Source organism: Melampsora larici-populina (assembly GCF_000204055.1).
Source record: "Melampsora larici-populina 98AG31 unplaced genomic scaffold MELLAscaffold_63, whole genome shotgun sequence".
Classification (NCBI taxonomy): domain Eukaryota; kingdom Fungi; phylum Basidiomycota; class Pucciniomycetes; order Pucciniales; family Melampsoraceae; genus Melampsora; species Melampsora laricis-populina.
Window position 1 is genome coordinate 353,800 of NW_006768827.1, and position 69,840 is coordinate 423,639.

The following is a 69,840-nucleotide window of genomic DNA, read 5'->3' on the forward strand; positions in this document are numbered from 1 at the left end:
AACAAACCCAACATCACGTGTAAGTAAGTGAAAGACACGGTCCCAACTTGTCACATTAGATGATACATGAATCATCTGGCGAGGCCTTTTTGCAAATACTTCAAGTTCACCCACCTTCCTTCGATCAATACTAATCGATATCGCAATCTATTCTCCCCAAACTTCTGAATTCTTTTGACTTTCGATTACAAACAAACTCCTCATCTTGCAAGCGTTGGTTGGAGGTCATCTTCTTCTCAGTAAATTCGATTCAATCCCAAAGGTTTGATCCTACATCCTATATATTTGAATCAGACTCGTTCGATCCACTGACTATCATGTATGGATCATATTTCGTCTAACTTGCGTTTTAGATCTTAGAAGCCTTGTTTTCATTGATTTTCTCGATTTGCTCAATCACAGCCGACTCATTCTACTGGATCGATCGATCGGTAACTACGATGTCTGACTTGTGTTTTATTAAAAAGCTTCCTTTTAATTGATTATAGATTTTTCTTACAATACATCACACTTGATCACAACCGACTCAATTGACTCGATTGATCGATACCAAGTCGAACCACACCATCTTTTACAATTCAACCATTGAATTCAATCGCTTGCCAGTTGCTTTGCTTGACCCTGTTTGTTTGACTCCGTTCTACGATTCGGGGTCTCGCGTTCTGCTGGGAAGTTTTTGCATTTTTGGTTTGATTAGTTTTGTTAGTTGTTACTTCATCAATCGTAAGTTTTTCTTACAACTCTTTTTGTCGATTTGCTCTGCTTAATGATCAACCTTGCTTACAATTGTTTTGTGAACTCTACTTCTTTAGGACCTTGTGGTCGTTTGTTTGACTCCGTAGTACAATTCAGGGTCCCCAATACATCACACTTGATCACAACCAACTCAATCGACTTGATTGATCGATACCAAGTCGAACCACACCATCTTTTACAATTCAACCATTGAATTCAATCGCTTGCCAGTTGCTTTGCTTGACCCTGTTTGTTTGACTCCGTTCTACGATTCGGGGTCTCGCGTTCTGCTGGGAAGTTTTTGCATTTTTGGTTTGATTAGTTTTGTTAGTTGTTACTTCATCAATCGTAAGTTTTTCTTACAACTCTTTTTGTCGATTTGCTCTGCTTAATGATCAACCTTGCTTACAATTGTTTTGTGAACTCTACTTCTTTAGGACCTTGTGGTCGTTTGTTTGACTCCGTAGTACGATTCAGGGTCCCGAGTTCTGGTTTCATTCGTTGTGTTAGTTGTTGCTTTATCAATCGTAAGTTTTTCTTACAAATTTTTTTGTAGATTTGCTCTGTTTAATGATGAACCTTGCTTACGATTGTTTTGGGATCTCTACTTCTTTAGGATCTTGTGGTTGTTTTTTTTTACTCCGTTCAACAATTCAGGGTCCCGCGTTCTGGTTTAATTGATTGGGTTAGTTGTTACTTTATCAGTGGTAAGTTTTTCTTGAAACTCTTTTTGTTGATTTGCTCGTTTTAATATCAACCTTGCTTAAAAAGGTTTTCTCATCTCTACTTCTTTAGGATCTTGTGCTCGTCCCTCGTGTAGCTTTTTTTACTTTTGGACTCAGTATATTGGAATCACTTTCTAGGTAGGTATCTTTCTCGATGTTCTTGTTCAATCAATTCTCTAACAATAATCTCACTTGTAATGCACAGAATGGGTCGTGGAAGAGCTGAAAAGGCAAAAAAAGCAGCCGGTATTAAAGTACCAAATCGGAAATCTAAAACTTCAAAATGCTATATTGAAGGGAAGGCTAGATATAGAAAAACTGTACATATTGGACGTCCTCTCCCTCGTAAACACGCCAATAGAACCGCTCTCAAAGCTAAACTTGCTAGAGAGCTAGGGCTTCCTTCCGACACTGTTTTTATTTTCAGGTATAGCTTGAATGATTGACCAGACCTTGGACCGTATGAACCAATCCACATCAAAGAAGGAACTGTGGTTGTTGTGGATAAGAAGACCCTAGATGTAGTATTAATTGTCCGATGTAATCCATTTGCTGAGATGGAGGATGAGCTGAAAGAGAAGTTTGCTCACTCGATATCAACCACTTACCTTCACGCTCGTGCCCGCAACAATTGTAAATTTCACAATTCGATCCAAGGTATCAAGGATGATAAAAGTTACACTGGTTTTATGGGGTGCTGTGGTTGGAGAGGAGGTTGTGAAAAATGCAAATCAGCAGGTGTGTTTGATTCTCTCTCCATGATCTGCTCGAGTCAGACATATCCTTATTCTTCCTTGATATCTTCAGGTGTTTACAGTATCAGTTCTTTCGGTTCTGCAACTGATGAGCGAATTGAAAGTGATCAACAGCGTATGGAACAATTTCAACGGATTCGTGACTTCTGGGCCGAGCGCTTTGGTTCACTCTCCATGTTTGTCTTTCAAACAAATCTGGACTTGGCTTCAGAAGCGGATGTCCCCGGATTTCACGATGCCCGATGGCAGTATACTCAAAACGGCAAGGTCTTTGCATCCAACCTAGTAGTTACCTGCGATGGATTCTATAACGAAGCTCATTTGGATCATGATCGTACAAGGTATAGTTTTGGTATGTTTTGCCTTGCAAATCGGAAGACAGGCCGACCTCATGAAAAGGCAAAAGAAAAGAATCTAGGTAATTCAAAGGGTTCAACATTTCGTGTTGAGGAGTTTGGAATATGTGTCCCATTTTACCTATGTGAGGGAGTGGTAGAAATGATATGGGACACGACTGTAAGTTTTATTCACCCAGCTGAGTGAGGAGATACAGTTTTTTGTGACAAATCTAACCTTTTGATAATCATAGATTCTCCATTATACGACGGAGTCACAGTCGTTCAAGCCAGATGGAAGTGTGACAAAACACAAATTATGTCAGGTGACCAGGTATGGTTCATCCTGTCAGATTTCGGAGTCTTTGGTTCAACGTATCCAGTTCCTTTCTGAGAAGAAGAAAACCATGGGAGAGAAAGAGTGGTTAAAGTATTGCCAGACGCGTGTAAAATCATATGAGGATGAGGTAGAAAAAAAGAAAAAAAAAACTCAGATAAGAAAAAAAAGACATGAACAATTTGTGATTTAGATTGATTGGATAAAAAATGAAAAGATGAACTCAGATGAGATTGATTTAGATTGATTCCAAGAAAGAAAGTGAACAGATTTAAGAACATTTCTTTTTTTAATCATCACCCTGTGCGTTAAAAATGGACTCCATGAGTGAAATTTGGTGAAAACCCTCTTCCCCACAGGTGGGAACAGTAAGAAGTAGATTCACACTGCTGAAAATGCCTTTTGCCCATGTGGGACAATAAGTTTTTGCCCGGATAGAAAAATCACCAGCGAATGTGAGTGAAATTCCTCAAGACTCCATGGGTTAAACTTGCTGAAAAACCTTTCCCCACAGGTGGAAATAGTGAGATGTAAAATCACACGGCTGGAAATGACTTTCACCCATGTGGGAAAATACGTTTTCCCCCAGGTGGGAAAATTTGTTTTCCCCCAGGTGGAAAAATCAGTTCAAACTCTGGTGAATCTGTGGGAAAGACTTTCACCCAGGTTGGAAAATCTGTCTCATTAGGTGGAGTTGCGGGAAGTACTGTTTCACCTATGTGGGAAATAACTTTTTTCTGCACACAGGCGGGAATAGTTTGCACACTCAGGCAACATTGTGGGAAATCCTTTCCCCCAGGTGGGAAAGAACATTCATACTGGAGTGAAATTGTGGGAATGACTTACACCCAACTGCAAAATTTACATATATTTAGGGGGAAATGAACACATGCAAGTTTGTGAAATTGCAAAACATGTTTTAGGTTTTGAAGAGATATGTTTTTGTTGCATGAAATCAGATCTTTGATTGTTAGTCAATTTTGTAAGAGTCTCAAGATCTCAAGGGGGCGCAGGTTATATGTTTTGAATGTGTGGTGGTTTTACACAATCTGAGCGCATTATCAGGCTGGTCTAGTGGTCAGATGAAAGTCTGTGGATGTGTGTTGATTGGCAGATCAGTCTGTGTATGACTTGGTAGGGCAGTATCCGGGCCACAGACAAGTCTGCGGGAATGAATTGGTCAATTTTCCACGGATGGCCAGACAAGTCTGTAGATGGCTTGTCAGAGCCGTGGCCGCAGACTAGTCTGCAGAGATGACTTGTTCAGCTGTGCACGGATTGCAAGACTAGTCTGTATAGGGCTTGGCAGAGCAGTACCTGGGCCGCAGACTAGTCTGTAGACGGCTTGTCAGAGCTGTACCAGGGCCGCAGACTAGTCTGCAGTGATGACTTGTTCAGCTGTGCACGGATTGCCAGACTAGTCTGTATAGGGCTTGGCAGAGCAGTACCTGGGCTGCAGACTAGTCTGTAGATGGCTTGTCAGAGCTGTACCAGGGCCGCAGACTAGTCTGCAGTGATGACTTGTTCAGCTGTGCACGGATTGCCAGACTAGTCTGTATAGGGCTTGGCAGAGCAGTACCTGGGCCGCAGACTAGTCTGTAGATGGCTTGTCAGAGCTGTACGAGGGCCGCAGACTAGTCTGCAGTGATGACTTGTTCAGCTGTGCACGGATTGCCAGACTAGTCTGTATAGGGCTTGGCAGAGCCGTACCTGGGCCGCAGACTAGTCTGCAGAGATGACTTGTTCAGCTGTGCACGGATTGCCAGACTAGTCTGGGGATGGCGCTTGGCAGAGCCGTACCTGGGCCACAGACTAGTCTGCAGAGATAACTTGTGCGGCTGTGCACGGATTGCCAGACTAGTCTGTATAGGGCTTGGCAGAGCAGTACCGGGCCGCAGACTAGTCTGCAGAGATGACTTGGCCAGTTTTGCACAGATGTCCAGACTAGTCTGTATATTGCTTGTCAGAGCAGTACCTCGGCCGCAGACTAGTCTGCAGAGATGACTTGTTCAGTTGGGCGCGGATTGCCAGACTAGTCTGTGTATGACATGACAGAGTAGTATCTGGGCCACAGACTAGTCTGTGGGAATGACTTGGTCAATTTCCCATGGATGGCCAGAGTAGTCTGTGTATGGCTTGTCAGAGTAGAGTACCTGGACCACAGACTAGTCTGCGGGAATGACTCATTCAGTTGTGCACGGATTGCCAGACTACTCTGTGTATGACTTGGCAATGCACCATCTGGGCCACAGAATGGTCTGTGGAGGTGACTTGTTCATTTCTACGCTGGTGGACAGACTGGTCTGGAGGTATGCTCTGGGGGTAGTATCAGTGCTACAGACTGGTCTGCAGGGATGACTTTGCCACTTATACGCGAGTGGCCAGACAAGTCTGTATTCTGTGTGCACATTACTTATACACTGCGCAATACACTGTGTGCAAACTTTTGGCAAATGACTCAAGTACATCATTCTTGACCATCTTGTTTGTTGATTTGTGGTGGACGGCGCCGCAGGCGCCCAATGACTTTGTGTGAAAACACTTTGGTCTTGTGATATTTTTCTTCTACAGACTTGTCTGATAGATCTGGCTGATCTGTACACCAAAAAAGTAATATTATCCGAAGATAACGTGTCTCAGCATCTTCGGATAGTATCCGATAGATCTGTACCTCACAGGTGTCTTTTTTATATGGGGACGGGTCAGGATTGTTGAGGATGGAGGATTAGTTGGCTGGTACGGATAGCAAAATATATACAACAAATTGTAGTAGGGGGACTGCGGCGGGACAATCATTAACAATAAACAATTATAACAACAAATAAAATTACACATTTTTTCCCAAGTTACACACAAGTAAAATAAATTATATTATCATCAAAGTCAATTTTGCGAAGTTACGGATATGTTTCTCTTTTGTCTTTTTTCTTTTTTTAAGGGGACAGAATTGGGTTGTTGAGGATGGTGGATAGCTCGCGGTATTGGATTATTAGTGTTACGGTGAAGCAAATTTATCAAATTAAATCAATTTAAATTACAACAAATTAAGTCTGTAGTAGGGGGTTTGGGGAGAGGCTGCGCATTATCAACAAAACAATCAAAGCGGCAACAAAATTACAATAAAATTGGATATAAAATGGTTACTACTACAGCAAATCTTTTCTTTTCTTTCTTTTCTTTTACGGGGACGTGAATTGGGGTGTTGGATTGGCTGTAGGATGGATAGCATTACAACAACATTTATGATTACTATTACGGAAAATTTTGCGTTTTACGAGTTAAAGACTTAGCATTTCATTTACGGCGAGTGCGCATCTGGCGAAACAACGCAACTTACAAGTTACAATTATAACATTACATTTTAAAGATACAAAGATACATATATTTCTTGCGAATTAGTACTAGTTAGATACGGGACGGAACCCGGTGCGCGTGAATTTATTGTCAAGGCCTAGATTAGAGGTTACTTGAAGTTTGTTTTAGAATATTGTTTGAATTACGGGAATAAGAAAATATTATCAAAATATCTCAAAGGTTACGGTTATGATTTTACGAGGAGGTTGGCGAAGTTTTACGGATAAGTGCAACGGGAAGATGTTATATTTTAGTAAGAGATGAATGAAAAGTAGAAGTTGACGTAGTGGTTTTTGATTTAAGTTGGGGGAGGCAAATCACAATTGCAGAAATTTTTCATCGAAGTTGGGGGAGGTCGTCATCAATTATTTCTTTCAAGGCATACATAGTTTTCACAAATTTGCAGACATTTTATTTCGAAAATTAGCGGTAGCGCTGAGGACAGCGTAGAAGTTGGGGGAGGATGTGAAAAGCAAATCCTTCAACAGTGTATGATATCACATTATCATAACTACAGTTTTCAAAATTAATGATCTTTACATTCATAATCTCAAGGCTCAAGTTTCATCCTCAAGTTGATTGGGCTCATCCCATTTCTGATCATAGTTTTCTGGCTTTGAATTAGGTGCCTTGATTACTTTATAACATCTCATTATTACATTAGATAAACTACATACAAACAAAATCAGACAAATGAAAGAGGAATTCTTAAAAACATAAGTCAGTGGCTAGCTGCAAAGAAATGAAAATGAAAGCAAAAATCGAAATGTATACAGATTATCATTGACTGATATTGACTGAGATTGAAACAATCAACTGAAGAACTGGTTCGATTTTGGGGCACAAGTTGAAATGGAGGATTAGGTAGTGTCATCAGAAATCAAGATCAAGTAAAAGTAAAATAACTTAATAAAAGGAATGAACATAAGCTGTCAGAATCAAAATCAAAAGATTGGAGATCAAGGTTGAAAGATGGTGTGATCTTAATTGGTTGAGGGCGAGATCGAAATGAAGTTGTGAATGATTGGAGCTGGGAAAGAATCTGATCGAGTGATTCAACTAAAGCTACATTAAGAAAACATAAAGAATTAAAGAATCAGTGATGAGATAGGAAAAAAATCGAAAATCGAAATACATAAATAGAGATTGAATTGGAAGGAGGTAGTGTTGAAGTTAGTAAAGATAAGATAGAACAATGAGAGTGGAAAACAGATTAAAATGAACAAAGACTTACTTGATAGTCAAAAGCATGTGATTGAGGTGAGAAAGGAATCGGTCGGAATCGGTCGGAGCGAAAGGAACAAAGCGGGGAAAGATTGAGGAAAGAGCCTTGAGGCTGAGTTGTGGTTTTGGTTAGGGAAAGATATATAAAGGGGGATCTGTCTGTTCGCATCTAGGAGTGTGTTCGTGTTGGAGTCCAAGTGAGAATCCTTGTGTGTGTCCTAATTTGTGATATCAAGTGTTTAGTTAGTGTAGTATTTGTGTCCGAGTGTATGTTGTTTGAGATCGAGTGTCCTAGAAGAGTTAAAAGAAGAAAAGTTTGTTTTATTAGTTAATTGGTCATCAAAGAAAGAGACAGCTTAAAGTATCAGAACTTACCTTTAGAAAGGATTGATCGTAAAGCGTTAGGGCACGTTTGGTAGCGCTTTTTGTAGGGAGTTTATTGGAATAAACTCCCTTGAAATTTGGAAAAAACGCTGTTCAAAAAAAGTCGTTTGGCAGCGATTACGGTACCCAAAAGAAACTCCTTCCCCGTCCTCAAAGGAGTTTAAAAGGTACGTTTTGAAAACCGCAAAAAGGGAGTTTTTCCACTCGTAAAACTCCTTTTCGAACTTGGTCAAATTTCATTTCGACACTCTTCAACCCACCTCGACGTCAACAAAATCATACTCTGGCTCCTCGACGTCAACCACCTCTCAACGGTTTTCATCACTCTTCTCCCACTTCCAACATCCACCTTCTTCCTTTTTGTTTGTTGTTTGATCTCGACTTTTGACCCTCCTTGTTCATATCATGCCTTGAGCCAAGAAAGATCCGAACGCTCCAAAAGTCGCGAGAGCAGTCTGGACCGATTCCAAGATTCGTTTTATACTCAACGAGTTTTTAACTGAAAAAGAGGATGGTAACATGATTGGTGGCAACTGGAAACCCGTGGCTTACACCAATGTTCACGAGAGATACACTCTTGCGTATCCAGAAGACAAGGTGAATAGAGAACAAATCAAAAATTTATACACCACAGTCAGTTGTTTGTCTTGATATCAAATTCAAAATCGATTCATCATTTTAATCAAAGTTCTTTTATTTTTTCTTCGGCTATCGATCTAGAGCAAGAGTTCTTATACTGGAATGAAAAAAGTCAAAATGACCTCTGGAGTTGGATGGGTTGGTGGCAAGATCGACATGCCAAATGAATGGTGGGAGAACGTAGGCAAGGTCAGTTGTTTTGCCTGCTATTCTTCTTGAGATTGTCTCGGCTGACCGTGTTTTGATTTTCTTAGAAAGACAAGGACGCGATGAAGCTTTGAAACAATTCATTCGACTACTACAAAGAAATGGATGCAATGCTTCATGGATCTAAACCGGCTGGGGCTTTACGTACTGGCACAAGTTCTGGTACACGAGTTGAGGCAGAGAATAACGAGGAAGAGGAAATTGAAATTATAGATCATGATAATTTAGAAGAAAGCAAAGAAGAAAGCAGATATGATGAAGTAGATGCACAAGGATTGACCCAAGCCAAAAGAGACCTCGATGATCTTCCAGATTCAGATGAAGAAGTTTCAACTGAAAAAGGCAAAGGTAAAGCAATTGTATCAGGTTGCTATATTTTCGATTTTTCAATATTTTCTACTTTTCAATTGATATACAAGTCTAACTGACTATACCATTGTTATTGATGGAACAGACTCACAAAACCTCGATCTTCCAACTCCAAAGAACCCTACCACCGTCTCTACTATCAGAAAAGAAGGTACCAAGCCTTCGACTTCAAAATCTACCCCTGTTTCGAACATCAAGAAGAAAATGCCGGCTTGCGAGGTCAAACCAGTCACACTGGCAACTGCAATTGCTTCGGCTTCCGATAACTTGGCTATCAAGGCTCAAGAGAAGGCAGATTGCTCTGCTCAGCTCAATTCAGCCATAACCGAAGCAGCTCGCATCAAGGCCGACAAGCTTCCAAACTTACAGAAGGCTCTGGAACTCTTCAACCCCGCCAGCAAAGATCAATTTCCCAACTTAGACGACCGATTAATTTCGATTGATGTCATATCACAGGAGGCTAAAGCGGCTGTCTTTGGTGGTCTAGATCCAAAGATGCGCTGGGTTTGGCTCAAAGCACAGGTGAATGTTATCAAGGAGGCTAGGGAAAAAAATCAAGGATCATCTTAAAAAAATATGTATCATTACTCAAAAATAATTACTACAATGCAAATTTTAATTCAGACTCAAAAGAGAGCAGTTTTTTTTATATTTTGTACAAGAATCAAATAAACACTATATCAAATTTTCTTTTGGATGAAATTATCAACTATTATGAATGTTTTATCAATGATACTAGATACATTTTTGCTGATGAAATTGTTGACCATATGAATGTCTTATCGATGATACTAAATACAGTTTTGCTGAATGAAATAATAATACAAATTGAGTTATATATGTTTTTCTGATATTTTTTTGTTTGTCTGGTGAGAAATAAAATCAACATAAAAGGTTGATATAGTCAGTATGTTGTATTGGAGAGAATCGAAAATTTGACTTACTACATGTAAAGCTATTTCAATCAGTGATGATTTCTGTGAGCTTGATAATGAGCCCACATCCTCATCGCAATCTCATCTCTAAACGCATTTGCAGCACCTCGATCATTCCTTACCGCAGGAACAAAATCGTCTTGAGCTTGACGGATCCATGCCTGATCTCGCTCACGTTGTTCTTCATCAAATTCTCCAAAGAATTGATCTTCACCACCTCGCATGATGAGGTTGTGAAGAACAGCGAGTGCCACTACAAGACTTCCTTGTCGATGTAATGGAAATCTTCGCATTAGGACTAGAATCACAAATCGTATCTTCCAGACTCCGAAGTCTCGTTCGATGATCATTCTCAGTTGAGAATGGCGATAATTGAACAATTCTTGGTAATTTTGTGGTGCGGTTCGGCCTCGAGCCCACTCTTGAATGTGGTAGCGAAATCCACGGTATGGTGTTAAGATACCATTACCGTTGGCGTAGGCAGCATCACCAAGATAGAAGCGTCCTAGGATGGGAAACAGTCCTAAGTGATATATATATATAAGTTGAAGAAAATGAAAGACTCACCCTCTGGTATAACAAAGGCACCATCGTGTCTTGCGGCATATAGTACGTCAGGATCAGAAGTACTACCTTCAAAACCGGCAAGTACGAAAGAAAACGTGAGATCGAAATTGCAGGCCGCCAGAACATTCTGGCTCAGATCACCCTTTTGATCACGGTAGGGAGCTTGGTCGGCGACTGGAGCTCTCACAGGAATGTGAGTCCCATCGAGGGCACCAACACACCCATCAAAGAAAGGTGAGTACCTCGTACTTTCGGAGATTTTATCTGGGATCGGCGTATCAGGCCCTGGTTGAACAATGATTTCATCTTTCAGGCTTTCAAGAATATCGAGTACTTTGTTATAATATCTTGAAATAGTTTCGCCGGAGTGTGGCCATCGCTCAGCAGCCGTAGCGTTGGTAGAGGTGTTACCAACTATGTACAGGAATATCATCACCTGCTCGTTGGCAGAGATGTGGATAGTGTCTTCGAGGTGGGGTCCAAGGATCTTCATGACACCTTTGAACGTGGCTTTGTCCATTCGACAAACTTGTCGAAACCTTCCCGGATGACCATTCAACAACTCTCGCTCGTAGAGAAATCCTTGAAGAGCGGAGTCGTGATACGGTCTCCTTGGCAGAGCTCTTCGAGCCACGCGGTTCCGAGCGTGCTCAAGTAGTAGATTGAGGAGCTCATCGTCGCTGTCCTCATCAGACGAGGACAGCCATTCCGGTCTGAAGTCTCCAGATGAATCTGTATCGGACATCGGTGGTGAATCCAGATGAATACAGTTGGTGAGATGTGACGTGCAAGAAGATGTGAGAAGTGGTAAACAGGGTTTGAATGAAAGTTCAACCAAACGAGTTTTTTTCGAATGTACTCAAAACGGAGTTTTTTTTGAAAAAGCTCGATTTTGCACAAAAGCTCCTTCGCCCCGGGGCAATGTACCCGGGGGTAATTGGGGTTTATTTTAAAAATCGCTACCAAACGTGCCCTTAGTGATTAAAAGCAAAGTGTTGTGTAGTTGTGTTTTTTTTATTGGTTGTTCTATTGGTTGCTGAGCTGTGTCGAAATCTAGTCGTGAGGGCGTCAGAAACCGAAATCCAGCAACAAACCCGCCTCTTGATCCAAGTCGAGGCCGGGTCGAGTTGGGGTCCAAAACTTCATTTTGGCCCTGTACACTGTTACATGTGCTACCTAGCCGTGTTAACATCGAAATCAACGTAGTTTTTCACCACAACGTTGTGTAGAGTTGTGTGTGGTATCATCGGAGTCCGGCAAACCTTGCGGATCCATTGGAAATATTAAAAAAGTGTTACGGGAGAAATTTGTAGGGATAGAAAATTGTTAAGAATTGCTCTGGTTCTTTGCGAACTGCAATAAAATTAAGGTTGAAGGCAGCGTAACAGCACCATAGTTTCATCCGCTCTCACAAGTGGTGATTCTTACCTTCTCCGGCTCAGCCTACGCTACACTGCGTAGGAGTTCTACAGCGTGTTAAGTGGTGCCTAGGCGCGGTGGGCGCAAAAAAAAACCAAAAAAATACGCCTGGACGCGCCTACAAACATATGAGTGTACCCACAACCTTGACACTACATACACTGTAGTGATCTTTTGGCCTCAAGGGTGTTGTATCTTTCTGCGCTCACTTGTGCAGTTGCTATCATAATCCAAGCCAAAACTTTGAAGCAATTTTGTTTATGAAGGGGAGCAGTTTTCTTGGTAAACAGTCTCTACAATATGCGCCAGAGTAAGGCACATATTTTTTCTCTTTGGACCAGACCCAAATACTTGGTGTGGTATGAGATAAAACCAACTTAACAAAGTCTGCTTTTTGGCCTGAAGGCTTAAGCTCTTCTTGGTGGAGAGGATCTTCTTTTCCTTTTTTTGGCAAGCATGCCAAGGATTTTGTGCCAGCTGCCCAGCCACATATGCACTTCCTGTGCCTACATATTGTACAATTAAAAGCATCCTTGTACGTTGCTTCCTCACTGAGCTACATCAAGTCACATTTGTGTAGTTTTGACATGTAGCTTGACTAAGGTCAAAGACTTCTTTGGTTGTATAGTGAGCAGTCCCCTGACTTAGTCAAGCTACATGTGGAAAATAGCTTGATTCAAATCTATGTAGCTCAGGAAGGGATGAGTGGAATTCAATGATTCCACTTGTAAAATATGCACCAAGATCCTGTGCATGTGTGGTTGCACGGTGGGCACAAAATCATTGGTGAGCTCATGGAAAAAGCAGGAAGAAGATCTCCCCAGCCAAAAGGAGGCTAAGCCTTCAGGCCAACAATTGGACCTTGTGGGTAAGTCCCTCTGGTCAAGACATCCTGATCCATTTGTTGATTGACAGGTGTTGAGCCTCAAGGGACTTTGTTAAGTTAGGATATAAAAGGGAATGACAGAGGCCCCCTGTGAAAGCCTCTACCTCAGGATGAGCCCCAACCCCCAAATGCCGGGGATAGAGCTGCCCGGGCAACCGACTTTTTTTCAAAAGTCAGAACAAGGAACCACCCTGGTATTCCCCAAGCTTTTTTTCTCTTTGAGATCAAGCCCGGCTCCCGTACCCTGACCCCCAACCAGCCACCGTTTGCCCGGTGAATCACGGGGATGCCCAAGTCCCTGGTTATTTTTGGCAAATACCGCCGAGCACAACCTCTCCCAAACTTCCATATGCCCACGTTTCTTTATTTTTCCCCGGGTTCCCCAAGGAAAATCACTTTTTTTTGACTCTCAGAATGACCCCCGTGGTTCTGGGACCCTTTGGAGGCCAGAACGACCCCCCAACCCAACGGGCTGTACCGCGGGGATCCCCAATTTGGCGGGTCTTGGGGCTCGCACTCCCCATACCCGGTCTCAAAGTTAACAATGGCAAGGATCCGATCGAGTGTGATTTGGATTCGGATGACAAGAGTGAGGTGGGTCCTTCAGATGAGGCTAACGGGGTGGATGACAAAGATGACGAGCAAGATGAAGACTTGGTACAAGAAGCTACAGGAGGTGTAGCTTGTGAGGAGGAAGACATAGTTGCAGTGGCACTGAAAAAGGCAAGTTATAAGTTTAATCATCTAATGATTCCTCATTTCTCACAAGTGGATCCATTTATCGAATAACTATACAGGTGGATTCAGTTTCTGGTCTCATTTCTAGTAGTGCAGCACGTAGAAATGACTTCAAGACTTGTGCTACCCGTATGGGGTACAATGGACGAATGCTCAAGCGACCATGTAAGACTCGTTGGAATAGTCATTATGAGAGTCGTAAGTTGGCTTGCGAGGCTCAGGAGGTAGGCTTTTTTGATCTTTTTACCTTAAGTCATTGGCTCAGCAGTTCTAATATTTTCCTATGGGTAATCAACTCCATGATCGCGGCGGATCGCAAGGCATGTTTCTTCAAAGGTGTTACAATATCACCCTCCAAATGGCCTTCCACTGAGTTAGTCAATAAGGTGTTAAAGGTGAGTGCTTCTATTATATTTCCAATCATTTTATTCAAGCTTTCATGTACTAATCAATTGGTTTTCTTCAGACGTTTGTGGATGCAACAGCTAGAGTCAAAGGAAACCGTCCCACTGGTTGCATCCTGCTAGCTGAATACAAGAGAGTCATTAACGACCTCAAAGGTCATCAAGCGGACTGTTCAACTTTTCCAAGTATTGACCATGCCATTGATGTCATGATCAAATGGCTTAACGGGTACAAGGATGAGGCTGCTGAATGTGATGAAATTATCCTTGTCACAGTCCTCAACCCCCGTTTCCAAGGGAATTTTTTTGAATTACATTATCCTGTACAAGATTACACAGCACGACAGTTGATCGATGGCGCATATCAAGACATTTTGGATGATTCTGTGGTTCCAGACTCAACTGCTTCACCGACTTATGACAATGATGTTGAGAAACCTGATGCGTTTGACGTCTTTGGTCAAGCTAATACCCACTCGATCCAATCTTCAACCAAGCTGGACAACTACTTGCTAGGTTCACATCCAATTAAGAAAGATCAGACTCTGCTCGGGTGGTGGAAGGTATGTATTTGGCTCTTTTTCCCTTTTTTATAAAGATTTAGACTGACCTATTCCTACCTTTCTTGACAGGAACATCATCACCAATACCCTACTCTTGCTAAACTAGCAAGAGATTATCTTTCAATCTTGGCAACGTCATGTGCCCGTGAGCGTACCTTCTTGGCAGACGCTGATATCTGTACACCGGCACGCGGTAGCATGCTTCCTAAGACCATGGAATGGCTGGTTGGGTGTCAAGCATGGTTGAAGGAGGGAATATTACCTCAAGGAGTGTTTGTAGAAGCTGTGAAATTGTAAGGTTCTCGTGAGAACCTTCACTGGGGGTCCGGAAACTAGTCCGGCACAACTTCTCACGAGAGCGATGGACTTGGAACTTCTGTTTCTATTACGATCTAGCTCCAGATGGTCCGAAATGATGCTCTCGAAGGAGTCAGCAACACAACAACTAACAAGATAACAAGAGAAATGCTCCAAAGGAGTAAGAAGAGAAATAAGCTCACCTAGCTCCAGATGGTCCGAAATGATGCTCTCGAAGGAGTAAGGAACCATCCGAAGCCGGGCGTGAAGGAAGATAGTGTACTCTAATATGTCTAATCCCATAGTCTAACCCCATAGCCACTTGTCTACCTGTGTACCCTTACACCCTCCCTTCCTAAAAATAATTGTAACCGTATGATATACCCCCCCTAAAGAAAATTGAGAAAAGAAAAAAAGAAAGAAGAATTGGCATAACTCGCCCCTGAAATGTTGACTATGACTCGTCCTGAGAAAAGAAAGAAAAGAAAAAAAATTCAAAATAGAAATCATAAAAAGAAAATTGTCATGACCGCAAAAATTGAAATAGAGAAAAAGAAAAGAATTTGTTAAAAGATTAAAATATTAGTTTGATGAAGAAAAAAATCGTGTAATTGTGAGTCTTGAACTTGAGCCTTGAAGTAATTTAAAATTGAATTTCTTAGGTATCCTAATGATCTTCATTCTTGTACGCTTAGTCTTGCAAGTATCCCCGCGTCGTCAAAATTAATCTGTTAAGTAGGAGACAATAACGCTTGCCAGCTGTTTCACACGCTAATGGAAAAATAAGATTTATATCGCACTCACATTGCGGGGGTGCAAATGCGTCGTTTAGAAGCACACCCCCTTGTCAAGTTGCCTAACGTGCCCCAGGGGCTCCAATTCCAGGACCTGAAGGGGTTTCTTTCGGCGTTTACAAAGCCCTCTCGGTGGCTACAATGAGTGACCTCCAGTTACTTCGGTCGAGTCGTGAGTGGTGGTTGTCGGTTGTTAAGCTGTTATTCAGGAGAGAGGAGTGCTTGCCAATAATTTCGACAGGAAAGGGTCTAAGAGAAATATCGCACTCACATTGCGGGGGTGCTAATGTATCATCATTGATACACACCCCCTCGTCACAATTCCTAGCGTGCCCCTTGGGCTCCTCTCGAGTCTCTCCAGGGGTTGTTTTCGGTCGTGACGAGGCCACATTTATGGCCGCAACGTTGGTTCCTCGAGCCTGATCAGAATGGTACACCTTTAATTTTGAAATGTGAAAGACGGGATGGGTGAGGTCGTGTGGTTGCAATCGGAGTCTGTAATCTCGTCCAGCGTTCAGTACCTCCAATACCTCATATGGGCCATCATAGCGTGCTCGAAGTTTGCTTGTTGGCTTGAACCGTCCTCCAACCACCTGTTGCCTGTCAGTACTGTCAATCAGAACCTGCTCTCCCACCTTGAAAACTCTTCCTTCTCGACGACGGAGGTTGTACTGGGCAGCCTGGTCTACTCGACTACTCCAAACCCGATCCCTCCACGTTGCCCACTCAGATTGCCGTCTTTCAATCCAATGTTTGATATCTTGATTGTCTTCTTCCAAAGGATTCTGAATCGGGAAGAGCCGTGGAATTCGACCATAGATGAAATGGAACGGGGAAACTCCGGTGGATACATTTACGGCGGAGTTAATAGCAAACTCAGCCGCCGGTAATGATTGAAACCACTTGCCGTGTTTCTCAGCGGCGTAGTGTCGAAGTATCTGGCCGACGGTTTTATTGGTCCGTTCACTCCGTCCATCTGCTTGTGGATGGTAAGAGGTTGACAAGCTGATATTGACGCCTAGCAATTCATGTAAACGTTTCCAGAACTTAGACGTCCAGGCCTTATCGCGGTCACCGATAATCGACGCGGGAAGGCCGAAAATTGAAGACCACGCTGCATATAGTCGTGCAGCAGAGCGTTCCGCTGTGTCGTTCTGTGAGGCAGGTATTAAGCGGACGAACCCCGTCAGTCTACAAGTACAAGACAGGATCATATCATAACCAGATATCTTAGGAAACGGTCCTATGAAGTCGATAGCAATTGACTCCATGGGGTTTCTCGGAACGTCGGTGCTTTGCAGTTTCCCAGATGTAGTTGTCGTCCGGGCTTTGTTCCGCTGGCAAGAGTCGCAGCACTTTAACTGAGCTTCTACATCTTTTGCCAAGCTTGGCCAAAAGAAAGTCGTTCGTAACCGAGATAAGGTTTTGAGAATGCCCAGGTGTCCTAGTGCGTTATGTGCCTGCGTGATGAAATCGCGACGGAGATTGCCGTGGTCCGGTATTACTAACCTTCCATCTGGGTACATCAGCCCCTCCTTCAAGATACAATCTTCTCGTAAAGGTAGGACTCTGAGGAGTTTACTGCAGAATTTATCCTTGGTATACCCATCCTGAATCTTCTGAACTTCGTCCTTCCCCAAAGTTGTTTTCAACTCACAAGAACCAATGTCGTCTCGTCTGGAAAGTGCGTCAGCCACTGAGTTGTCCTGGCCTCTCAAGTACCTAAAGTCAAGGTCAAATTGAGATAGAGTCTCCAGCCACCTTGCTTGCCGCCGGCTAAGATTACGGTGAGTTAATAAGGTAGTCAGAGAGTGGTGGTCGGACATTACGTTGACGCGCATGCCCAATAGTAACAGTTTCCACTTGTTAAGAGCATTGATCACCGCTAAAAGTTCCTGCTCGTGTACCGGGTAGTTCTTTTCAGCGGGATTCATAGTGCGACTCTCATAAGCTATGGGTGAGGCGGTGTCCCATTTTTCTCCTTGAAATAGCGCCGCCCCAAGTCCACTTCCACTAGCGTCCGTAAATAGCCATAAAGGTTCACCAGACTCGTAATCCAGATTGCGAAGTACCGGGAGGGTCGTGATGAGTCTTTTGATGTTGTTGAAAGCCTTCTCTTCTGCTTCCCCCCACCTAAAGGGTTTACCTTTCAATGAGGTGCTTGTCAGCGGTGTCAGAGTACCAACGTAATGAGATAGCCCGTCGATGAACTTCTTCATCCACTGCACTGTCCCAAGGAATTTGAGGAGTTGTTTCGAATTGGAAGGAGAGGCCCACTTGGATATCTTCTCTACTTTCTCGTCGTCTGGGCATACCCCTGCCTCACTGATTGCGTGACCCAAGAATTTAATTTCTCGACGAAACAACTTACTTTTCTTGACGGAACAGTAGAGTTTTGCAGATCTCAACCTTTCCAAGACTTGACGCAGATGATCCTCATGTTCTTCCACGCTTTGTGAGAAAATGACTATGTCATCAATGTAAACTACGCAGATTTTTCCAACTAAGTCACCTAAGATTTCTTCATTCCACGCTTGATGCGTAGCAGGTCCATTGGTTAGTCCCATGGGCATAACTGTCCACTCATAAAGTCCCCATGGAGTTTTCACCGCCGTCAGCGGGATGTCCTCCTCCCTCATTCTATCTTGAAAGAATGAGTTTGTCTGATCTACCACAGACCAAACTTTACCCGTTGCCACGAGTCTCACAGCTTCATCCACGTTTGGTAGTGGTGCCCGATCTTTAACTGTATACTTATTCAACTTGCGGTAGTCACAAACCCAACGAGGTAATTAAGACGGGTCCTTTTTTGGGATGATTAAGGATGGCGAGCCGTATTGGCTCTGTGACCGTCGAATTCGCCCAGCCAACAAGTGTTGGTCAACTAATTTGCGCCACGACGCCAGGTGTCTCACTGGGTAGCCAAACTGTTTTTCATTGATTTCCACATTGGGATCCGTAAGAATGATTTTATGCCTCACTTGACGATTTACATCTGGCAGACCTTCTGGAAAAGTCTCATCCGGCAGATCACCATCCTCAACAGGTGGGAGTTCTGCCGGGAATAAATCTTCAAATTCCTTAAGCATATATGCTTCTCGATCAATCAGCTCTTGTGAAACATCAATCTTTTTCAGATTTTCCAAGGCACATAAAAGCCGGTTCATTTCCGCTTGCATTTCTTTTTCATACAGGACTTTTCCACTACTTGTGTGGATCACACAACGACGGTGTAAGGAAACATCTAGTTTGAATTTAGAGAGGAATGGAGACCCTAATATCATGTCATAGCTCGATCCTAATGGTGCGAGCTTGAAAAAAACCGCTCCAAAACGTAGACTGGGGTTTTCGGACTTGAGGTTAGCTATTGCAAACTCGCGTAAGACTAACGGAGTGCCTTCTGTAGGTATAGCTAAGCGTACCTCAACAGGTGCTACCAGAGGTCTTCGCGCCACATTTAATTCATGTGCCATGTGATTGGATAACAAATTTGTTCCGGCTCCTGAATCAACCAGAGCGCGCACAGGTTTTCCGTTACATATCAGTTCCAGAATGATGGGGGATACTGATGCAGAAGTCACGCACCTCTCTCCTTCTTCCACCACGTTTTCTACTTGACTGGCTCGAAATTGGTCTGCTTCTTCGTATGCCGCTATGTCTTCGGCTAATACATCTGGGAAGGTTTCGACAGCGTCGACTCGAGACGCAGTCGGAGTGGTTACTGGTCGTCCCGCTGGACGTTGAATGGGGGCTCCAGGGGTTGCAGAAGGGGTGTTGGTGTTGTATCCCGATCCTCTAGCTGGTCTTGGTCCTGGATTAAAGTCGGAAGGTACTGATAAAAATCGAGTGTTCTTTCGAGTGCAGCCTGGATTATTGCACTTGTCTTTACAGATTGGGCAGATGCCTGATCGTCGTAAATATTCGTGGTATCGCCACGCATTTTCGGCTCGTTCTTCATCTGTTCAAGTTCGATTAGGAGCGGGGTTGCGTGAGTTTGAAACCACAATAGGATTCGAGTTGGATAGAGCGGGGGGTTGCTTGGGTCGTCCGGTAGCTCCTGCCAAAAGCTTTGCGTTGGTAAGGAACCTCCATATACCGTCCGCCGCTTCCTTGAACTTCGGAAAGGAGAATGGCTCCATTCTGAGATGACCTTCCCGCTCCACCATATCGCGAAATAGTTGGGGAGCTCCCCATGTGATGAATTCAGCAAGATGTACGTCCGATACGAGTCCAGAACGCTTCACTAGGCGGTGTAAGCTTCGTGCTCTGATCACATAGGCGTCAAACGACTCAGATTGACGCATTTCCAATCGTCTTAAGGCCTCTCTAGTATCAGCCAGCCATGTGTGAGGTAAGGTTCCGGTCGCCATGAGCTCCATAGCTCCCGTCCAAGACTGCTGACGTAATTCGTCTTTATTTGATCTATACCACGCTGACATTTCCTTGTCATTAAGTAACGAACCCAACAGCTTGAGCCGTTCTCGGTCATCCATGAGATTCTTGACCTCAAAGGTCTCTTCGACCATGTCTTGCCAATGGAACAGGTCGGCGGGTCGCCCGAACTTTCCGGTGAATTTAGGCAATTCGCTTAATTTAATTCGCTCGGCTGTCATAGTGCTGACTGGTGCCGGTGGTAAGTCTAGCCCAGCAGGGTGATAGTAGCCCAGGTGAGGAGTGTATGCAGCTGGTGCCGCTCGAGGTGAGAGCGGAGTCGTTGGCTGGTGTGCTCTCGTCAGAGTTGGTCCTGTCAAACCGTGATCTGAGGCCTGGGTTTCCGGTGGTAACGTTGTGTGGACGTTGTCGTGCGTCTGGTGGTCTCCCAAGTTCGCTGGTAAGGTTGGCGTCTGTGCTGTCGATGCCTCTGGTAAAGGTCTACCAGTAGACTCGTCCGGCCGGTTAGATCCTCCAGGTAGAGGGGTGGGCGTCAGAGGACTCGTATTCATGTAATGTACGAAAGATCTCCCTCCATCTTGAGGTGAAGCGTCTTGATCCGCACCAGGTGAGAGTCCGGAGCGCGACAATGCTGTGATCCTTCCAGCCATCAATTCACGCACTAGCGCCTGCAGTGTGAGAGTCTCCTGGCGAGCTTGTGCCAGCGATTCGTTTTGAGCCTTCAGCCCTTCCACCTGTTGTCTCAAGGACTCAATTGTCTCTTGATCACTAGCCATCGTATTAGATGACTCGCACGTCAATGTGGGATTACCAAGAGTGACTTCCGAGTCTCTGGTAAGGGGTGTTTCCGGTTGGAAATAACCCGGTGGATGAGGAGTTTCAGGCGGTAGTTGATTGCTGAGGAGTTTTTGAAAGTGAAGATTGACAACAGTTCAATCCGATGCTGATGGTGAGACAGGTGGCGGCGAGAAATGCACCAAGGAGACCACCGGTAAGCTGGGTCAATAACCGGATGCGTACAGTATCTTATCCGTCGGTGCCGGTGATCCAGAAACGGATGCCTCTGGTCTTCTCAAGTAAGATGGCCCAACGGCTGCTGGCGGAGAATCAGATGTCGCTTTCTGTTTATCCTTCCGTGCTTTCCGTAGTAGCAAATCCGGATCGTCTAAGAAGTTATCGGGTTTCAACGAAGGTCTGTCGGTCATTCGCCTAGGCCTTGTTCGTAAAGGTTCAGATGTGACAGAGAAGTGACAGAGTTGACCGAGGTGAATCGACAGAGTTGATTTGTGAACAGATAACCGGGTTGACAGGTGACAGAGGAAACAGAGTGACAGAAAGAAGAATTTATTAGAGAAAAAAATGATGAATAGAGTTTGTTTGTTGTGTTTTTTTTTTTTCAAAGTGAATCAAGTCAAAAAAAGTGTAAGGTTCTCGTGAGAACCTTCACTGGGGGTCCGGAAACTAGTCCGGCACAACTTCTCACGAGAGCGATGGACTTGGAACTTCTGTTTCTATTACGATCTAGCTCCAGATGGTCCGAAATGATGCTCTTGAAGGAGTCAGCAACACAACAACTAACAAGATAACAAGAGAAATGCTCCAAAGGAGTAAGAAGAGAAATAAGCTCACCTAGCTCCAGATGGTCCGAAATGATGCTCTCGAAGGAGTAAGGAACCATCCGAAGCCGGGCGTGAAGGAAGATAGTGTACTCTAATATGTCTAATCCCATAGTCTAACCCCATAGCCACTTGTCTACCTGTGTACCCTTACAGAAATCCCTTCAAAACTATATTGACAGAATGGCAAAGAAAAAGAAAAAGTAGTCTTCTATTTCAATTATTAAAGTGATTCATCTATGCTTCCCTTATCATTTATGCGAGTTATTTCCCCCTATCGAGTATGCAAAGACTTTAAGTGAGTTACAAGCTTTGTGTGAATTTGCCTCCCGCTTTCCGCTATATTTTGCTATATATCGTGCCATGTCAAAGGCCAATATAGCGCGAAATATAGTGGTATTATAGCGGTCTCTGTGCTGCAAAATTGTGAGATAATTTTTTGTCCAAACAAAGCGACTTGATGCGCAGCGGTTCATATCGGAGCCTGCGCACCAATATGAAAAAATGTCATGATTTGGAGCGTTTCGAAGCGATTCCGGTATTGCCTCATGTGCGTGTTGGATTAAACTTAACAAAGTCCCATGCTTGTCTCAAGCAAGGCTGAGGTGAGCGAGGGACTTACACCAAACTTGTACGGTCCATAACCTCACGGTAGAGGCTTTTGCAGGGAGCCTCCTCAATTTGCTTTTATCTCATTCCACACCGAGGTTTTGGCCATGATCCAAAGAGAAAAATTATGTGCCTTAATCTGTTGCATATTGCACATTTTTTTCACCGAGGAAAGCACTCCTATTACACAGATAATCACAGTGTCATTTTACTACTCACTGGCAGGCCAGTGAGTACGTCCAGCTCAATCCAATCTCAATCCAATCTCAAATCCATGTCAGTTCAATATCAATCCAATCTCAATGTTTGGCCTAGAGTAACAGACAAACAACCTTCCAGAATGAACTGGAATAAAGTTTGGTTGCATGTCCACACATGAAGGTGTCAGAATGTCTGGAAGGTTTGTGTGATTATGCAGCCCATGAATATCCCCCACTCAAACATCATTGGAGGTCAAACTGATATTGAACTGACATTGAATTGAGATTGTATTGAGGTGAATGGAACTCACTGGCCTGCCAGTGACTAGTAAAATGACATTGTGAATAGATGAACAAAATCAACTATTTTCACCGACACCTCCCAATTGCAGCGGTTACATGCGTGGTTTACATGTACACAAAAGCTATCAAAGCCAAAACTTTGAAGCCATTTTGTTCATGGAGGGGAGCAGTTTCCTCGGTGAAAAATCTGTACGATATGCGTCAGAGTACGGCGCATATTTTTTCTCTTTGGGCCATACCAGAATCCTCGGTGTGGAAAAAGTTAAAAGGGATTGCAGGAGGCTCCCTGCAAAAGCCTCTACCGCGAGCTTATGGACCGTACAAGTTTGGCGTAAGTCCCTCGCTCGCTTCAGCCTCGCTCGAGGCGAGCGTGGGACTTTGTTAAGTTTAGCGTTGGATGCAACAAAGCTGAAAATGAAATATAGCTGTCATATTTTTTCCAGCAATCTTTTTTTGGGTCTGTACAGCTGTTTCGAAAACAAAACTGGTTGTCGTTTTTTTTTTTTTTTTTTTTCATATCCGCGGTTTTGAATCTAGCAGAAAAACCGCGCAAAAGGCTGATGACAGCTGATTACGTGGCATGAGGTTCAATCCTGTTGGACCCTGTTGAATCACATTGCAAGCTTGAAGCCAGCGCCACGTTTGTCCACAACACAATTGAGCCATCCTCAACATGCCTGCTGATCGGAATTCACGGCCTTTTCAAAGTTTCAATCAATCACTCCCATATCAAAGAACCACTAATTTCAACACAGCTCAACAGTCTCGTGGTTCTTATAGCGGTACATCCTCAAGCTTCTTCCACCCGGCTCAAGATTTGACTCAAGAAGCACCAATCCTACATGCACCGGGGCATTTTCCTTATCAACGTTTCAGCCAAACTGGCCCAGTCACATTTCCAACATCACAACCATCAACCTCTATTTCTTCCTATCCACAGAGATCAAGTCGGCCATGAATTCACGTTCTTGATCTGAGAATACGAGGGGACGACCACGTTTCTCATATTCTGATGCACTGCGAACCACGGCTAGAGTTGATTCGTATAGTTTTTGCCATTGGGTGAGGGTGTCCACATGTACTGCAGATCGCAGATGGCGTTTGACGGCTGCTCGACTCATACCTTCGGACAATAAAGTAATCGCCTGCACTTTGATGTCGGCGCTGTATCGAGGCATTCTTGTTGTTTTTGTTTCGTGAGATGTGGTGAGGTGGATCTGGCAAGATGGGGGCTTGGACAAGGTGCATGCGAATAGAATTTGGATACATATTTGCTCCCGATTGGGAGAATTAGCCCAATCAGGTCAAATAAATTGACCGCGGATATGAAAAAAAAAAGAAAAAAACAACGACAACCAGAGAACAGATCCGCGTTGGAGATGCTCTCAGTCAAGGGGAGCGTGGGACTTTGTGAAATTTAATATCCGCAGTGGAACACGAATGACGCAAGGAATCACACCATCAAGTGGATATCAATTCATGATGCACTTCAGTTGAACGAATCGAAGAAGAATAAAAGCGGTGCCTCGCGGTGCTGATTCCCTGTGGGATATCGATTGGGAACTTTCGAATTGATCCGGGGCAGAACCATGGATTGCAACTTAGTACCTTTTGTTTGTAAATCCCAAGATATACATATATAAAGTTTGATACCTTGACTCGAACGTTTCTCTTCTTTATCCTCGTTTCAACTTCTTTATTTTCTCACTTTATTTTCTCTACACAAACAGAAGTCCACATCCACTGGTTCTACATACCCTATCATTATCACCGAAGCTGATGAATCGTTTGAGCTTATTGGCCTTTTGTGCCATCGTTTTACTTGCTACATTTCATGTCCAGGGTAAACATGATTCTCATTACAAATCAAGTCAATCAAAGAAAGTAATGGGATATTATCCTGCTTATAATTATAAAGTTCAATCGCCTTCTCAAATTCCTTGGTGTGAGTCCTTTTCAATCCAAACCAATTCAACAAAAAGACGTCTTCGAAGGTGTTAACGATCTGATTGTTCTTGTCTAGCCTTGTACACCGATTTGACTTTTTTTGTGGCGATTCCTAATCTTGATGGATCTTTCACTTATCCTCCTGGTTTAACATCAGAAAATGCTGCAAAACTTGCTAAAGAATTTGTCACTTTGGCTAATTCTAGTAAGTGATTCCTATTCTGATTATTGAACCATATTTGATCGAGGGTTTTGATGAAACGATCATCGGATGGTACTTTTGTTCTTCAGATAAAGTTTTACCTGCTATCACTTATGGTGGTTGGACAGGGTCCAGGTAAGCTCTCCATAATTATCGACAAAACAAATACATGAGCTCTGAGATTTGCTTTATGATATATAGATATTTTTCAACAATGGCTAAAAACAAAACTAATCGAAAAAAATATGCCAAGATTTTAATTGATTTTGCTAAAAAGTTTGGATTTAAAGGGATTGATATCGGTACGTTGAGATCAAAACCATGCATCTTTTTTCATCTACCAGATCATTAAAAGTTGACTTTTGGATTTTGGATTTTTATAGATTGGGAATGTAAGCGACTTTACTAGCTTTTTATCAGCTTTCAAAAGTTGCTCGTCGAACTCAACAATTATGATTTTGTTTATTTTATTGATTCGTCAAAATTTCAGATCCTAATGGGTGAGTTGTTTCTACTTTGATAAAGTGTTAATTTATGTCTATTTCACTGACTTTTATATCATCAGTGCTGGAATTGGTTGTAATACATTTGATAAGATGGACACCGTCAATCTGGGTCTATTCTTACAAGTAGGTTTTTTGTTTACCATTTCTATACAAAGTGATAAATCCATGGCACTTCATAGACTTAGGCTGATCTTATGTGTCAATGATTGATAGGAAATACGTAAACAATGGCCTAAAGCGCAACTAAGCTCGGCCTTGGGTATCTCAGGCTTGGTGGGCGCTAGTGGTTCAGCTGCAACTACGGAAGAAACGAAGCTTGTGGTCAAACACCTTGACTTTGTGTACGTACTTTGAGTTTGACTTTGCCTCTACATGCCATTCTCCAAGATATTCATCAACGTTTTTTATGGTTGAAATTTTACAGAAAAATCATGGCTTACGATGTCTTTGGAAATTGGGCTGCTACCACTGGTCCAATTGCTCCACTTTACGCAACCTGTGCACCCGAAAGTCCTATCTCTGTTGAAACTGCTTTTCAAGCTTTAGTTGAACAAGGATTTAAACCAGAGAAAATGGTTTTAGGTTTACCTGCTTATGCTCGTTCATATGAGTTAACTTCTTCTAAACTCGCACCTAGAAATGTGGATGGAAAAGTATCTTTGTATTATCAAAACCATACCTCAGTCGCACCTGTTAGTTCATATCTCATTGATTTGAAGATCACAGAAATTCTTGGAGCTAATAGAACTTTTTTTTCGGATTCTAGAGAGGAGGCAAGACTGATGATCGACCCATGAAAGATGTTTGTGGTGTACAAACTGATTGGGGTGGACTTTGGTTAGTAAAAGAATTCACAGAGAAAGGTTACTTATCTAAAGATCTATTAAAAGGTGGTAACGGTTATAAACGTTACTTTGATAAATGTAGTAGTACAGTCAGTTTGAAACATTTCCTCAATCACATTCTAGCGTCATCTGTTTATGAAAACTGATAATTTACTTTCCTCTTTTTAGCCTTTCTTAACCAATGGAAAGTACTTCTTCTCTTATGATGATCAAGTTAGTGTGGTAGCCAAAGCAAAATATGCTAAATCGAAGAAATTATCAGGAATCTACTTGTTGAGTTATTTTAAATCTCTTCATCGATTTGATTAAGTGCTGATTTTCTTTGATTCTTCTTTTTCAATATTCAGCTTTGATACTCAAGGTTTACCTGATTTTGCTGTGAAAGCTGGTCGTGATGCTTTGCATTAATCGTTCTTTTTAATTGTTTTATGAGTTGTTATTGAGTGATGATGCTGCCCGATTTGATACCATGAAACGGCGATCCCTGTCGTTTATCTTTGGTTGAAGACCTTGCGTAATGGCCCCTAGAGAAGAATCTGAAGACTCTCTTTATTCCTTGCATCTTTCTCCGGATTTTTGAAGCTCGAATCTCACGTTATGCAAGCTTCTCACAGCTATGCTTTTGATACGCATTTGAGCATTTGAGCCGGCGCCGCTGGAATGTGGATTCCATCACGATGCCCTTCAGCTCAGCCTCCAAATTCCAAATTCCAAATATTGTATTGAAGCAATCCCAAAAGTCGTTGAAATATTTAAAAGGTCTAGCCTTTTTAACAAATTCAAAAAGACAATCAACTTCAGTCTTGGAATGACTGAGATTGAGGTGTTTAACATTGTCAAATGTGAGAGTCGACACAACACGAGGGTGTTGGATTTTGACCGGGCGCTGATGATAGGTTGTGCTAAGAGCTGCAGGGTCGCTCAGGGTCAAGATGTTTGAGGGCGAGGACGACTGTTGAAAGCCGATCTGGGCAAAATCGCAACCTATCATTTGCCGTTCAGTGCGATGAGGCTGATGAGGTGCGGATCATCGCGTGTTGAGTAGTTTCTGTACCTCAACAACCCCAATCCAAATCTCCATCAGTCCTCAGGTGTTCATCATTTTACCCAGCTCACGACACGTGTTTGAATTTTTAAATCAATGGGAAGAAACAGAAAGACCGTTTGATCATCTGTCCCTGATTTTATGTAGCTCCCCCTTCCTCGTCGAGACTCGAATCCTTTTGTTTGTCAAGGCTCTCAGCAGGAATTCTAGCTCAAAGGATCAATCTTCGAGGATTCTCCGGATAAGAACTTCGAACTTCTTCCTTGTTAGACAGTGCGTATATCCACAGGGGATGATAGCTCTGAATCTGTCCGAGACTACTTGACCATCAGGCTAGTTTTGCATGGCACGTTTTGCAGTACTTGAGATGACACGTGACCTGGGTCTCCATACCTTTCGAATCGGAAAGGTATTGATGAACACGAACGACAAGCACCTCACATCGAGCATCAAGCGACTCGACCATGGATCTATTCAACAAGAAGTCATGCCAGACAATCGCCTTGATGCTCAATTGGCCTATACTACTAACAGCAATGGGCGTTTGGGATTCATTCCACTTGGTTCCAACCACTCCGACCAGCTACGCAGAATCGTCGTCTCATTTGGCAGGTCCTCGTAATTCCGCATTTTATCAGCACGACGTCTCTTCACTCGGGCAGAAATACACAACTAGCAAACAATTCGACGCGCTAGGATCATCGACTGCATCCACTAGCAACATCCCTACCAGCTTTACTGGTCATATCACGCTGATCGACAATATGCACGCGGGTGAATATGACAAGAGTGTTAGTGAACAAATCCTGAATGTCACAGCGGCCAAGATAAAGAACAAGCGTTGACTGTTGGGTTTATTTGAACAATTTCACTTTCTCGAAGTCTGTCCCAGGTCTAAACCCTCTTGGGCAAGGAAATCCAGGTGTTTTCGACACGCATGATGGACTAGTGGTTGATCGGTGGCCCGGAGACGAGGGTTTAAAACGGAGTCCAATGTATCAGGAGGTAGAAGAAGCAACCCAGTCTCGCATATCCCGTCCAGCTTCGCTGATGGCATCCCCTGGGCGTGACATTCATATGTCAAATCCACCACCATCCGACGCCCATACGGACAAGCTTGAAGATTGGTCATGGCTTGGTGACTTACTCGAGAGCGATGAGTGGAATGCACTCGAAGCTCGAAAGAGCTCTGGCGTGCTCGATGATCAGCTCAAAACCTTAGAGATGTCCGGAAAAGTTTCACCAGAACATGGATATGCTCCTCATCGCCAACTCTTCCAGGATGACGTATTCGAGACATTGCCTGACCTACTTTCTATACCAGCTTTTAACGAACATAATCATGACTATTTATCAAGTGCCCACATGTCCCTTTCAACGGACCCTCATCATGCGATCACCGCGACTGGATCCCCAGTTGGAAACACTGCATTGTATGAAGATACAAATTCAATGTCCCTTCTGGAATCTTCCTTCCCCCCACCGATCTCGGTCCACAGCCTCGGTGGAGCTCTACAACATGAAGACATTCGGCCGAGTAGTTTCTACGAAGGCATCACAGGGATCAAGAGTGCCTCAAAAGCGCCCCAGGTGACGGGAGTCTTGACACCTCATGATCACATCCAAAAAAAACCAGCCTTCTCGAACGCGCCTCGCACTGAGTTCTCGCAATCATCATCAGACCATCGCATCCTAAATGCAAAGCTGATTCGCTCTCCCGAAAGTCAAGTGGGTCACAACCTGGGACAAAGTCACAACTTTGAAAACTTTCTTGAATCTCAAACCTTTCACGAGGAATCCAAATCAAATTCACATGATGTCTCATCACAGTTGCATCCCCTTTCGGTGAGTCCTCCAGTCTCAAATGACCTTGAGAATTTCGGAACGTCTTTCGATCATTTCACCCATGGCATTGGTACGTCTCACAACACGAAGCTCATATCACCTATTTCACAGACAAAGCAAGGCTCAGATCGGTCTTCAGAATCGTACGTGTTCCTGATTCAATTCAAATAAGGATGTAAACTTTTTCCAACTCTTAGTTCGCGAATTACAGCTCCCAAGACTCGCCAATTACAATCGACACACTTCTCCATGAACTCAATTCATTACCACCATTGGATGACCTACCAAACTTTGACGAATTCACATTGGATCCTCACAAGATATCTTCATCTCTTTCTGAACAGAATGGTGTCACGTCAGAAAGAAGCCCAAGTAGCTCCCTTGACAATGAAGCACGGTCGCATCTAGCCGAGAGTGATATCGAGAAGTCAGATGATATCGCAGGCTCAAGACCCCTTGAATGGTTAAAGACCGCAAGCTCAAGACCCTTCCAATGGAGAAAGAATGGGGACGAATTGGATCGGGATACCTCAGGTAACTTTTTCTGTTTAGAATTATATCGGTTGGCCATGTACCAATTTCAAATCTCTACTTGGGCTCGTGCCAAGAATAGCTAAATCTGTCGTTGTGCTTCCGAGAAGCTCAGATGAACAGGATTTGGACCAAGACAATCCAATGACGACATCTCAAAACACAAAGCCACCTTCTCAAGATGCGTTGGCAAGCTCTTCAAAATCAGGACAGCTCAAGGGCCCAAGTCAGACTTATCAAGTCGAGTCTCAACCTTCCAAGAGAAAAAGTCCTCATGATCCCTTTTCATTTGATGAAGATGACGGACCCATCAGTCAAGTAAAACTGTCCTCAACATCCGCAGATACCAGATTTCATAATGTGGACTCATCCACTCGCTCCAGTTTGCCACGATCCTGGCGACAATCAAAGCCTCAGACTGTTCTTGAATTTGACTCTGAGAGGAATTCTGGCTTCGAAAAACCCCTCAATACTATATTGAAGAATCCTGTTGATTTTGAAACACAACCTGTCAACTATCGGGCCAAGAAGAAATCTAGAAAGAACAAGGATCTTCCTTCAAAAGCCACATATCCTCAACGAGAATTCAACTTGGACTTCAACGCAAATCATGTTCAGAAGCTGGCTTTGAATTCAAAAGACAAACCACGTTCACCTCGCGCTTTGATTGATACTTTCCAACCTCGGATTCAAAAATTCAAGAACCGAATATCGAAACGCGAACCCGACAAGGATCAATCGAAGCATCTGACTGAAAATTTGGGAATCCTTTTTGATAATTATCTGGAGATGATCGCCATCTGTTCTGAAATCGTTTCTCCGAAAGTTGGACATACAAACTTGCAACAAGATCTTCTTGATGCCTATATGTGGCTCTCAGAAAAATGGGTAAAGATTCCAAAGACTAAATTCTATTGGTATCCTGTTCGTAAAACGAAGTTTCCCCCCCAAAAATCACATGCGGACCAAACCTTCAGTACCAAGTTTGATAGCCTGCCCGTATACGAAGGCACCGTATTTTGGTTGAATCATAAATTATATAATCCAAGGCGTGAACACGTCGCTGCCGAGTACGCGATACGATTCATGCGTGAGAACCGAGAAGACTGGATCGAACTTATAATCCGCCGGCCCGCAAAAGTATTGACAATCAGAGGGTTGTTAAGTTCAATGAGAAAGGTACGGCCTTTAAAATATCCAGGGCCTGCCCGTTCGGAATCGTCAAAACCGCGCTTAACCAGCCGAAAGAAGCGGCAAGGGGTTGTGTGAGATCGGAACAGTAGTGCTCAACTTTATCAAATCAATATTCGTCTTTAATAGAAATCAAATAATCAAATTCACCGCGATCTTCATTCCCTTTTACTTCCAATTGCAATGTTTAGTAATGTCAGATAAGAATTCGCAGGGCGCCCTTGCTATCTGCCGCCTACGTACTTGATACTGAGTGCCAGTGGTCTCAAGTTTCAACGCAAAAGTGCTTTTGTCATTTACAAATAACTAGCACATCAGCGGCGGGCGCCGCTTTCAACATATCACATTATGTATTTGAAGGGCATCATTGTCTTCTATGTGATACAATATATTATACACATATTGATCTTGTAAAGACTCTTCAAAAGTTGTTCAATCATTTTAGTATGCCAAAGATACACTCAAGTCAGATCATAGTTTCCTTGAAGACATGAAGTAGTTGAATTAAATGTTTTTAGATTTATCTTTTGAGAGATTGCTCATAATTTTATTGACAGTTTTGGAGAAGTCATAAATTGACTACAGACCCGGTGTATGCAAATTCAAATGCATCAAGTGAAGCTAATTCATCTCCTACTAACTTGAGAGTTGTTTTACATTCTGCCAATAATCTCCTACATGCTTGTGTATATCTAGTTCAATCAAGTCAAGAACAAAAGTTTGAATTAAAACTGAGTTATATCAACATACATACCTTGGTAAATGATGGGTCAACAAACTGTGATTGAGTAATAAAATCGTGTAAGCTCTTTTTAGTTAATCAAATTGAAGGGATCAAACCTCGAAGACATGAAATGGTTGAATTGGATATATTTAGACTTATCTTTCAAGAGATTAATCATGCTTTTCAAGTTATTTTCACTGGACATATATTCATTCATCACATTATAATTTGATCTGCCTGTTAAAATTTTGTCTAATAAGTCAATTGATTGTTGCTTTGTGACCTAATTTGTTGATTGGATTATAGCAGAATACATTACAAAGAACTGAATCAAAGTTAGATTAATTAAGTAAGTAGAGAAACAAAAGAAAGAGAGATGTATAAAAGACAAAACTTGATCATAGTCTTCAAGAAAGGCCAAGACCATGAGTTTATGACATGGTAAACATTCTTTGACACTCAACATTGCAGAATATATTTAGAAAAACCATATAATCTGATCCAAAACCAAACTGATAAGCTTGAAGTAGACTGGTATAGAAAATACTCATAGACAACCCAATCTGGATAGTGTAGACTTTTAGCCAGGACTTCATGTCTCAATACTTCTTTCAAAATTGTTCCAGTGTTCAAAGCTATATCCAGGTTTTCATATCTGTAGAGAGTGTAAAGCAAAAAGATAAGAAATGATGTCAGTTGATCATATGATAAGAAGTTATTTTGAAAATCAAAAGAATGGACAATTTAAGAGCAATCAAAATGATTTGTTTATGATTAGCTGAATGATCAACATTAGGCCAATGATTTCCAATTTGAAAACATAGTACCAAATCGAAAATATTAACTACACTTTTCTCAATTCAAAATCAAATTGAGATAATTTTAATAAAAAGATCTTAAGTAAATCATTTGAATAAACATCTTGTGCTTCTTGAGCTACAATTTTGGGTGTAGTATTAAGTTAGTTTGATTTGTTGATGATGGATCTTCAGTTGAAGTATTTAAGTTTGATGAGGTGGATGAACTTGTTAGACTGCTTGAATTGATCATTGTTGGTAGATTTGAACCCGATAATACTGATTTGATGATTTGTAATGCCTTTGTGAGGTCTTCATGAATCTGTGTTATGAAGCGAAGTCAGTCTTGATGATATAGGATGATGATTGTTTAATAGCTGACTAACTTTCTTATTGAGTTCAGATTGATCCCCTAACCGTTGGTTAGATGGTAATACTATAACTTGCGGTGTAAGGCCTATATATTCCTGTTGATCGATTGAATTTGGGGTAAAAAGGATTTTATGAGTAAATGGAAAAAGTTATGCGGTAAGCTTGCTGAAGAACTGACTTGATCAAAGTTTATTGACATATTGAGCAAAGAATCCCGCATCGGTTGAAGTATGGATTGTTTCTTGTACTTGAAGTCGTAAATGTGAGTATCGATGTGGATCAACATTGAAAATGGGCCACTTTTGATCGTTATTGATTGTGATCATGGTTGATTGTGGTCGTGACCGATTTTGTTAGCGTTGAGGCTGGGTTTTTTGATAGCTGGTTTTGTCAGGTAGTTTGAACTTTGGATTCGCACAGGGCTAAGGAAGTGACAGAATAAAAAGTGAATTTAAAGCGATTGAAAGAAAAGATATTGGAAAAGATGACTTACCATAGAGAATGTAAAGTGATAAACTGATAGGTCAGATGATCAAGATCCAACACATCTCAGACCATTTGTTTCTATGAGGAATCAATTGATGAATTGATTCGTCAGGTGATGATGAAGAATGAAAAAACAAAGTCGGTTTTGGTAAAGGAGTTGAAGGAGCTCATTGATGATTTGATGGTTTTTGATCAGATGAACACATACTTGAACGTGATTTATCATTAAATGAGACTAATAATGGGTCTCGATCAATTCGTTGAGTTGAAGTTGAATAGATTTGATTTAAGTGAATATCATGATTTGAAGAAGATGATGTTCTTGTGATGTTTCTTGATGATGATGCTGATCGGTTCATCTTCTTCTACTTTCTTCTTGAGTATTCTAAGCACGTCTCGGTGTAGTTTTGAAACGGTTATGCTGAGTCTTGAGTCTTGCTGAGTTCAAGTTTGAAAAAAAGAAAACAAATATAAACCAAATCAGTTTGAGTTCAATCCGCAGAAATTGATCAAGTTCAATTTGCCACTTCTCATATCATCTCAAATCACCCTCCCTTGTGAATCTGTAGATCCGAAGGTTTCACTGCAGTCAAACATGCATAAATCAAAAAGATCAAATACAAAAAAGATGCTGAAGAAAGATTTCCATCAGTGGATGAAGATTTCAAATTACGGAAAGCGAGCGAACCAACAAAACTTCAAATCAAACTTCTCAAGGATTAAATTTTTCTATTGCAAAGGGTGATTGCACCAACCAGCTACTCCGGACGCGCATCCCTCAGGGAACACCTTCCCAGGCATGGTCTTGTAGCGATTGAGCATATTTGAATTGAAATGATCAGGTTAAGCAATCGAGTTTGAGTTGATCATCTTGATCTGATATATTTTGGGTTCAATCCAAGAGATGGATGTAAGTTGATGTACCTCCAAAGAGTCGTGAAGGTGACCATTGAACGTTGCAGGTAAAGATGTTGAAGTCAAGGTTTCAGTTGAAGTTGAAATCTTTATCTTCAAAACCATTCGTTCGAAATCCAATTTTTGAACCTTACTCAAAGTCAATGAAAAAGGTTGATCTTATTCACTAATAACCATGTTAGCCGGTTCAATATTGTTATGAGTAACGTGATGACAATGTAGAGATTCAACACCCAAAAGGAGACCACGTAAATCAGGTAAAGCTCTAGAACTCGATTCAGTCAATCTACCAGGTAAAAGGTTAGAAGTAAGAAGTGCCTACGAAGGAGAATTAATAAATGATGAATTCCTAAGAAAGTTAGGTGATCGATTGGAGCCAAATTACGTAATGTCCTACAGACAAAGATAATTAAACAACAACAAATCAGTCAAGGTGATTGAAAGATATTTTAACGGTTCGATCAAGGTCGAGGAAATGCTGAAAAACACAACTTGACTTGAACTCACCCCATAAAGATTTAGCGCAAGCTTTGGTTGTATTTGAATTTTATCAGGATGGATGAATTTGATGGCTTTTTTTGAAGGTTTGATTTTTATCATTTAAAGAAGGATTAGTGGAGATACACCAAATGGAACCCTAATTACCATGACCAATTTTGGTTTCAAATTGGTAATGAACAAAGGTAAGTACTTATTTTTGGTCACAGAGAGGTAGATCAACACTAACAGTATATTGAACAGTGCATTCTTCATTGGGGATACTAAAGATACCATGTGGTAATGAAGAAGATGTGTTGTTGTTGGTAGTTGTCGTTTGATTTTGATGATGAAAGTCAGATTGATTGAGATGTTGATATTGATGTATTTGTAGATGAAGATGATGATGGATTTGAAGAAGAGGAAGAAGAAGTGGTTGAAGTAGGTGAAAGGTTATGGCAGCTTGACAATAGATGATGAGGTGAAAGCGTGAGCCAGGGATTTTACTCAAAGGACGCGTAAACCTCCAAATTGAAAGTACTAATTGGGAGTTTTGTTGAGTTTTGCCGGCGAACATGGTTTGCCTTTAACTTATATGATTTTGGGTGTTCAATGGTTTCCACTTATGTGTACGTGATGCGCATGGAGAAAAAGCTTGGTAGTTGGAACTGGTTTTGACAGATGGGAATGTAGTAGGCATTTCATTGTATCTATTGTGTTTCAAAACCAGAAACTCCATCACTCCTTGCTGTCTGAACAAAACTCATATACTAAAAGAAGCTTTGATGAAAACTCTTTGAAAATGAGTCCAACAAGATTGAACAAATTGGCAAAAAGGAAGAGATAATCCCCATAAATAATCCCATGATGTCAAGATATACAAAAACTCTAGCAGAGCCCATCTGGAGTGAATAAGCCAAACCCACATGCTGACACTTAGTACTGTCAAGGCAGCACTCACCATTTTTTTTCATTGTTTTTAGTGCTTTTTCAGCCCTTAGGGTATCAAACACTATGTTTTGTGTCCAGCACCTGTAAAACCCCTCTGGCTTTGTCAGGGGAAAGGGTTGCTGTTGGCTGTTTCATCTAAGTTACATGCTTGTAGGTTTTATAATATAATAAGTGAAGAAAAGGCGATGGAGTAGGGGGTTTTTGGAGGATGTTAATCTTCTGGCTGTGTTCTATTCACAGGGTGAGGTTCATTGACGGCCTTAGCCCAGATCCACCTGTTTGTGAATCTCCAAGTGGAGTTGCAGAAGGTGGTGACGTTTTTGAAATTATTTGGGTTTGAGAGTATACTCTTGTTCATTTTTGTGATGGTGTGTTCTCGAAGATCGTGTTCAAGTTTATTTCGATGTTGTTTGTGTCTCTGGCAGATAAATAAGAAATGTTCAACTGTCTCTATCCCGTCTTGGCACTCACAGAGTGGGTCCACTGGTTGTTTGAGTCTGTTGAGGTAGGCATTGAGTGGTGCGTGTCCGGATTGTAATTGTGTAATGGTGGCAACCTCATGCTTGAGCAGTTGCAATAGTGCTTTGAGGTGCTTTTTGGGTTGGGGCTTTTGACCCAGTCTGCAGCACTCACCATGTCTGTGTGGTGTTTGCTCATCAACAAGCGCACACGAGTTGCCTTTGTGCCTCAAAGGCAGTCCGTTTGCGCTTGGCATTGGGCGACATCCATAGTGGACCTGTGTATAATTTAGGGTTAAAGTTACAATAAATCACTTGGTGACTGCACCCATATTGGATGCTCTAAGTAAGCAAAATTGAAAAATTTGGGACATTTATTCATGATTTCCCAAAGATGCCTTTTTTGACAAATTGCCAATTGTTTTGTTCCAATTAAATTAGGTACTTACTTTTTTGATGTCCATCCTCTAAGAAAATGTCACATACACAGAGAAGCTTCAATGGAATATACACAGATGCAAATACAACATTCTGTCTTCTGAACTAAACAACACAAATTGACAAGCAGAAGACATATGAGATGCCTTTATCCAAATTAATCATTTTCAAGATCTTTGATCAATAATCTTTAAATGACGTGAATTATATCAATTATGATGATGAGATGAATTCTGGTTTTTAGATTGTGTGTCACTGGAATCCTATTTAGATTTGAAGCACATGTCTCATGTATGGAGAGGAAAATCCAATTGCATTGATTGCACCTTCAAAGTCAAACTTGAGGAGAAGAAGGAAAAACCATATGTGAGCTTGTTATGTTGTATAACAAAGAGTATCAGTGATTTTCTGTATTTGTTGAGGTTTTCTTTCATTCATAATTTCAATAAGTTACAATCACAACAACATTTCACAGCTCTCATTTATCCTGATACAGTCAACCCTGTACTATCCGGTCCTCCGCAAACTGGTAGCCTGCTAAATACGGTAGCGGAGGTGTCCACCAACTTGGTTCCCAGCCAGATAACCGGTAGCTTGTCTTAGATGATACCCGGTCAATATATTGCAGATACCGGGTAAAAAAGTAGAGGGGAAAACAGTAGTTTTGTACAAAAAGACGCCCACAGCTCATACATTTGGTCGGAAATAGCTTTTCAAGGTAGTTTGAACCACCCGAATTTCCCTTTCAATCCGTCTCTCTTCCCCAACCTTGTTCAAAACAGCTCAAAGTGACCAGACAACACCTGTGGAAGTGCTCGGATCACCTTTTTTGGTCACAATACAAATTGCATCAATGAGAGCTTCGGTCTGTTGTTCTAAGGGAAGTTCTGGCTCAATCTTGTCCTCCTCAATCACAATCACCTCGTCCACCAAAGTAACCGCTGCCTCAATCAACTCGGTATTGGTCAGAACCCTGTGTGTATTATTTTTGGCATCAAAGTTGATCAAATTGCTGATGCTCATTGGGTCTCAAACACAAAGAGTAGAAAGATGTGATCTCAATTGGTCTTCTAGTGTTGATTCTTCAAGGTTCTCAATTGGATTGGCACTGTTGGATAATTCAAGTGGAAGGATTTTTCCCTTTTGATTGCGAGGTGAGATGATCTTGGTATGCTTCCAACAATTCAGTATTGTTTCTTCTGATATTTCTTTCCAAGCCATTCGGACCCATTTCATTGCTTGAAGCCAATCAACTTTGTAGATGTTTTTGTTTCTTCCAACCTCCTCGCAGTCAATTGTGTTCCGTAGTTGATAGTTTCAATAGTGTCTTTTGAAAGCTGCAATGATCCCAGCATCTAAGGGCTGAATTTTTGAGGTTGCATTTGGTGGCAGGAAGAGGAGAGTGAGATGGGGTAGCTCTGTGGTTGAGACAACATGAGAAGGTGCATTGTCCAATATCAATAAGATAGTTCGTTTTTGTGCTTTCATCTTGTTGTTCAGTTTGATGAGATACTCTTGTGATAATAAGATTGACCTGTTAGTATGTCAATCAGTTTGAAAGATGTTCATGATAGTTTTTTACCTGAAAGAGCACACCCGTCATCCAGGCCTTTTTGTTGCTTCGATAATAGAAATCCAATTGTTCTTCAGTCTTTTTGTTGAAGCATCAAGCCTTTTCAGCATGTCCAATGAAAAAAGAAGTGGTTTTTCCAAACCATCAGCATTACAAGTCAATGCAACTGTAATACGAGTCTTATCATTTTTTGCTCCTAAAATCTGTTGAGATGCAATTGTACGATCTTGATTAAGGCAGTAGAAAATCCCAGTTTCATCCATATTGAATATGTCCTTGAGAGCAAATTTGTTTGTTGTCTCGATGATCTCGGGTAGACTTTTTTGAATTGACGCAAAGTCAGCTGAGCCTGATTCAGGGTGTCTTGACACTTCAAAAACCGTGTCGTGCTTGAAAGCTCTCAAGCCAACCCTTGGAAAAGACTATGTCATCAGACAAGATATCCATCTGCTCTGCTAAGGATTTTGCCTTGGCCTAGATAAGTGGACCAGTCAGGCGGGTTCTGTTGTGCTCATACTGAAAAACCCAGTTGGCAAGGTCAGTGTTGTGCTCAGGATGATGAGCCATCCTACGCCACTTACGTGAGAGTTCTGCTGGGCCCATTCCTAAATAATTATCCTTTTTCTTGAGGATATCCAAGATTGTAGTTTGACCAGGTAGCTTGAGAAGATCAAAAGTCTGCTTTGCCCATTTTGTTAGGTCGGATTGCTTCAATTTTGGACACTGTGTGTGCTTCTCACACAGCTTCTTCTTCTGATCATTTGTCATGATTCCAGCTTGTAAAGGCTTGATTCGAGGCATGTTGAGAGCTTTCTAAGGCTGAGAGGATCTTTTTTTGATTTTTTTTTCTCAAATCACAAATCTGTTAGCCTGTCAGACCCAGTACCAAGGGCTTCCACTGAGCGTACCGGATAGTACAGGGTTTACTGTATGTTCCTTTGATGGAATAAATGAGGTTGATAAACATTACACAAAATGTGGGATACGGTCCTTTTGAATTTCAGACGGCAGAGCTATAAGTTCTTATGGTCAGACTCACACTGCCACACAAGGGCTGTGAGTTCCAGTGTGCAGTAAAGTGGGTCAAAGTTTGGACACAAAGTCAGACCGTATGAGCTGATCTCAAGCAATGGCATCAGGGAGTGCTGATCTTCCTAGCCAAGTGAGTGGAGGACTTGCTCAACAGTATGAATATGTCACAAGGAGGACATGGCAAGGGGGTGTGGCATTTTTCTCCCTGAACAACCTTTTCTTTTATTACAGCCGTTTCAAGAAAGGTTGACAACTTTTTTTGGAGAAAGTTGTCTCTGCAGCAGGTAAAACCAGAGACAAGACTTGGTTACAGGTTTATTCATTTCTGTATTCTTCCAATTAGTGGAGAGACAAAATCAAGTGAGGAACAAGACCCGGGTTTTGCACATTGGCAAGATTTTCAAAAAAAACAATCTTTGTTGAAACAGCTGTATTATAGATGTTGTAGCCACCCCTAAGGGTCTCAGGGGTTCACACCGCGGGAATCATTAAGTGTGAAACCAATTGAGAAAAGTCGTGGTGTCCGGGTCCAGGACTTCCTTCAATCGCGGATCTTGTTTGCCATAGGTCCGCAAGCTTGTGTTGAGCTGCCCTCTACATAGTCATCCACTCAGGCTGTAGTATGGACTAATGGAGGTACCATATGTCTAGACTCTTGTAACATGTACGTAAAAGCTCATGACTCATACATGATCTTGAGTGGTCTGAGGATATTGAAAGAAAAGACATGCATAAAGGCAGGATAAAGGAAGGTATCATGATCAGCTTCATTAAATATGTATGCACTGTTGTGGTTGATATACTGCAGCTCAGGTAGACAACTCAAGGGCATCTTGATGCAAGCTAGCAACCTATGGCAAACAAGATCCACAATTGAAGAAAGTTGCAGACCCGCACACCACAACTTTGCTCAATCCAGTTTCACACTTAATGATTCCCACGGTGTCAGTAGCTAGTCAGTAGGGTTTGGGGGGACACTGCTTGTTGGTGACCCAAGCTGCAATTGAAATCTAATTCAGTTCAAAAGCGACTGAAGGTGAGCCACTGTTCAAAAAATATCAAAGCCAGCATATTTTTTTTGGAAAAAAAGGAAGAAAAAATAACTGTGTGGTGTGACACTAAGCCCAGCATCTCAGCTCTGAAACACTTGTCTGGCCAAACAAACAGGCTGTTCAAAAGCCTCTCTGTTTGTCTGGCTTGGTTCCTGTCACTGGTATCAATTCTGCAGTGGTCTGACACATCACTAGATTTTTATGTTGGCCCTGGGCATCTCAGAAAAAAGTACTTGTGACACCTTTGATATGATTTGGCGGAATTCAACCAAATTCCAACAAAATCTATGACACCAGATCCACTGGCTAAAACTTGGTCAGACTTTTGCCCAACCCCTACTATTTCTCTCACGTAGTAGCATCACAGAATTTCAGATCTTAGGATTGTGGTGTGATTTGTATTTGATGACCACTTTCAAACACAACTAAAAAACCAAAACTTGAGCCAAAAACATTCCTTTGAGGATGGCTTCTACTTCTCCCAACCTTTGAACATTCAATTTGACTAACTTAACTAAGTCCCTCCTCCAATTGCAGGTGTCCTCTGGAGCCTGTGGAGGAGGGATTAACAACTTATCAGCACTTTTCAGCCTGATTAAATTTTGGTTTGGCAGAGGTTATCTCCAATCCAAAATAACATAGTCTTGCACAGAACAAAGCCCTCAATTTTTAGGGAAGATTATAGAACCAAGTCTTCCCCATCCTTTGCCCTCTTCAGATCCTTCTCAAGAGGTTTTCAAGTTGAGGGCCTAAAGCAACTCAAGGCAAACTTACAAAATGTGAGGGCCCGTTTGGCTGGAACCCAAAAACAGTTTTTGGTCAAAAGCGCCACCAAAGCCAAAAACTGTTTTTGGGTCAAAACCGTTTTTGATTTTCATCAAAAACACCAATGTTTGGTGACTTTGTTTGATCAAAAAAAACCATTTTTGATCAAAAAGTCTTCAGTATTGAAAAACAGCCCTGAGGCTGTTTTTGAGACCAAAAAGGGTTTTTGCCCTTATTTGCCCCTCTATTTCAACTTTTTGATGAACTCTTTGGTCAAGTGTTTGGTAATCAAAAACCCAAATTTCATGTTTTTCATTCCGCCCCATGAAAAAGAGGTGGATTGAAAAAGTGTTTTTGTGTACATAACACTTTTGGCTGAACCAGCCACACAGGCCCTGAGTCATGTTGTGGGTGCGCTCTCTTTTTTATGGGCGCGCCTGGGCGCAGAGACTGGTTTCCTGAGGGGCGCTTCTTGTAAAAAAAAGCCAAAAAAACTCTTGAAAAGAATGTTTGCCTTCCTTGCATTCAAAAAAGATCAGCAGGGTCCCACACTGCAGCTGCGGTATCTACAATAGCATCAGCTGAATGTGTAGATTTCACACTGTGTAAAGAATCAGGTACAAAACTGGTGAGATCAAAAAGATCTCGTATCATGTCATCAAATAAATCTGGATCTAATCCCCTGAACATCGGATCAGTCTGGTCTTGTTGAGGGAAAACTCTGTTTTCAAACTCCTCAAGTTCTTCTAGTCCTGAAAAGCAAGTTGCCTGTGATTCAAATTCTTTGTTGTTTTTGATTTTGATTTTGCTTTCAGAATTGTTTTTTTTTGATTTATGTGCAAGTGATAATTTAGCTTGGGATATCATCTTCAAGTGAGTTGGAGTTATTTGATTGCAAAACTTGGTCATGGTGGCTGACATACACGTAAAGAGGCTTTTGAACCCCCCAGCATGGGGTACCAGCGCAAGCAGTTTGATGGCAAACAGACTGATCTGGTTTGTAGTTAGTGTCACTGGTAATGTACGCCAGTAATCAAGTGCAAGGGAAACTACATATGAGATATTGCAATGTATGATTTTTCAGTTTGAAGTAGAAGGTCTCAAATCATTTGAAGCTTTTATAGTTTAGTTGTACTTACATTGCTTGGACAAGTTGAAAGGCTCAATACCTTTGAGGTACATGATGGCTTGATCTTTCAGGTTGATTGTGTCTGCCTTTGAGTAACCCCAAACAAAAGTGATGTTTACCATCATCCTTTGAATATCTGTAATAGAATATCTACAATACACTGCCATATGAAGATAACTCAGGGCCAGGAAAAAGCCAACAATGTAGATATTGGTCTTGTACATCTCCGCACGTTTGTTCAAAAGCTTAAGACAATTGTTCTTGAAGTTGACATATTGGGGCCAAATTGAGATATCAATTGTTTTTAACGCGCAATATACTGTGCAAAGTAGATATCTGCAATTGAGGTGATTTTGTGTTCCAAGCAAGCTAGTGCATCCAAGACGGGTTTCAGAAATCCAACAAGTGCCTTGTTTGCAGTAAAGTGATCTCAAGTTTGGACTAGCTGGCAAATGGGAGGTGGAATTTTAGGTGTGTCCACCAATTGATCTTTGGCTTTCTCAACACATTTGAGAAATTCTATCTCATGCTGATCCACAGAAAGACAGACTTTGGTGAAGCTGGACCAGCGGCTTTCACAGGCTGTCTGGAGAGCGTGAGTGACTCCTTCCTTCTTCATCCAAGATGCAAGGTTTTTGGCCCAGAATGCTGATGATGTAAAGAAATTGACAAGCTTTTTGTTGTGAGAAGTAACATCCTTCATACTTTGGTGGTTAAGAAAGTCCTTAGCAATAAGATTGAATGCATGTAAGACACATGCTAATCCAAATACATGATTATGCTCCTCTTGAACAAGCCTCTGTATCAACCAAGCAGGATAGTAAGTTATGTGTCATATCCAACAAACAAAAGGGATAGACTTACACAGAACTTGACCATAGTGGAAGGAGAGTCTGTCACAACAGCATTAATGTTATCCCATCAAAGCTCCAAGCCTTCAAGGGATTTGTTCAAGGCTTGCAAGATGTTTTCTGATGTATGTCTCATCTCATGAAGATTGAGCTGATCAACAAAGTGTTTGATCTCATTTCCGCGTAGAACAAGAACAGCATAAACACTGTTTCTCCCTACATCGGTCCACCCATCTAAAGAGACTGTCAAGCCGGTTTGTTGCTTGAGGTCATTACGCATAGCGAGTACACAATTCGCATCTAAATTTGGAAGTATTCTATCCATCATTATGAAACGCGAAGGGGGTTGATAAGGTGCAACAGAAAGTTGCCGTTGATAACGTCAAAAGGCGGGGTTGTGAAGGAAGTTGAAAGGTATACGTCCACCGATTAAGGAGACCAGTAGTTCCTCATAAAGCTCATTCATTTTATATTCTTTCTGTTCGCAGAAGTGATGAAGATCTTCAAATGTGTGGACAATTTTGGGTTTTTTAGTTGAAAAGAGGGAAGAGGAAGCTGCTGCTGGGGTGCTTGAGATGGGTGTTTTGGCAGTCAGATTTTTCTTTGAGTTTGGCCGTGAGTTGGATATATTCAGATCTTTTTTCACTTGTTATGGATCTACAGCTCTCTGTCATGTGCAAATGAAGTCTACTTGGCTTTCCGTCCATGACTGACTTGCAGTGAGTACACTGTGCAAGTCGGCGAGCTTTTGAAAGATCACGTGTTGCTGACATCAAGAATCCTATCCAGCGGAGCAAACATGTGCTATTAGGTGAGATCCATTCCGCAGAGTTGCTTGCCGATTGAGACGAATTCTGTTTTTCTTTGGGCATTGAGGCTGATATCCTGTTGGAGAACTATTGAGATGAATGTGTGTTCAACTCGAGGGTCAAGACCATCGGCTAACAGCGGAATACTATATAGGGGCGCGCCCCGTCCTGTTTAGTACTTTTGGGGCGCGCCTGGGCCGGTGTGGAAAAGACCCCGCGGTTGCGTTAAATTTAACCTTACCGCACCCGATTTACCGCACGAGTGCGGATGCTCCTTCATTTTTGTTTTTGAGACACGGTCTTCTCATTCTCATGAGTCCTGCTCCCTCAGTTTGGGGCTTCAGGCATCATCTTCAATGAACCCTACAGTATGTTCAAGTTGTTTTCCTTACAACAGGGATTGTCTAGAACTTCATGTCAGTAATCATTTTTTCATAAATAGGTGACAAAGAGTCTCAGCTCAGCTGACAAAACTGCTTAGACGAAGACAACAATAGAAGAGCACCAAGCTGTGTGTAGACCTACAACCTCCTACAACTGGGTATTGGGGTGTTTGACCGCGGCGACACTGACAGCAGTCAAGCTCTCCGCTCGGAAATCATCATCATCATCATCATCATGAATCCATCATATGATCATGATATTGGTTTCTTTCACCTTGAAATTATTTCGTCAATTTCAGTCATCAAAATACATTGGGAGACATGCAGATGATACGTGTTTGACATTGGTGCGGCAACAACAAGACTGTTTTATCCATTCTGCATGTCATGTTTTCAGTTCTTGCCCTTCCTCGTATGTTCGTCCAGGGCTCGGCTCGGAAGGAATATTTATCGAACGATAAATCTTCGAAGATTCTCGGGGCCGAGACCTGGACAAGTGAAGAAGTTAGCAGCTTTTCGCACTTAAGCATCAGGGAGCTCACTAATTACCAGTGACGAAATTTGCAAAGTGCCGATGCCGTCCGAGACTACTTGGTCATACTTTGGCAGTACTTGAGATGAGACAACATAATTTGTGGCACATACGGACAGAACTTGAGTTACAACTAAACCCTTCAAGTCACCCAAGTGTTTAAGGCCGCGAGCAACAGACATCTCGAGATCAAGCCGCCCGACCATGGATCTATTCAACAAGAGATCATGCCAGAGGATGGCCTTCATTTTTCATTGGCCTATGTTACTGACAGCAATGGGCATTTGGGATGCATCCCGCTTTGCTCCAGAATCATGGTCTCATTTGGCAGAACCTCGGAATCCGCTACTCCATCAGCACGACGTCTCTTTTCTCGAAAACGAATATACGGCAACTAGCACACTGTTCGACACGCCAGGATCGCCGGTTGATAGAATATACACCGGTGGAAATGGAAAACATGTCAGTGAAGAAACCAAGTATCACGGCGATCAAGGTGCAGAATGAGCCTTGACTTTTTTGTTTGCTTTACTTCTTGGAAGCCCGTCCCAAGTTTCGACTCTCCTGGTCAAGAAGATCCAGGCGTTCTCAACACACCCGACCGACTGGCGAATAATTGGTGGAGCGGAGCCGAGAGTCCGGAGCAGCGCTCAGTATATCAGGAGATAGGAGACGGATCCCAGCACCACTCATTGCTTTCGACTTTGCAGACTGAGACAGCATCTCTTTGGCATGACACCCATCTGTTCACTTCTCCTCCATTGGACGCCCACAGGGACAAACTTGAAGAATGGTCAGGGCTTGAAGACCTATTCGCAAGCGGTGATTGGAACACATTCAAGGCTCAAAAGAGCCCAAGTGTTCCCGATGATCGGGTTGAAACCTTAGAGATGTTCGGAAAAGTATCAGTAGAACATGAACATGCTCCTCATCGCGATCACTTCCAGGAGATTGTATTCGAGGAATTGCCTGAAATAGTTTCTGTACCAGCTTGGGACGTATATAATCATTACCCACTATCAAATTCTCACATGTCTTCTTCTCCAGTGGACCTTTATCATGCTATCACCACGACTGGCTCTCCTGTTGGAAACACCGCACTGTTTGAAGATACAAGTTCTATGTCTCATCTGGGATCGCCTCTGCCCCCACCGATCTCGGTTCACAGTCCCGGTGGAGCTCTACAAAATGGAGACTTTCCGCCGGATAGCCTCTACAAAAGCATTACAGGTATCAAGAGGGACTTCAAAGCGCACGAGGTCGCAGGAGTCTTGGCACATCATGAGTTCCACGAAACCCCTCAGGCCTTCTGGAATATGCCTCCTACCGAGTTTTCGCAATCTTCACCTGACTATCAGACCCTCGATGGCAATTTGATCCGTTCTCCACAAAGTCATGTATTCAATAACCTCGGACACAGTCACAACTTTGAAAACTCCCTCGAGTCTCAAACCTTCCACAAAGCGCCCAGATCAAATTTGCATGATATGTCATCACAGCTGCACCCCCTTCCGGCCAGTGCTCCATTATCAAACCAGCTTGAGACATTTGGAAAAACTTTCGACCATCTTGACCATGGCATATCTGACAGCACAAAGCCAATATCGCCTATTATAAAAGAAGGGTCAGATTGGTCTTCAGAATCGTAAGTGTCCCTGATTAAACTTGAACAAGGATGCGATGTTTTTTGACCCTCAGTCGGCGGATTACAGCTCCCAAGACTCACCAATCACACTTGACTCACTTATTCATGAACTCGATTTGCTACCACACTTAGACGTCCTACCAGAGTTGGAAAGCTTTTTGATGGATCCCCATATGCCTTTTTCACCTCTTTCTGAACAGTATGGCGTCTCGTCAGCACAGACGCCAAGTGGCTTCTTGGACACCCAACCATCGAGAAATTTCAAAGTCGCGAGTGGCATTGAGAAGTCAGATGATACCGCAAGTCCAAGGCTCATTGAGTGGAAAAGCAATGAAGTCGAATTGGATCGAGCTAATCCAGGTATCGTACCCTGTCTTTTCAGACTTCCGGTATTCCACTCGGCCTCACTTCAAGGTAAGCAAACCTGACGTGTTATTTTGAGAAGTCTAGCTCGGCAGAATTTGGACCAAGATATAACGAGCTCTCAGAACACAAAACTACCTTATCAAGATGCGTTGGCAAGCTCTCCAAGATCAGGACAGCTTAAGCGCCCAACTCGGACTTATCAAATCGATTCTCAACCTTCCAAGCGAAAAACACTTCATGCTTCTTCTTCATTAGATGAAAATGATGAATCCTTCAGTCAATCAAAACTGTTTTCAACATCCGCAGATAGCCAAATTCATCCTACGGACTCATCCACTCGCCCAAGTTCGCAGCCATCTTCGCCACAATCTAAGCCTCATACTAATCTTGAATTTCAATCTGAGAAGCATTCTGACTTGGAAGAACCCCGCAATGAAGAAACTATACCAGAGATTTTTGACAAGATGCGCTCGAAAATAACGGGTATCAAAGAAAATTATTCGAGCACCTGGGCTGACGTAAGATTCAACGAGGCTACATCAGCGTATTCAGAAAGGGTACATAAGATGCACACTTTGCTCCACTTGTCAGACACATCTCCTCCAGAAGAAGTCGACTTGGACTTCGCCAAACCCATACCGATGTCGTCTCGCGCTTTACTTGAGAAACACCAACCGCAACTTCAAGATTTCACGAACTCAATATTGAAACACGAGCCTAACGAGCATCCAGCGAGACATGTGATAGTTAATCTGCAAACGCTTTGGGATAATTTCCTAGAGATGGTCACCATCTGTTCTGAAATACTCTCTTTGAATCGTGTACAAACCAATATGGAACAAGATGTTCTCGATGCCCATGATTGGATCTTGGAAAAATGGAAACGGATCCCAGAGACTAAATTCAATTGGTGGCCTGTTCGTGGAGCAACCTACCCTCCCGGAAAACCACACGAGTCCAATTCTTTCACTGAAGACTTTGAAAAATTACCGGTACACGAAAGTACTGTGTTTTGGCTGAACCATAGATTGCATAATAAAAGGCGTGAAGGCGCCGCCGCCGATTACGTGTTACGATTTATACGTGAAAAGCGAGAAGGTTGGATCCTTTATCTAACTCCCAGAACTGTTGATAAAGTATTGTCCAGAACTTTGTTAGGCACAATGAAAAAGGTAAGATCATTAAGCTACCCATCTCCTTCCCGCAACTATCGAGCGTGGGATGCGCGTATATATACAATGGCGAGGGGTTTCATGACATCACAGACTAGTTAATTGTAAATTCATCAAACAAATCTTGGCTCAAATATCTCATACTAATCTTTTATTGAATCCACAACAACAAAATTAAGCTGCTGCTATTTCTCGCCTACATGCTTTTTGTCTGGTGCCAGGATTCTTGATGCAAATGTGAAACACACCGACGATGTTGTGTGTTCAAGGGTATCTAAAGGTAACTTTCCTATAAGTTTAGATATCAATTTATGCATAAATTCTTTTCACAGGGGCCCAAACAAGAGCTCACATAGAGGTGAGCATGAAAAGCTTCAAGTTTTCTTCAAGATTTCTACCTTTTTCCTTCCAAAACTGAGTGCGTTCAGCTCATGTTGATCATGTAATCAGACATGATTGACATGAGCTGAGAGCTAAGCATATGAGCCAGGCTTCCTCAGCTTTTATTGCTTAGCCAAGGAGCCTGAGGGAGGACTACCTGATCCGCTCAGGTCATCTCAGGCCCTGCCTGAACGCTCAGTCTGTACAGACAATTGTTTGTACATCACAGGAAGCCTCATTCCCTCCTTTGTTGAGGAATTTTTATTACATGCAACCACTTGAAAGTGGAGATTAACAAAGCCCAAACTTGGCCTGTCCCTCTCCCTTGCAAACACTCCTTGAGGACCGAGTCTTTGTAACCGAGAGGGACAGGTTAAGTTTGAACAAAGCTACGATGGACCAGAGAGGAGGGTGGAGGACAAACCCAAAACCTAAAACCTCAAACCCGGTACAGACTGTACAGACCTCAAAGCCCAAATCTCAAACCTGGTACAGCTTGTGCAGACTGTACAGACTGTACAAATCATTACTCAATACACACAAAGATTAGGGACCAATCCTTTACCCTTGCAACAATGGTGAGTGTCTAATCATCACAAGAGTGATGGAATCAAAACAAGTAAAAGTGAAGTGTGCAGGGTAAAGAGGATTTCAATGATTCAAGACGAGTAGATGAAAAGTAAACAAGAAAAAATAAAAAAGCTGTCTAACTCAAAAAGCCGAGAGAAAGTGAAGATAATAGGGCGGTTCAAGTTCAAAAATGTGAACAACCTGACGCAGAGCTGCGATCAGGTTTTTTAACATCGTTAGATCCTTAAAATATCGGATCGTGGCCGCGTGAACGGTCTTGAAATTCCCGTTTACGGCCTTGTAAATAAAGGGACAATGTCTGGTTCTTTTTTTTTCAAGGACAAACTTCCTTTTTTTCTTTTGGTTTTTGTTTTTTTCCACGGTTTTTTTCATTGTATGATTAATTGTATGAGATGAGAACAAACACTGCTCTGTCCCGCCAACGAGTGATTAACATACACCACGTTCAATCAGATTTCCCTTCACACTCACTCATCCTCTCAGAACCTATCACCCAATATCCTGGTCTTTTGACGTTTCCTCGCCTTTCAACGCACTTTTCATTTGCCACCATGCCTCAAGTTTCCCAAAGGGTTTCTGCAATGCGTGGACTCACCAACCTGTATCTGTTGGCCCACACGACCTCAGACGTTCGCATCCCTGGGACACCCCCAGACCCAGACAACCCAACGGATGGGCAATTGATTTTCAGTAACGATGCCACTTTATCCACCTTGTACAATGATCTTTATGATCATGAAGAAGAAGGGGGCCAACTCCTTGCTCAGGTCACCTCAAGGCGCTACCTGAATGCTTGTTTACGAACTCCGCTGCCTACAGCTTTTGACCTACGAGATATGCTGCAAACCAGAAGAACGGATTTTCGGCAAGCCATGTGGACAACACCTGAAGGCTTTCAAGCGTTACTTGACTTGATTCGATCACACCCGGTCTTTGTCTCATCTAGCAATAACCCTCAGCCTCCAGTGGAAAAACAACTGGCCATTACCCTTGAGCGCCTCGGTAGTAACGGCAATGGTGCCTCGGTTGGCCGGTTTGCCCGAAATTACAAAGTTGGTCGTGGTTCCGTCATTAATTGCAGTCGTCGCATAATCTCGGCCATTTTAGATGTAGGCGCCCATTACCTTTCGTGGCCAAATGCAGACAGACGGAAAGCCATCTCCAAAGTTCTGGAGCGAGATGGTTTTCTGGGTTGTGTGGGCTTTGTTGACGGAACTACCATACCTCTGTTCCAGCGGCCTGGACGCAATGGGGAAGTTTTTTTTGACCGGAAGCACCACTATTCTCTCAACGTCCAAATCATCTGAGACAGCGACCGACAAATTACCTATGCGTATGCAGGTTGGCCGGGATCGTGCTGCGACAGCACTGTGTATTCCAAGACGGAAATATTCAATCATCCTGACAGATTTTTTGCCAAAGGTACGCACTTCTCCTCCTGTTGCTCCAGGTATAAAGTGCTGATTGTTTCATTTCATAGACAAATATATCATAGCTGATTCCGCTTACATCCCATCCGAAACTGTGGTGCCATTGTACAAAGGACAGGCTGCCGAAATTGACAGGAACAAATGCTTCAATTGGTGTGTAGCAAAATCTTGTGTTTGAAACGAGCACTGTATAGGTATCCTTAAATCTTGTTGGGCTTCCCTTCAAGGTTTGAGATTGGGGGTAAACAGTTGGGAGGATATGGGTCACATCCTACACTGGATTCGATGTTGCATTATCTTACACAACATGTTGGCTGACTTGGGGAATGCCTGGAACGATGAAGATGACAATGTCATGTTGAGGGAACCAGGAGACGCGGGGGTAATTCGGGACGGAGGCAACGTGCCAGACTTGGATGTGATGGAAAGAGGAAGATCCAAACGTGATGCTGTTCAAGACCACGCAGTTGCTTACAACTGGCAGAGTGGCGGCCTACCGATTACATCATGAAGTCCCCTCCCTCTTTTGGTTTCAACTTTTCGCTTATTTTATTCTTGATATTTCTGTATTTTCATTCTCTCACTTTCTCTTTCATCCAACTGATTGTGTAGTATTTTGTGGCTGTAGTGTGGATCTAGCTCAAGTTGTATTTTTTTTCAAATGCCACTTTGTCTTTGTCTTACATCGTTGTAGTCGCGTAGGTCTGTTATGTTATTTATTATGAGTAATGCACTGTTGCTGTTCTTGTTGAGTCCAACAAAAACAAATTGGACACACCACTTTGACACACGTTTGACACACGACAAACCTACCGCAAGGACGCGAACGCACAACAAAACGGTGTCACGAGGCATCAACCACTGCATCTTCATGCACGTCAGTGGTACTTAATCAATATCTCGATTAATGTTGTACGCGCTTACTGGTGTTGTTACAGAACACGGTGTAGTATCTTATTGCACTTCAATCTGATCATCAAAAACTAAACATAACAAATAGAAGAGAAGATTGTGAAATAAAAATGACGCAAGCAGTGACTACAGAGAAAGAGAACCCAGATGAACCGTCTCACACAATCTCGAAGAAAAGATTGTTAAAAAAAATCACGCAAGCAGTGATTACAGACAAAGAGAACCAAGATGACCAGGCACACACAATCACTAAGATACAAATCACAAATGAGATAGCCAAGTAAATCAATAGCAAAAGAGATCATAGGTGTTACACTGCATCATCTTCAGGATAAATTAGCCAAAGGAACGCCTCGAGTTCTTGAGGTGTCTTCCCTTCTAAAACCAATCGTTCACAAAAGGCCTTTCGTTCTTTGCGGATGTCTTGAGCTAATCTCCTCACCTCACTCTCATGTTGGTCTTCACGATCCAGGAAATATCGCTCTTTGGTCCAGGTCAGGTTTGATTTACAATCCTCTGATTCAGCTTGTATGCGGGCTTCATCCGCTTTCATTTGCGCCTGTTCAAGTTGTTGACGCCAATCTTGAGCTTTTGCGATGACCTCCATCTTCGCATCGTTGGCTTGTTGAATGGCAGTTGCCAGGGCGTGCTTATGATCTTTGGAATGGACATGCGACAGATCAATCGAAGGCAGGGGGTCCATTGCACGCCGGGCCAGAGTCGCTCGAGAACCGCGAACCGCAGAGGCTTGGGTCGCAGGAGCGTCGTTAGTGTGGGCATCATCTTCCAAACTTGAGTCCAGGGCATGCTCTTCTGCAGTCAGAGCGTACTTGCTAGCGCACCGCTTCTTTTTATTGACCTTGAGACCTTTCGAATTGAAAGTAGACTGGGTGGCGCCAGAGGCAGCTAGAGATCTTTTCTCCACATTGGATACTGGCGCTGGTTGTATGATGACTGCCTCTGCGTCTTGGCCTTCGGGGGTTGGTGGCGGCAAAACCATGTCGTTGTCCAGAAATTTTCGATAATGCACGTTCAGAGGGTCTGGACTTCCAGGTGTGATTAAAGGAGATGCTGGGGACGGCGATAGTGGTTGAGTATTGAAGATACCCTCATCCAACACTTCCTCAGTGTCTGCGCTGGGAAAGCCACGCGGAACCTTATTGAATGGTCCTTGACCTTGAAGAATATCAACAGGTCAGGAAGGGAATGTGACGGCACGTCGGGTCAGATCCGATATGACAAGTGATACATAAATAAAAACATCAATCTTACCCGGTGTGAGGCCATATCGGTTGTTTCCGTCAGTGACATCACTCTTGCTTGGTAATTTGTCTTCAGAGTCTTTCAAATGTTCAGGCCCAAGTCCAGTGTCAAGGATTCCGAGCGGGTTAATGTTACCTTTGTCACAAAACAGGGCATCCATCTCAAGGTAGCAGGGACACATTGAATCCAACAAAGCCTCCATAGTGTGTATACCGCGAGTGTGGTGTTTTGGCTCCAGGCCAGCCCCGGTCTTTGAGCTGAGAGATTTGGTGGCCTGATATTTCCCCTTGTACCTTCGGAGTCGTAGCAGCAGAGTTCGACCGGTCAAGTGCATATCCGTTGTGTTGTGTCTTTCATTGTAGTTGTTGTTGAGCTTGATGGCCAACGTGTTCAAGATTGTCTTTGGACTCATAGGCAGGCTGGTGACCTTCGTTTGGCTGCCACCGCCAAAGAGAGCGTTGAGTATATTTGGTTTCGCGAGGTAACCAACGATTGTCTTGTAATCGACTAGTTCAAAAGGTGGGCTGTCTGAGGTTGAACATTTGATTTCACTTGCACTCGCACTGGCAGCTCGTTTATTTGCGGCAATTCGTGATCGTTTCACAGCTGCAGCATTCGGTTTTGAGCCAACGACATGTCCCAGAAGTGCAAGATCCGCTTATATTTGAGCTTTGGTCCGCCGAGGACGACACACGACATCTTGAGAGCAACACGGTGAGGGCTTTGGGGAAGCATGCGTGTCGGATTAGGAAGCCTCCAAACTACACCACGGGGTGACTTTGAACTGGCTCCACCTGAAACGAGGCATAGTGGCATTGTGTGGTGGGGCTATGAAATTATCAGATGATTTCAGGTGACAGGCACGTGAGGGAGGCCACATGGCCCTCACCCAGGCCGTCACCTAGCCGTCACATGAAAAAAGTGACCACCTCGGGGTGGCGTGGTTTACCAGCCGATTGGTAGGCAGATCAGGTTTGTCTGAGACCCACCTGTCATCCAGAGACTCAGCATCTGAAAGAGCTTGGATGACCGCAGGTGAAATATACCTGGGTCCTTGAAGGACAACAAATCAGCGAAACCATTTGAAAAAAACGATTCAAGACTTTGAATCATGATAACACAAGAATGACAAAAGAAAGTATGATAATTGTGTCTACGATCATAGAAGTGCCTCTTAAAGAGTTATTTATCATTCAAGTTAACAGCAAACAATTAATTTGAACAAAATTGATAAATTGCCTAACAAAATCAACAAATTGCCTTTGTTGCCTACTCTCAAGCCTGACAAAACCAAGTTTCTACCAGCCGAATTTACGTGCTAGCAACTCCTACTCTTGATTCGCCATGAAGTCCTCGACTGATTGAAGATTTACTGATTATCCAACAAACATAGTGCCTTGAATGTGTTTCTCCTCCCTACTCGGTGAAGACTATATTCGCCACTAAAAAGATTAACAATTTAGCCTTACTCCCCAGCTGGACAACTTCAACTTCTCATCAGCTCAAGTTGTGAGCTAGCGACATGACGTGTGATCTTCTTCACATCTCTCAATCATTTGACAATCACAACACTTGGTGGTTCAAGCATGGTACGTGGCTTATTCTCTTCTGTACTAATCTAATCATTTCCCACTAACATCTTGAGTGGTTGCTTTGTTATCAGCACATTAGCAACTACGATACTTTCCAATTTGAGGGAATTCAATAAACCAAGTCTCTCAGTTGCCCACTCCCCAGTTGCAAAAATCCAAGCTTGACCCAGCCGAAGTGCTGGCCCATCGACATCGACATTGCAATCTTCGCGTATGCTCTTAAACCCCCTCAAGCAATAGACATCCGACAAGCTCAACATGGGATACAGCACAGTATGCTCTTGTTTTTGGATTTGCACATGATTTGCCTCATATGTTTTTTTTTTTTATTGCATTGCTTAAAGTGTCTCCTGAGCCGGAGGCTATCAGACACTAAACTACTTGTGCTCCGCCCCAGTAAAACCCCTGTGGGGAAAAGGTCACGTGCTGGCTGTTTGAAGTATTACAAGTGTTTGTTGGGTATATATAGTGGCGCTAAAGGATGGTGTGTAACAAAGGGTTGCGAATTAGATAGTGGGAATAGGGAAATTTGTAGGATTGTCCTCTTCTGTGATGTTAGCCCACACCCATCGGTTTTTCAACCTCCAGGTTGAGTTACAGAGCTGAGCAATACTTTTGTATGCTTTTGGGTTATTCAGGATGTCGGATGATTCTCGAAGTTGTAATTCGTTGATGGAATTGATGAGTTTAGGGCGTTGTTGAACATACCTGTGTCAGATAAAAAGGAAATGGTCAATTGACTCGGTGCCTTCCTGGCACTCGCACAGGGGATCGAATCTCTGTTTGTGTTTGAAGAGGTAAGAGTTGAGGTAGATGTGGTTTGATCGAAGTTGGGTTATCGTCGCGCATTCGTGTTTTAGGAGGTTGCTTAGCGCTTTAATGTGTTGTGCTGGGAACGGTTTGTGGCCTAGTCTCTTGATGTCCTCACTGCTTTAATTATTTTCGTCGAGTTTTGACCATGCTTTGATCGCCGTGACGAAGTCTGCAAGCAAGGGGGTGGAAGAGAAGGTGCTGGGCAAATCTCTCTTTGCAAGGCTGTTAGCTATTTTGTCAACAATTTCATTGCCTACAACTCCACAGTGTCCTGGACACCATCGAATTGTGACCTTTGCGTTAGTAAAGGTTTTTTCCAAATACATCAGGATCTTGAAGGCTTCTTTTCGGTCCAATAGGGAGGTGATAGTCGGTGGGCAGTTGCCTAAGTCTTTAATTACCGACTGGTTGTCGAGGATGATCGATATTTGTTGTGTGTTCTGGGTGGCTGTCCTCATGGCCATAGTGAGCCCTATGTGGACACCCCTGTACTCCGCCTGGTAAATGCCATGTAGCCTAGCCTTACCTAGATGTTGAGCTATAGATTTGTTAGAGTTTTGACACCACGCGGCTGCCGCGGTGTTTTTTGTTGGTATCCTCGAGCCATCCGTGTAGATTACAAGATGTTCTTTTGAATGCTTGAGCAATCTTGTACCCTGAATCGCTATGGCATCATTGTCTTGGATGATGGTTGAGTAATTCGCAGGTCGGGTAAGAGTTGCTGTTGGATCGACTGGTAGCTGGGTGGTGTATTCGTCAAATTCTTTGCCTAACTCGTGGTGGAAGAAGTGATGAAAGATGTTTCGGTGGCTGCGTGGATGAGACGTTTGTGCCTGTTGTAGAATGGGAAACAATGGGTGGTGACTAGGTTTTGAGAGTGATTTGGCAATAAAGTTCATTATCTTAGCTTTAGTTCGTGTTCCTGGTCTCATGATGTTCATGTTGTGCTGGAGAAAAGGTTTTGGGGTGGTGTGGAGAGCACCTAGAGCGGCTCTGGCGCATGTGTTGTCGATGGTGGATAGGTGTGATAGGAAATAAGCTGGGGGATCAAGAGGTAGCCATGCAGCCAAACTGTAGTCGGTCGCTGTATGGACTGTTGTCAATAGGAGTGTTCTCATCAAGTGGGGTGGTATACCCCACTCCAATGATTTCGTTAGTGACGCGATGAAACCAGACCGTTGTTTACCTTTCGCTATTACGTCACGTCTGTGTTGATTGAATTTTAGTTGGCTGTCCAAGGTGACTCCGAGCCACTTGGCGTTATCCTGGGGTACAAGGCATTTTCGTGATCCGAAGTCAATTGTTGGCGGATTATTGAGTCTTCCTGCGCTGAAGATCATCCAATGGCTTTTTTTGGTATCAAAAATTGCCCCGTGACGTTTGGCCCATTTTGTTTGTCTGAAGGTGAGGGTTTTCATTTTAGATTGAAGTTGGTGAGAGTCCGGTGCTGAGGCTAGGAGTATTACATCGTCTACAAAACCTAGGGCTTCTGCCCAATGCAAAGGTTTAGCGATGTCTAGTAGTGAAGAATTGTAGATGAGGTAAAGTTAGGGAGATAACGGGGAACCCTGTGGGAGGCCATGTGATAAATCAAACGGGCTTGATTCAAAACCGTTGAATGCAAGCTGGGTCGACCAATGTGATAAGAAGTCTCTGATGATGTTGATGGTGCTTGAATGGAGTCCCGTCTTTTCAAGCGTGTCAAGGAGCCTTGGGTGGTGAACTGACGGGAATGCTGATTTAACATCAGCAAACATTGCCCCAACTATGTTACCTTTCTGCCATTCACCACAAATGTAGGCAACCAGGTGTACTAGTGCCTCATGGCTCGATCTGTTAGGACGACCACCGTAATGGCCACCATTGAGTAATTGGAGTTTTTTGACTTGCTTAGAGAGGTGGATCGTGAGTAATTTTTCGTATAGCTTGCTGATTGTATTGAGTAGGGCGATTGGTCTAAATGATGATGGCAAGGTGTAGTCGGACTTTCCAGGCTTTGGTATCATAACGGTTCTGGCTTCCTTCCAGCGTGTGGGGAAGATGCCCGTGATCGTGATGCACTGAAAGAGCGCTAGCACATGTTTACCTACAACCGGCCATAGCGTTTGCCATACCCAGTTCTGAATCCTGTTGTTACCCGGTGCACGAAGTGGCAGGCTGTTGTTGACGATTTCCTTAAGAGCATCCTTGTTTAGTGACTCAATGACTTTAGGCATTGTCGATGGTGTGGGTTTCGAGTCCTCAGTGAGTGGGAAGGTAAGAATTGAGATATCTTGTAAATCACATGGGTATGTTGCTGTGCATGTGGCTTTGAACAGAGCGTCAGCTTTGTCTTGATTTGACGTACATGTAGCTCCCGAGGCTGTTATCCGCGTGTTGATCACCGGCGATGGTTGTCTCCCGGAGGCGTACTTTTTTGCCTGAAAGAGGGTGTCGTGTGTCAAGGTTGTTAAGTAAGTCTTCCAGCTACTTTCTTTTGACTTGTTGACTGCTGCTTTGAAGGCGTTTCTTGCTTTTTTGAAAGTTAGGCGGTCTTCGTCACTTCTTGATTTTTTCATCTTTCATTCGGTTCTTAGCGCCTCCTTACGTAGGGGTTCTAAGACTGTTGGGTTCCACCACCTCTTGTGTTTCCCAAGAGGTGGTTTCCATGGCAACGTGTTGTCGAGGGCCTCAGTGATTACTTTGTTGATCTTGCGGTCAAATTCTTCAATTGTTTCGCGCGTTGTGAGCGGTTCGATGTTGGGCAAGTTGAGCTGTACCTCGGTCTTGAGCGCGACTTTCTCTGAGTTTTTCCAGTTCTTTCGTGTCTTTGCTGGATTAGGTTCGTTTTGTTCTGGGGTGGTTTCACAGGGGCCAAAATAGATACTCACATACATGTGAGCGTTGTAGACTTTTTGGAATTCTCCAAAAAAGATTCACTTTCTTTCAGATTGATTCAATTCACAATCTTGTTTGTGTTCAGGTGATCATCCTGTGGTTCTCATATTTTACTTGACATTTATTGAGAAGGCTCATTTCCATCTTGGATGAGCAATAACTGATTCCCGATGAGTACTCAGGATCAGCTCATGAGGCACTGAATACTCAGCAATTTGTTCAAAATGAAGATGAGCACATGAACTATACCTTCCTGAGGCTTCATTTTTCAGTGAAGAAGCCTGCCCAGGGGCGTCCCATTTGAGCTGCTCAGCAAATACTCAGTAGCATCCCCTGACTGGATCACTGATGGGCCAGACTTTTCTCAGACTTCCTTGCTAAGGAATGAAGCCTGATAGAAGCGTCATCCCATCTGCTCATTGCTCAGCTAATCCTCAGTGATATCCCCGGATAAAGTTTTTCACACTGAGGGGCTGAGATCAACTGAGCAGCCCCTCAGCCAATACTCAGTGACATCCTTTGGATCCTTCTGATCCGGTCAGGAATGCCCCTGAGGACTAGCTGAGCAGGCCCTCATCCAATGAGCAGTGAAATCCTCCGGATCCTCCTGATATCAGGGATTCCCCTGAGGAATAACTGAGCAGCCCCTCATCCAATGAGCAGTGAAATCCTCCGGATCCTCCTGATCTCAGGGATGCCCCTGAGGAATAACTGAGCAGCCCCTCATCCAATGCGCAGTGAAATCCTCCGGATCCTCCTGATCTCAGGGATGCCCCCGAGGAATAACTGAGCAGCTCAGTTGAACGAGCAGACGGGCCTCAGGCTTCATTCCGGAGCCATCAAGCTTGAGGCAAGCTTGGCGCTCTGTGATCCATCTGGGGGATACTTCAGAGACTTAGCTAAGGGAATACTCAGTTCAGCTCAGCCTCTAAGCTATACATTGGTGGCATCCATTGCAGCTTACTGAACCAGGGAATGCCGCTCAGGATCAGCCCTTCCTCAGACTTCTTTGCTCATGAATAAATGCTGAGGAAGGCTTAGTTTGTCTTCTCAGTTCCTGATGATCACGTAATCAGCTGACAAACAGAAAGAAAAGGGAAACAAATGGGAAACAAATGGGAAACAAATGGGAAACAAATGGGAAACAAATTGGAAACAAATGGGAAACAAATGGGAACGAAACAGGAAAATTTCAACGCTCACATAGTTGTGAGCATCAATTTTTGCCCCTGTGTTTTGTTCAGGATTGTCGTGATTATGGCTTGGTGGTCTGAGAAGTGGCTTGTGAGGCTTTCTTCATCAATAGGGACTGGACGAAGCTCTGCAAAATCGCAATTCAACCGTAGTTGAAACCGAGTTGCAAACAGTTAAGCCACTGTTCAATCAATATAAAATTTCTCTATTTTTTTAGTAAGCTTTATGGCACTAAAAAAATAGGGTGGCGCACAGCCATGACCCTCCCTAAGACAAGCTGTCTATTCAAATTTGCCCCTCCCACCTCAGCCAAAAGCCTATGGCAGAACGCTTCTGGACAGCCCGATATACCTTTCACAAGTTGCTCTGGCTTTGGTTTTGGTGAAATCATCTTGTAGTCGGGGCTCTTGGGCTTGCAGGAGAAATCGTGACACCTCCTGTTTGTATAAATAACTTCGGTCGGCTTCCAGGGGATTCATGCGCTTATTGAGGTGGCTAAATCCTCTGTCGGTTGAAACCTTGCCCAGTCCCTAATGACGCATTGTTGAATGATGTCGTCCAGTTGATCATTGACCCATACTTGGTCGATGTCAAGCATGGTACGTGGCTTATTCTCTTCTGTACTAATCTAATCATTTCCCACTAACATCTTGAGTGGTTGCTTTGTTATCAGCACCTTAGCAACTACGATACTTTCCAATTTGAGGGAATTCAATAAACCAAGTCTCTCAGTTGCCCACTCCCCAGTTGCAAAAATCCAAGCTTGACCCAGCCGAAGTGCTGGCCCATCGACATCGACATTGCAATCTTCGCGTATGCTCTTAAACCCCCTCAAGCAATAGACATCCGACAAGCTCAACATGGGATACAGCACAGTATGCTCTTGTTTTTGGATTTGCACATGATTTGCCTCATATGTCTCGTAATGAATTACCCTTCTACGTCAAAATTCAGCACAGCCGCAATTCTACATTGTACCCCCAACCGAAGTAAGCGTATATCACTTTGATACTCCATACGTCACACCACATCAACCGGTATGCTTTGAGTCTTCAGATTGTTATCTTTGAGCCAAATTTTATTTATTTTTTGATTGAGTTTCCGAGGAGTTATCACCTGCCCTAATCTGCCTGTCTGTTTGAATTGGTCATCATCATCCAACAATCTAACTCAAGAAGAAAACATTTCACCTGTATCCACTTATAAATTACCCAGCCCATAACTTCTCCCAACTGATTCGCGTTCAAGACCAAATCTCAATCACACCCTTCCTCTCAAGAATATTGGTTTGATACTTATTGTAAAGAAGGAGGACCTGTTTTCTTATCAGATGATACGTCGGGGGACAAATCGTTTGCCCTTTTTTGTCATTGTTTCATATGTATCAAATCAAATTTGAATCTGACTACATTCTGATATTTTAATTCAGTGTGGCGGTACAATAGAACTGCATTATCAATCAGCACTCTTAGCCGTAAATATCGCATTCCAAGGACTATCTGATGCATCAAACCGAATCCTTTCAACTTATCAGACCCGACTTCATACCATTTGATCCAAAAATTGTATTCCTAAATCCATTGATCTCTCTTACTACAATCATAAGTCATATGAATAATCAAAAGAAACTGATGATATTTGTTTTGTTGGGCTTTGGATTTTGATTTGGTCAATTATAAGAGAATTATCGATTCGATTTTGGAAATCGATTGGAAGGAGAATCATCGGAATCAATCATTGTCATAGAGTACAAAGATTTGAATCACTGTACTTTCTTTTGATGTATAGGAGTGGTATGCAGTTTTCTTTCTTCATTCAATCATTTTTTGGAGCTCAAAAGCCGGCAATCTTTGATTGATTTTGTCGTTTTTTATTTTGGAAGAAAATTCTTTCCAGATTTCCTCATCCAATCCTTTGTTGAACATTTAACAATGTTTGCATGATAATTCAAATGATCCACTTCCATCTCTTACAAAGATCTTTTAAGTAGCTCAAGCTGCTTTTTGGATTCAACGATCGATTGGTTTGACTATGAAGAAACATAGAAAAGGTTGTCATCAAATTCTTGCTGGTAAGTTCTTTCATACGTCTCGGGTCCAATTTTGAGTTACTCATTTGAACAAATTGTGTTTGAGATTGTATTGTCACTATTCTCTTAGTCTGTGGTTGTTATGCTGTCAACGTTCCTGGGATCAGTACAGCCATCATGTCAAAATGGATGTATCAGATATCATCCTTTTTGTAAGTCTATAGAATTTTTCAAGAAATTAGATCCTTAGTTGTCCATTGAATACTGACACTCTTGCACAATCTAGGTTGCCAAAATATTGAACAAAATGGTACAGTGCTCTAAAATTAACAAACGAAGTGGATTTTGGATGCTATGATGATTGGGTGAACTGATGAGGGGACTTTATTAAGTTTATCAACTCTTTGATTCTTGAAATCATTAAGCTGATTAAACTGATCAATTCCATTCAATCAGGAACAAAACCTCAATCGATTTCAAATCCCACCACAGTGATTGATCAAACAAACAAACAAACAAACAAATAAGAAATATTTCATACATAGAGAGAAATCAAGTTATAAATCAAAGAAGCATAAATTCATTCATCAAGCAAGTCCCAAAAGTTAAAATCAAATTTGAAGCCTTACATCAATTGAGGACATATGAACTAGAGAAAAATACTTGAAAGAATTCAGTTTTACAGAAAAGAACTTGCTCGAGAGTTGGAATGTGTTGGTCTTTTCATTCTTTAATAAAACACACAAATGATAAAAACTTTTTACATTTTCTACTAACACTTTAGAAACTGACAATCTCGAACCTCCTGTCACTTCACATAATTTGGATGATGATCAAATGAGGCCCATTTAACATTAACCTACAAGGTACTTCCGGAACAAGAAGAACTTATGAATTGGTAAATTGAAAACATTTGTCCAAGTAGTTCATAATTTCTTAGTTTGATTAAATCTTCAATTCATTTTTTGCATTTCTGACTTTTTTTAGTCAAGGTAGGGAAACTCATGAGATTGTTGAAGATCAACAAATGACTTGGTTAGAAGCAAAATTCAGATGACAACCGCACTTCTTTTCAAATTTGTCAACCAAACAAAAACACTACTGTGACCTTCAAAATATCATTCACATTTCTTTTTGAAGATTCTGATCATAGGTTTTTTCTGTGGTCCATCAATTTGATTGACATTTTTTGACTTTGATTGTAAGTTTTTTTTAATAGTATGTAGGGGAGTAACTTTCAACAATAAGTGTTGAGTTTTATTGTGAAATCAAATGATGCTCATGAGCTCTGATGAATTTTATTGGATCAGAATTGCCAAAAAGAGCTCAGATTAATTAAAAGTGTTGTTGGAGGACCAAAAACCAAGCAAATCTATTAACAAACTTACCCTTGTGACGCTGGATCGCTGTTTTGAATAAAATTTGATTGTGAAAACAAACAATTGAATGATTGGTTTGGAATGAAAATGATGGTATTACAGATAATTTCAAGAAATGACTTTCTTCAACATATTAATCAAACAAGCTGTTGGATTATAATCCATAATTGAGTTTATGATTTTACCACTTTTCTTGATCAGGTCAATTGATTTTGTTTTTTCATTTGTATTCATGTCCATGTCCATTTTTTGAGGTTCTAAAAACCGATTTTTTTAATTCTTTGTGTACAGCATCCTGGTGGATTGATCTGCAGATTGCTAATCTTAACCAAGGGACGACTTAAGGTATAGTTCCATGATAGAGTTTCGGTGTATGAGGTATAAACCCATAACCCAAAATCAGAGTTTTTACACCGTGAGAGACAGAGAATTTACACAACCAAAATTCTCACCTCACACGTCTCATAACGCAATCGAAACGATCATTCAATTCATTCTCAAGGTTGGAAATAAAATTTCAAAATCTTGTGTTTTATACACTACACAAAATATAATATTTTCCGGGCGGAAAATTTGAATACTGACACGCAAAAATATTGAGAAGTCAGGAAGAGAGAGAAAAATACAAAAAAATATGCATATTTACGGTACTCAAAGCAAGTATGTACGCGTACATACTTTTTGCTACATAGTTTTTTTTGGCGGGGAAAACGAGTCCAAAAGTATATTTGTTTTATTTTCCCCGCCAAAAAAAAGTATATACGACAACTATATACGTGTAACTATGTAGCTTTGAGTACCGTAATTGTTCCTAAGGGTGAGACCTTTGATTTAAGTATTTTTTTGTAATTTTAGCGTGAAAATTGTTGATTGTACTAACAAAAAACCTCAAGGATCATCAGATTACAAGCTGTAACAGATATTGGAATTTGGCTCATGAATGACAAGGGAATAATTTCAATCCTAAAATCCTTCATATCTTTTGCAATTCTTGGTCAAAACACTCGATAATTGGCTCATTGGAAAACCATGGCCTTCATTCAAATGTTACGTTAATGCATCAAATCTGTAGCTCCGCTCCAAAAAACATTATTTGTCCTTGAAGCTATTTCATATATAGCCAAATAGATTTTTTCTGGAATCAGAGGCAGCTTTCCCGTCACAATGAAAGATATATATGTCACAGAGGTTAGCTTTCCAATGAACCAAAAATTGAGTGGTTTGGCCAAGAATTGAAAAAGATATAAGGGATAGTAGAATTCAAATTATCCCCTTGTCACCCATTAGCCAAATTCCGATATCTGTTACAGGTTGTAATCTAATGATCCTGGAGGTTTTATGTTAGTACAATCAACAATTTTCAGACTAAAAATCCAAAAATTACTCAAATTAATGATCTCAACCATAGCAACAATATGCATATCTTTTTTGTATTTTTCTCTCTCTTCCTGACTGCTCAATATTTTTGTGTGTCAGTATTTATGTTTTCCGCCGGGAAAATATTATATTTTGTGTAGTGATAGCAGAAATGACTTCGATTACAGACGAGATTCAAGCAACACAAGACAGAATCAAAGGGGCGGGACTGAGGCTGAAAAAGAAAAATGTGGGTGAAGGTACAAGTGCAACGACACACAGCCAGTCAAGAGGAAGAGAGATGAATGGTCAAGGCAGCAGTGGAGGAGGTCAGCAACAAGAGGAAGAAGTCGAACCGGAAAAAGAAGGAGGAGGTAATGGTACAGGAGCAGGAGAAGGAGCAGGAGGGAGACCAGGTCCGAGTGGAGAGACAGGAGAACAGGCAATAGAGGGTGAGTACACGGAGTCGACTTCCTTTCTACTAAATTTCGCTGAGGGGACGTAGAGTGGTTCAATTCCCATATCACACTTCATATCAAACTTCCGAACTCCTGTCACAATCTACTTCCAAAATTCCTATCACAATCTATCACCTTTTGCATAATCCTTCATATCACAACCATCCACAAAAAGACTACTAGTCTGTGAAGATTTATATCAAAGAGACATGACCAAATGTTTATTAGGCATGGGTGAAATCTTTAGAGAGAAAGATGACGTGTTAGGAGCCATATCTCCAGGAAGAGAAGCGGGAAAAACCAAGAGGAGGATGGATTAGGGCTTACGGAAGTTCCATAGTTCCACAGAGGAGGTGAAGCACACGGGAGGAGTACGCAGAGTGTTGCGGATATCACAGGAGGGTGAAGAGAAGAGAAGAGAGATGCTAGAGAGGGCAGAAAGAGAAGCGCTTCAGAGAGGAGAAGTAAGAGACGAGAGGTCTAGAAGAGAGGAAGAAAGAGACAGAACAAATGACTGACAAGAATAAAACGTGTTTTCGATAAGTAGGGCAGGTACAAAACCAAACGCCACGAGACAGATGGTGGTCACAGATAGAGACAGCGCTAAGCGAAGAGAATAATGAACTGGCGAAAGAGATGTTGCAAGGGTTCGTGTTTATGTACGGTAAAGACTCGACGTTGATGAGATCGCTAGAAGGATTCGACCAACCAGGAGAGCAACCGAGCGGTAACGAGAAAAGAGGTAGATCACCGGAGAGAGAACGGAGAGAAAGGCCACGGACAGAATCGCTGATCGTAGGAGACGATGAAGAAGATGAAATAGATGAACTTCAGGACCTAGAAGAAGGAATTGTGGAAGTGAACAGAGAGGAGGTGAGAGAGAGAGGAAGACCAGCTGCGAAGAAGATGACGGGAAAGAAAAGGAAGGTAACGCTGGAAAGAGAGGAGACGTTAGAAGAGATAGAAGAGGGAGATGAAGAGGAAGGTGAGTGACCGTCCTAAATAGGGTAATAGAGAAGGAAGTGACTGATAAAACGAATGTGACAGAGGAAGGAGGCATTACGTACAGAATCGGACAGCCAATAAGTGGGTCGTCGAGAATGCCTCTCACCCCATATTGGGAAAACAGGATGAAGACCTTGAAAGCATACGTGCCGTTGACAATATTTGACCCGGTATGGATTGAGAGAGATCATCGGGCGGTAGGGAAGAAGAAGGTAAAAACAATCAAAGAATTGCAGGAGGACGATTCGTCAGCCACGATTTCAGGACTGCAACCACCAGAAGAACTGTTGATGACTTACGGTGTTTGGGTAGATGCAGTAGACTTGTTCATTCGTTATCTAGAGGAAGAATATAAGAGGCCAAAAGCGGCAAAAATGTTCAGGAGACATGCAGATAATGTAGTCAAAGTGAAACGACTTACTAAGTGCTGGATGGTGGCGCTTAGATACGATATGAAAGTTCGATTGATCGTGATGAAGGTGATGAAGGATGAAGAGGGAAAGAGGGTGATGGATGACGCGGGATTTTGGCACGAAGATTTGTTGCGAGAGGCTAAAGAAGAAGCGGACGCAAAAGGAGAGAGAAGTTTTGCGGATAACCCGTACATAGCCGGAGGCGGGAAGGAGAACGTAGATCCAACGACGGGCATAGCGACCTATACGGCGTGGTCAGGATATGCGAGTTCTAGTCAGACGAACATGAGAGGTAAGTGAGGAAAGAGACGAACAAAGTAAGACGGAAGAGAGACTGATAAGGAATGCCGGTACTGTCCACAGGAGCCCAGACAGGAAGAGGCCGCGGTGGAACCATGAACGTGAACAGAGGCCAACCAACACGAGGAGGTACAGGTAGAGGGGTGGCGCAACGTGGTTGGTCCCAAGGAAGGGGACCCGGATGGTGGGCAAAGCATAGGGGAGGAGGTTTAAGCGGAGCTGGAAATGGCACAGAGACTAGCAAGGAGTGAGTAAGGAGTCAGAGTAGAGAAGTGTTGTTCTATGTAGATAAATAGAAGTAAGATGAAATACATACTTATATGAAATGAACACTTGTTTGAACGCCCAACAACCTTAACCAGAGCCCGTGAGATGAGAGTGAGCAGACCCAAATCAACAGTGGAAGATGTTGAAGTGGTGGAGGTGAGAGCAAACGGAGAAATCAACGGACACCACGAGCAGGTAATGGTCGACAACACTGAGGTCGAAGAGAACGCTGAAAGATCAAACGCGAAGGGTGGCGGAGAAGAAGAAACAGCGAGGAGAGAGCAGAGACCAACATGGAGGACTGTCCCTGATGAGTTAAGACCCAAAGAGAACGAGTTGGAGGAATCGGAAGACGAGCAACAGACAGAGACGTTCGAACTAGAATACATCGAAGGCACTGACACTGTGCAGATGTAGTATTTTTCCACCATGCAAAATGATTAAAATTAATGTCAAAATGATTAAAAATGCTGTGTTAATGCATAAAAATGCACTATTAATGCACCATTCATGTGGAAAAATGCAGCATCAATGCAGTAAAATGCAGTGTTAATGCACACACAAAATGAATTCAGAATTCTACCTTTTTCAATTTTGTTTGTCCTTCAGGTCAATCATTTTTCACTTGGGAAAAATACTACATCTGCCCAGTGTGAAGGAGAGAAGGAGACGTCAGGAGAAAGAGAAAGAGAACCAAAACATTCTTACCCGGATAGAAGGCAATGGCCAGAGAAGGTGGAATGCGAGATGAACATAAGGGAATGGGAAAAGGAATTGATGAGATGGAACCTGATGAAAGAACATGGCTACGTCTTGAAAGGCTTTAAGGAGGGATTCACGCAGGGGATCCCAGAGCATCGTTTAGAAGGGAGAAGGTTCTACTCACCGGACAACCATAAAACATCGAAAGAAGCTGAAGAAGAGATAAAAGAGAAGCTGAGAAAGGAACTATTGGCAGGGAGGATGAAAGGACCGTTTACAGAAGAAGAGGTAGCGGAGAAAATAGGATTTTTCAGAACGAGCCCGATGGGAATGGTAACGAACGGAGACGGAACGACGAGGATTATAAATGACCTTTCGTACCCGAAGAGGAGAGAAGATATTGTGTCAGTAAATTCATTGGTAGATAAAGAGGAATTCAAAACAAGCTGGGATGATTTTAAGAAAGTGGCGGAGTTCTTCAGCAAACTTACAAGGGAAGTCGAGCTGGGAATTTTTGACTGGGAGAAAGCCTATAGGCAAATCCCAACCAGACCAGACCAATGGAGATATTTGATGGTAAGGACACCGGAAGGATGGATCCTGATAGATTTGAGGGTAACATTCGGAGGAGTAGGTGGATGCGGCAGCTTTGGTGGTCCGGCGGATGTGTGGAGAGCGATTATGAAGGCGAAATTTAACTTCCTGGAGGTATTTCGATGGGTCGACGATAATTTATTTGTACGATTGAAGGATGGCGAAAACGAGGTGGCAATGACAGAAGTAGTAGCAGCAAGTGCGCGGTTAGGTGTAAAAACAAATGAGGGAAAGTACTCAGAATTTGGAGAAGAACAAAAGTACATCGGATTTATCTGGAATGGAAGAGAGAAGTCAGTAAGGTTACCAGAGTCAAAGAGGAGAGAGAGGATGAATCAGATAGAAGAGGCATTGATGAAAAACGGACCGCATACCTTTAAAGAGATGGAGAAACTAACAGGTAGACTGGTACACGTGACATACATGCTACCTCAGATGAAGTGTTTTTGCGCAAACTTCCACCACTTACTAGCCTCTTGGAAGAACAAACTGGCAATTAGGAGATTACCAAAAGAAGTGAGAGTAGACTTAGAAGAATGGAAAGAGGTTTTAGGGAAGTTCGAGAACCATCGGTTGATCCCAAAGAAAGGCGTTGAGAATTTGGGATGGGTAGGTGACGCGTCGACCGGATACGGAATAGGGGTGATAGTAGGCAAATATTGGACGCAGTTGAGATTCAAGAGAGGCTGGAACAAGAAAGATAGCGAAGGCATAAAAAGAGGGATAGCTTGGGCCGAAACGGTGGCAGTAAGGATCGGTTTAGAAATGGTGAAGTTGTTGTTCAAAACCAAAGGACGGAGATTCCTAGCTATAACCGATAATACTGGAACTGAAGCGGTGATACGAAATCAAAAATCAAGGGATAGGTCAGTAAACGAGGAATGGAAAAAGTTACAGAAGAGACTTACTTACTTGGGGTGTGAACTAGAAGAGAGACGAGTCGCGTCGGGAGATAATAATGCAGATGCGTTATCAAGAGGAGAAAGAGGAAGTAAGGGGATATGCTTCTACCTAAAACCAGAATTACCAAGAGACTTATTGAAATTCTTAACATACGAAAAGAAGAACGATTTAGAGTATAACGATGAAGAAGAAAGCAACCAATTTTGAGACGATAGTGAAGCAGGAAGGTGATGAGGAACAACGGGAGTCAGTGACAGGACACCTAGTAGGAGGAGCGTGGACGAAGAAGAAACTGAAATGCTACAGCAGCGCGGTGAAAAAATTTATAAGCTATATCGAAAGTACAGGGAGGGAGTTCAATAGCGAAGAACGGATGAGAGAAGAAGACGTTTATGGTTTCATTGTATGGGCGGGACCGTCGGAAGTAGAAAAGAAATCAGGTCCGAAAAGAGAGTTGAAGTCGAAGACAATAGAGAAGTATCTGGCAGGATTAAGAGCGTGGCATATGACAAAACATCACGTAGAACTGAAATTAGATAAACAGATGGTGGATTGGTTAATAAAGTCCACAGAAAGAACAGAGGAGAAGAAGACACTCACAAAAGACGTAGTAAAGACGGAGAAGAAAGCGATAACCGTACAGCAACTTTTTGAAATGGTAGTAGAGCTCAATGAGAAGTCCTCACATCACGACTTGGCGATAGTGATAGCATTGGTCGCGTTTTGGGGGATGGCGAGGTTAGGAGAGGTGTTGAGAGAAAGGGTAGAAGACGGAGCAATGAAAGTAGAAGACCTGTCGTTTGAAGAAGGCAAGAAAGGAAAGATCACAATACTGAAGTTGTGGAAAGCGAAGACGGCGAAGCCGGGGGAAGTACAAACAATTAGGTGAGTATAGTGTAAGAGAATAGAAGGAAGGAAAGGAGCTAACGGAGAAAACGAGAGACGCAGGTTGTTCGAACAGAGATCAGTACTTGACCCGGTAGGCGCTTTAGAAAGACTGCTGAAGACGGAACACAAACAGAAGAAAGGAAGTGATATTCTGTTTTTGATAGCGGGAGAAGGTGAAAGACAGGTACTGTCGAAGTTAAGATTCCTCAAGATGATGGGAAATGTTTGGGGAGAGAGCGGAGTAAGAGAAGGGGAGTGGTCAGGACACTCATTTAGAGTTGGAGGAGCATCTTTAAGGTTCAACATGGGATGGAGGAAAGAGAGGATAATGGAAGAAGGGAGATGGAAATCATGTGCAGTAGATGTATACCTGAAGAAGTACACGGAAGAGGAGAAAGAAGAAACGAAACAATTTTTATGGGTGATAGACAGGAGGAATAGAGGAAGCGGAAATTGAACTTTACATGTAATAGAGATGGAATAACAGGCTTAAGAGAAAGATATGTTTAGATGCCGTGAGAATAAACAGATACTTACGTAAGAGAGATTAAGAGACGGAGGAGAGAACGAGAGAGACAAGAGCCCGTGCGAGTTGTGGGATACTCAACAAGTTGAGACTCTCACGAGCCTCGCCTAGATAGGAGGTATGAGTAACCCCCAAGGATCA

The 69,840-nt window shown here is 42.5% G+C and overlaps 7 protein-coding genes across 7 annotated transcripts; 6 read left to right on the forward strand and 1 right to left on the reverse strand.

The window, feature by feature from the left end:
- Window positions 1-132: 132 nt before the first annotated feature.
- MELLADRAFT_73287 (uncharacterized protein) lies at window positions 133-2,070 on the forward strand (the record flags this gene model as incomplete). The annotated part of the gene is made up of 8 exons (XM_007416693.1): window positions 133-262; window positions 354-431; window positions 555-723; window positions 813-1,084; window positions 1,213-1,262; window positions 1,352-1,442; window positions 1,531-1,598; window positions 1,666-2,070. The coding sequence occupies one exon, from the start codon at window positions 1,667-1,669 to the stop codon at window positions 1,904-1,906; it is 240 nt and encodes a 79-aa protein (XP_007416755.1).
- A 6,726-nt stretch (window positions 2,071-8,796) lies between these two features.
- MELLADRAFT_93959 (uncharacterized protein) lies at window positions 8,797-9,634 on the forward strand (the record flags this gene model as incomplete). The annotated part of the gene is made up of 2 exons (XM_007416704.1): window positions 8,797-9,061; window positions 9,150-9,634. The coding sequence occupies 2 exons, from the start codon at window positions 8,797-8,799 to the stop codon at window positions 9,632-9,634; spliced, it is 750 nt and encodes a 249-aa protein (XP_007416766.1).
- Window positions 9,635-24,246: 14,612 nt separating this feature from the next.
- Window positions 24,247-27,068, forward strand: MELLADRAFT_79359 (family 18 glycoside hydrolase; the record flags this gene model as incomplete). Its single annotated transcript, XM_007416696.1, has 12 exons — window positions 24,247-24,732; window positions 24,811-24,939; window positions 25,026-25,071; window positions 25,138-25,238; window positions 25,320-25,328; window positions 25,427-25,436; window positions 25,502-25,565; window positions 25,656-25,783; window positions 25,867-26,134; window positions 26,209-26,376; window positions 26,456-26,559; window positions 26,635-27,068. 12 exons carry the CDS (start codon window positions 24,567-24,569, stop codon window positions 26,693-26,695), a joined length of 1,254 nt encoding a protein of 417 aa, XP_007416758.1.
- An 800-nt stretch (window positions 27,069-27,868) lies between these two features.
- On the forward strand, window positions 27,869-30,977 carry MELLADRAFT_93961 (uncharacterized protein; the record flags this gene model as incomplete). The annotated part of the gene is made up of 5 exons (XM_007416705.1): window positions 27,869-28,123; window positions 28,215-29,247; window positions 29,289-29,320; window positions 29,375-29,711; window positions 29,791-30,977. 5 exons carry the CDS (start codon window positions 27,869-27,871, stop codon window positions 30,975-30,977), a joined length of 2,844 nt encoding a protein of 947 aa, XP_007416767.1.
- Window positions 30,978-31,403: 426 nt separating this feature from the next.
- On the reverse strand, window positions 31,404-32,089 carry MELLADRAFT_93962 (uncharacterized protein; the record flags this gene model as incomplete). Its single annotated transcript, XM_007416706.1, has 5 exons — window positions 31,404-31,437; window positions 31,487-31,591; window positions 31,654-31,677; window positions 31,740-31,906; window positions 32,018-32,089. The coding sequence occupies 5 exons, from the start codon at window positions 32,087-32,089 to the stop codon at window positions 31,404-31,406; spliced, it is 402 nt and encodes a 133-aa protein (XP_007416768.1).
- A 12,758-nt stretch (window positions 32,090-44,847) lies between these two features.
- MELLADRAFT_112262 (uncharacterized protein) lies at window positions 44,848-47,928 on the forward strand (the record flags this gene model as incomplete). The annotated part of the gene is made up of 4 exons (XM_007416724.1): window positions 44,848-45,105; window positions 45,186-46,288; window positions 46,356-46,702; window positions 46,739-47,928. 4 exons carry the CDS (start codon window positions 44,848-44,850, stop codon window positions 47,926-47,928), a joined length of 2,898 nt encoding a protein of 965 aa, XP_007416786.1.
- Window positions 47,929-63,944: 16,016 nt separating this feature from the next.
- MELLADRAFT_112263 (uncharacterized protein) lies at window positions 63,945-65,094 on the forward strand (the record flags this gene model as incomplete). The annotated part of the gene is made up of 2 exons (XM_007416725.1): window positions 63,945-64,095; window positions 64,649-65,094. 2 exons carry the CDS (start codon window positions 63,945-63,947, stop codon window positions 65,092-65,094), a joined length of 597 nt encoding a protein of 198 aa, XP_007416787.1.
- Window positions 65,095-69,840: the final 4,746 nt, after the last annotated feature.